We start from the raw sequence: 72,089 nt of genomic DNA, 5'->3' as shown, positions 1-72,089 counted from the left end.
TTTGGAGGGGAAGCGGTGACTGATGTGAGGACGTGTAAATGTAGATTTGACTCTATATGGTGCTCACTGTATCCACTGTTTGACAGAACTGTAAAGTGGAACATCTTTGGAAACCATACAGACCAGGAGAAGTTGTTTATTGTGCAAGTAGGAGAGGGAGGGAGCCTTTAATTTGCAAAAGAAATACAACTATACATTTTAAAGACGTGACATATTTCCTGGAAGAAGCTCAGTTCATTAGATTCATAAAGGAGGTGCACATAAGCCCGATCCCTTGTCTCCTCTCCTGCTCTCTGTCCAGGCGACACCCTGTTTGACCTCATGTTTAGTCTTACAAGGGGGTCATTAAGGGCTTAAGCTGCAATGTAATGAAAATGTTGTGACAACAGCAGAGGGGTGAAGTAAAAACAGGCTTTAGGAGACAGCTGAGCCTCCACTCTGGGGACCGACAGGAGGGTTTAGAGGGAGGAAAATGATGGTTATCCACACACCCTTGAGACATTGATATTAGCTTTGAGACTGCTGGATGGACTTGATGATAACCCTGAGCGCCGCTGAAGGCCTGTCATAGTCCTGGGTGTTGGCTGTGTGTGTTTGTGTGTTGGGAGGAGATCAAAAGAAGAAAGGTAGCTGCTTTTTAAGGTCAGCATTTCTCACAGTGACTTTTTAAATATTTGTATTAAAGTGTAAAATGAAGTTTGACACGCTTTCAGAACTGATACCGAATCACCCGACACCAAAATGAAACGAGCAGCGCGAGGAAACCTCAGAGGAAATTTGATTAATTTGGCAACAGCAGTAATTTAATCTAATACAACATTCTCGGCTCCCTCAAATGAAACTAAATTCAAGGATCGTATGCATTCAGCTTTTACGACTTAGCAGCCGCTCTCCCCTTTTGACTGCATTCATCATAATTCTGCAGCTTGTTGTTTTTCCTCCGTATGCTCGCTGGCAAGTTGAATGTGACAAAAATGAAGAGTAATGGTCTTCGTCCAAGCTCCTTTATCCTCGCGCAGCGGCTGCTTTTGCCACCGTTTGTTTTATTCCTTTCTCTTTTTTACTGCTAGATCTGCTCCAAGCCAAAAGCACTTCCACATGCTGTACTCGAAATCCCGCGCTCGGTGCCAGAGTGAGAGTCAGCCTCAGCTTTGGACTGCAGCCGGCTCTAACCTCTCTTGTTTCGGAGCGGCTGCACCACCCTGCACTTTCTTAGTGAGAAACACCACAGGTATGCTTGCACCACTACGCTGGCCACTCTGCAGCATTAAACACACCCAATACAAACTGCGTCAGTGCTGAAGAACACGAGTGAGGTAAACTTACTTAAGTCATCCTGAATAACTAATAGCCGTAATCTAAGTCTCATTAATGACACATTGATTGCAGGCTATTAAACAGCATTATAGAGATGATTCATAGGGATGACTGGTGCCTTTGGAGGTGACAGAACGGTCAACTTGTGTCTGCAAAATAAATATCGTCACAAAAAATTGTTAATTGTAATAAAAAAATGGTATGTTTACAAGACATGCTTTCTCACCAAGCAGGCGGTATTTGATCCATTGGATGACGCCCTGGGTATAATGGCCGTGCTTTCACACCATTCTGATGCATTCCAATGAAGCCCGAGCAGCTATCAGCTACTTAAATGGTGTCAGTTTAGTTGTTAAAACAACATCTTGGATTCAGGAGGGATATGTTGCAATCTGGTATTGTATAAAACATGCAAAATTGCAAACATGCATAGAAACTAAGAGTTTTAATAATATGCACTCTTATGGTTGTTTATTGATCGCACTTTAGATTGGTATCACCATATTGAACAGCGTACTTGCACATTGGCTTTTCTCATATCCTGCAGGCCTACTTGTTTCTAATGTCTTCCATACACTAGAGGATAATAAAAGACCGACACACCCTTGCATTTAAAGACACTTTATAAATGGTAAATGGACTGCACTTACACTACACATCACAGTCACCCATTCACACACCGTTGGCTCTGCCTTCGGGAGTGATCTGGGGGTCAGTGTCCAGCCCAAGGACACTAAAACATGTGACTGTAGCAGGCAGGGATCGAACGCCCAGCCTTCCGATTGAAAGATGACGGACTCTACCACGGAGCCACAGCCGCCCAATCTTTTAGTCACAGACTGTAAGATTGTGACGTGCAGGGCCCCTTAAAAAAACAGGTTCTATACAGTATCTATCCATCTCTATCTCTATATCATTTGGAGCCATAGCTTCACTTGTGTGCAGTGGTTGCTGTTACCTCTTGTGATTGAAGCAGTTTGTTGTTTTAGCATTACAAGCTAACATGATGCTAGCAAGGCTTTCCCTCCTTCGTGAGTTTAAAGTTTCACCGGAGCTAGCTGCCAAGATTTACAGCAAGCGTCTAACTATGGTGATGCTTTCAGTTGGGACATGGTGGCAGCAAGCAGCCCTTGTTCGTGTACTCACTCTTGCACCGCCGGCAGCTGGTACTAAAATGCAGCTGCCCGTCTCCTTACTGGCAAACGAAAGCGTGACCACATGTCCGCTGTCCTAGCTTCGCTGCACTGGCTCCCAGTTGCTTTTAGAATTGATTTTAAAATGTTATCGTTTGTTTTTAAAGCTCTCAATGGCCTAGCCCCCCAGTACTTGACTGAGCTCCTCTGTATCCATGCCCCTGCCAAAACTTTGAGATCCTCAAATCAAAAATGAGACTAAAAACCAAAGGTGACCAAGCCTTTGTGGCGGCGGCCCCTAGGCTCTGGAACAACCTGCCTATGCACATCCGCTCTGCGGAATCGATTGAGGTTTTTATATCCTCTCTTAAGACACACCTCTTCTCCCTGGCTTTTAATCGAGTTTAAGTGGACCTCTGGCAAATTTATTTTAGTATTTATGTTATTTATTGTATTGTATTGTTCAATGTATTTATTGTAATTGCTGCATTGTATGGGTCACTGCCTTTAATCTGTACAGCACTTTGGTCAACCCCGGTTGTTTAAAATTTGCTCTATAAATAAAGTTTGAGTTGAGTTGAGTGTAGTAGCTTCTGCGTCTGCGTCCCAGAGTTCCCTTTAACATTTACTATCTAACCGGTTTGCTGCTTCCTCTTTGTTTTTGGAGTAAGCACACATATATTGATTGTTTTATCTTTTGGCCTTTGCTTGTATTGGATAGGACAGTTAAAGGAGACAGGAAATAAAAGAGTGTGGGATGATATGCACCAAATGGTCGAGAGTTGAACCTGGGGCTAATGCAGTGAGGATTCTGCCTCTGTCTACTGAGCTTAACCGGCTCTCTTCACATATCGGTTGTTGACAGTGTTCACGTTATTGGACTTCGCCCTTTGCCTGAGACAAGACTCAACATTTTTTTTAATTTATTTGGATCTTAAGACGAGAAAAAAACGTGACTTAAAACCGCTAAATTGTTTCAGGACCACCTTAGAACAAGGGATTGAGATGACGCCAGCCTGCCAAACCTCAAGCGAAACTCTCGTGATTTTATCCTGACGTTGGAAAATTGTCTGCGACAGTGAAATTGCTTGATTGGTCATTTTTCGTGTAAGGCCAGCATAACTTTTGATCCCCAGATAGAGACTGAAAAGTGAATAACAAGTGACTAAATCTGTTCAGTTTGTTTTATATGTGATTAATGCTCAATCAACTCCTTTGGCACTGTCGCTAATTTGCCCACAAAACGTCTGTTTATGATAGTCTGTCTTTATCAAAGCTCTGTCTAATTATTCCAGCAGTGTTTCCAGAAAGTCATTTCGGTGCAGTTTTCCCACAATGAATCACTGTAAGTCAATTTCCCCTGGCTTTATTTATTATTTCAACTACTGAATTGTAACCACAGGGATGTGAGACTGACGGGCCAAAAGGTGAGCCATGATGAGACAGACATGTTTGTGCATAATTGCTACATGCTATAGTAGCTCAGACCACTAATTTGGCAACCGCAGACACACGCACATGCGCACACAACATACAGGTTGATCCCACCACCACAGAACAAAGCATGACAAACAGCCTCCCAACTGCCAGCACATGAATCATAACGCTGTGACATCGTTCAGCGCCCGAGGCCAGATTCTCAGCAGCCCCTCTACAATCTTTTCATCCATCCCTCCACCTCGTCAGTACTTCCCTCCTGTCTCATAAACGGGCCAGTTTGCTTTACCAGACGCAGACAGGGAGCCTGGAGGAGGGACAAAACTATTATCTCTGTCGCAGCAGCAGCTCGTGCAGGAGCTCCGACAGCAGATAGGATTCTCGCACACGCTGCTGTCCTCGCTCAGATTGTGACCCAGCCTGTCCTTGCCTCACCACGCTCTGACATGTTGTCCCACCGTGATGGTGGTTGTCAGACTTTTTCCTCCGGGGCACTAACATACCCAAACTGATTTTCCAGCCTTCTGTGTGAGCATGTCTGACAGAATGTATCCTGTGTAAGCAAACAGAATGATTGTTTTTACCCAAGGAAATTATGCAAAAGGCAGCACGTCAGTTTCGTTCTCTTTGGCCCCACCTTTGGCAATAAACGGTAATTGCGGGAGGACACTTCCCAATTTAACCAGACGTCCACGTTTGGCACGGTTGTGGCACATATTTTTGAAGTTGTATCTGTAGTCATCCATCTCTGCTTTGTTTGTTCAGCCATAGTAGATTACTGTTTACTCACAACACTTGCAGAGACCGGAAAAGCAGCCGCTAAGCTCCGCCCACCCTCTCTGGCAGACCAACCACTGCTGGGTTGAAAACTGCTCGGCGATAGAGAGTGAATTTTTTTAAATGCAAATCTTTGAGATTATTACTTGAAGTAAAAAATAATTATGTTTAATTTCTAATGCTGATGTGTGTCAGCGTGAGGCCCTCATTAGAGCAGCAGCGAGATCCCTTTTAAAGGTCAGAACTAACACTCAACAATCAGCAGAGAAACAATTACACTCCTGAGGACAAGAAGTGTGGTGTTGAAATGAGATCATAAAGGTAAATCAAACATTTCAAAAGGTATTTACTCTACCAGCAGCAACAGAGTGTATTGTACTATTGGCACTGGGATGAATGGCTTCCACAGGATTCATTATGTTTATGCCAAATTGTGACCCTGCCGTCAGCAACTTCCAACTAACTTTAGTTTAATTCTCATATTCTTACAAATTAATTTGAATCTCTAAATCATCTAAAGAAACCTAAACAGCTAATGAATGTTGTATTTCTTATTTTTCAAGGACAACTTCTTCTACAGGGTTGCCTTTCTTCATCAGTACTGCTAACATTAGCTAGCGATGCTACTGCAAAGTGGCATACTAAAGGCATTGGTTGTCTACACTTGATTATTTAAACAAGAGTTGCCCACAAAAACAAGCCTTTCTCCCTGCTTTTGTTTGGATGGCACTTTGTACTAACAAGTTCGTTTAAGGCATACTGAACTCTTTACAAGGCAGCTGCATTGCTGCGTTGTCGCTGCATCTGCAGCAGCCTTGTTGTTACTTTTACCTACCAGACAGACTCTCAGTTTCCGGCCCATTACCCCCCATTAACAGCTTACAGCCAGCAGAGGCGAGAGAGTCGGGTCATGATGTTGATTCAGGCCTGCTGGGGTCCTCGCAGGGTGTTTGGATCAAACTGGATCAACAACTGTAGAAAGCAAAAGCCACAGAACTTTATCTTGTCTGTTTTAATGGATGGAGTTTAAATGCGATGCAAATCAACATTGTCTTATTTGTGGAAGCACAGGTGGCGAATGTGCGATTCATCCATCATCTTTCCGCTCTCGAGCCCCACAGCTGCCAATGAGGGAAAGTTCTCGGCAAGGAGCTGTTACATAAAAAGGATGGCTTTTCCGGCAAGCTCCTAAGAATTGTAAACTAGATGTCTGGATTGTAATTTTCTTTTCACCGGAGAATCAATAGATTCTGCTGCGTTCCTGACTAAACCTGCTGAAGCGTGCTTCTCAGCCTAATGGACCCGCAAGTTCCCATCTGTTAGTGAAAGAGATCTCAGCGGGTCCTCTCCCCTCGCCGTGTCCAAACACAGGATACTGAGCACAGACAAAAATGCGATGACTTTTATTGGGATTCCAAGAGAGGGCTGGAAAACAAGTGCGGGACAAGCGCATGGCCGTTAACCTTCGACTGTGAAGAGCAGAATAGCAGTTTTACAAGCAAACTGTTAAAAGACGCTCTGTCACCATGTTGCTCTGTATTCTTTTTGTGACCTTGGTGTGTTCATTCAAATACCCCAAATACCCCACCTGTCATCACGACAGTTTGAACATAGGGTGCCATCCCTTTCCTTTTTGTCGCGTCCTTTTCTGCCCACAAGACGGCCAGCACCCTGTTGCAAGCAGCAAGGTAAGTGGGCCTTGCATAACATCTTTGGGAATGACACAGGTTTGCCATTTATTTATTTAATGTTTATTTGTATAGGGACAAGTATGAAGCAAGTAAACAGATGCCACACACTACAGCATTTATAGCCTCGGCTAATTAGCAATGCCCGTCCCTAGATGGGCCTTTAAAATACATAAAATCAACGACAAATGCACCAGAGACATTACAAAACAGACAACCATGAAACAGATACCTACAATAAAACTTAATGTAAAACAGGAAGCACAAAATCACACATGACTACAAGACTGAGCCCTCTTCAAGTTTGAGTTTAAAATGCTCCCAGTGCGGGTCCAGTTTGAGCTCTGCAGGTAAGGCTTTCCACATATTGATCCCCTGAACAGAAAAAGCGCTTCATCCAAGTGATAATTTCCGAAAGGGAACCTTACAACGTCTGTTAGATGCTTCACGAGTTACAGAGCCTCTCAGTGGAACTACGAGGTCACCTGAGACGCATGATGATGTAAGCATTTGTGGACAAGTTTAAGATTAGCAAGTTGAATAAAATGATCAAAACTGAAGTGTTCTGATCTTACCGGCTTCCTGTCTAAAGTCTTTATGGCTGTATTATATACCATGATCAGAGGCTTGATTGTTGAAGATGCAGCATTATTATGTAGCATGCTCATTCAAACCAGTGTACATAATCAGGGTGACCTCTGCGCGGATCACAGGGTCCTGACAAAATATCGATTTTTTTCGGTAAAGTTACAAGAAATTAATAGCAAAAGAGACATTTTTAAAGGTAGGCGACTGACTGAACTACAGGGTGATGTTGAATAATGGAGTAATGGAATAATCTTAAACAATCAGTTCATGTTACTTACAAATGTACGCCTTGGCTACCAAATCATGTCACACCAAAGCAAACTGGATGTTAGAACTAGTTCCCTGGCCAAGCAGGCTCCGCCTACATCACACATTGCATTGCCCTGAAATTGAAAATGAACTGACTCGCTTTTTGTGCCTTTATTTAGAGAGGGAGGACAGTGGATAGTGTCGGAAAGAGTGTGGGGGTGACACACGCCAAAGAGCCGAGGGTGGGAGTCGATCCTGGGGCTGCCGCACCGAGGAATGTAGCCTCTGCAAACTGGATGCACAATGTAACCGCTGAGCTAAACCAGCGACCCTGCTTTGATGAATTGATGTAGTGACCCCCGATTGTACATTTGTTGTTACACCTTCACAAGTTCTGTCAAACATTTAGGGAATTACCATGAAAGAAATCCAGGTAATCAGGTAAAAGGCTATGATAGTTTGGTATAATTTGACGTATTAAAACTTGTGATGCAACTGTGACATAAGTCCGTGCTGTTGCCTTTAGAGAGGCCAAAGCGAGGTTCGATTATTTACACAAGAGCCACCAAACTGAACTTGTCCATCATCTACAAGGAAACCTCCAAGCAGGGCGGAGCTGCTTTATTTCAAGTTGGACACCGTCATCAGTCTGCGTCTTTTTTCTACAAAATGGAGAAACGTATGTGGTTACTCTGACGACTTACAGCTTTGCAGAACTTCTTTGAAGGTCTGCTGTGTTTATTTCCTCTTTACCTTTTCCACCAAAGACCTCCCTCCTCCCTGCAACACAAAAACCATTCCCGATTCATTTTCCTCCGAGCTGCATTAAAATATCCCACGGTGGCGCATTATGAAACATTGCTTCTCAACAAGATGGAATATCCCTCTGTGATCAGACTAATGTGTTGTTGTCTGCTGCTCCCTTTTTCCCTCCCCATCTCCTCCTCCTCCGCTTCTCTGTGTAAATTATGAATGCCTTCTCCTGGAGAGCAATGGCTTTAACCAGAGTGCGGGTATTTAACTGAACATTTAAAACATTAGCCAGATACTTGGAGCGTGATGCCGCCGTTGACAGGGGAGGATGGATTGAAGAAGGGAAACAGGAAAGAGGAGGCAGAGGAGGAGAGACGGAGAGAGGGATGAGACATGGGAAAGACGCTGCGGTCGCTCATAAAATGGTGAAAGCAGGAAAGAAAACATGTTTCCTCTTACCGCACGAGGCTTTGATGGCACTTGATGAACTCTGGCGTGTAGGCGGGGATGGAGACAGAGACGGGGAGGGGAGGAGAGAGGTAGGCACCACAAGAGCTTTGGCCAAATTCATCACCCACATGGTTTAATCCAATGTGTTATTTGGCAGCATCAGTCTGCTGGTTTGCAGAGCTAACTAGCATGACCCATCGACAGCAGAAGAGATAATCTTTTAGCTAATTGGTTGCACTTTAACTTTCTCTAAGTTTTTGTGCTTCTTCACTGCAATGAATGCTAAAAGTCAAAGTGAAATGGCACTTGAGGCTTAAGACCTGCTTTTTGGCCACTTTGGGCAACAAAGAAAGTTGCAAACGTTACATCATACACTCTATATTTTAATTATTATTTAATAGTTACCTAATTACACATTCAGCAGGCACAAACAAACATCTGAATCAATTTGTTTCCCTGTCCCCTGATGGATCTCGACTCCATACTCGCTCTGCTTTTAGCTCTGTTTTGGTCTCCACCAACTCCTGTTGGAAATATCTGACATTTTTTAGCTGTTAAATTCTTTATAATGTTCCCCGGCTGGCTGTGTTTGCTTATCAAGCATCATACAGTGAGTATATCAAACCCTTTTTGGACTAAAACAATAAAGTCATGGTTCATAAACCCAAAACAAGAAGCTAAAAGATGCTAAAATTCTCCTGTAGAGCTCAAGGGCTCTAGAGAGTCAGATTATTATTCTCTGCTGGTTGAAGCTAAAGTATTGGCAAGCGCATCTCCAACTGCTTCACTCTACTTTGTGTGCTGCTTCCACTTGAGACCCGAGGCATGACAGACCCCGCACCTCTTCTCTGTGATGTAATGACACACAAAACCCAGTTTATTTGAACAAAGCTTAGCAAACAGGAAGAGCTATGAATCAGCAAATAAGATAACTTGTCACTGATGTCTTTGTGGGCTGGGTTGATGGTCAATTAATTAGAGGCCATAAAAAGCCAGTTCCTGTAGGTCTCAGGGAGGAGGGGTCTTTGTCGTAATGGGATTAACCTCTTCGATTACTTGTGTTTGGCTTGATAATCTGATTTGGGTGTGTCTGGCCTCGGCATGAGTCGCCCAAACAACCTCTGCACACGTAACAACTACTGTAAAGAGCTGCATACGTTTTCATTTTGCCTGAATCTCCTGTATCTGCAGAAGGTAACCGCCATGCCATTATTCCCCCATGACCTTTACATTTGGGACCTCTCTTCGAGTAAACACAGTAATCAGGTTTCCCGGCCGTCGGCTCAGCCTAATTGAAGATACTCAACTGAGAACTCAATTGTATAAGTGTGATTTAGTTAGTGCCCGGCCTAATTAAAGTCCTGGAAATGACCTCCAAAGTTCTGTGTGGCATTAATCAGCTAAGACACCTCATCAGCCACCGAGGAGGGTCTGTGAGGGCCTGCCCCCACATGGCATTAAGTCGGTGTGTGTGTGTGTGTGTGTGTGTGCGCTGTGAGACTGATTTCCTGGTCTTTAACCCCACGCCACAGCTCTGACAGGATCAGCCACACTGTGCTCTATTGACAGCCCTAATCCTACCTCCGTGTTCAAACCTCCATCGCCTGCCTCCATCCTGATACTGCACACGTTCCTCATTTCCCCCCCGACATGTGGCCCTCGCACAGGGACCCCAAGTTGTTTTTAGAGCAACACCCCCATCATCCCCTCTCTCCAGAGACCAAACTAGCTTTTTTTTCACCTCCTGCCCACCCGGTGCAAACCTGGATCTGCGAAAGGTAATGCATGCGAGTTTTGATTAAAGCGTTCCCTTATGTTTTTTGGCTCGGAGCTGCTCGACCATTAACGCCTGTGCCATGAACAAATGGATTGTGTGCCGATGCCAGGACCCTGCCTCTCCGCCTGCTCCGACTCTCCTCCATCCAGCTACACATTCAAAGCTGCACCTTTTAATGTCTCTTAATGTTCCTCTCGCCTTCGCTTGACCTCTGCTTCCATATGTTCACTGCGACAACTCTTTAGATAGTTTGCAGTTCCTTGGCTGTTAGCTGATACTCTGCAACGAGTTCACGAAGAGTCTTGTTCTGACATGAGTCGTTTGAAATATAGAAAAAGTTCCAGCTGAAATTAAGTCAAGAGAACTTTTTGAGGATGATATTGTCGGGAACTTGGTGGACAAATTGATGAGACTTCCAAGAAGAGGTGGTCTCAGCTAAAGCCCCAGAACAACATATAGGGTTTACGTTCAGCCCCCTGAAGGTCTGTTGTGAGCTAAGGTGGTTGGATGGGTCAGCAAAACATTGGACTGGAAATCTTGAGCATGATTGTTCCACCGTTCCAATGGTAATTGTTAAAAGAAATTGTACGACGATGACAAACTACGTTCCCCAGCTGATACGAGAAAAAACGCTGGATGTTTCCTGCAATAGTGCAGGGACAAACAACTTCTTCTATCATTTAATTTGGAGGATATCTTGTTTATAGAATAGTTTTGGAATCCTAAGGGACTTTAGGAAAGTTATAAGAGTGGGTTCAGAAGAGGGGTAGGATTATAATTTTTTTTGTTTTTGCTGAGGGGAGCGAGGTCTAAAACTTCTGGGAGAGGGAGGGAGTTTTTCTGTGCCCAAGCGTTATATTTTATTCATCAATTCCTCTCTGGATTTACTGTAATAAGAGGCTGAATAGGTACATCAAAATTTGGGAAAAAGAGGGATACTAGGTGCTCACGGTATCAGGTTAGTTAAACTCCAGGTGAATGCTCTTGAAGGCAAAAAAATTAACTGTCGAAGGGGGGAAGCCACTGGGCTTTCTTCAGGCACACTCGCACCGAGACAGGGATTTAGTTTAAAATGCCTTTATTAAATCAGGGCATATCTCGTAAACAACATCAATTTTACAGGAGTAAAACGCCGACCGGGGTCTTCCTCAGGGCGTGGCTAGGAAGATTTTTGGGACGACATTTTCTGTATAAATCAGGGTTTCTGGATGTTTCCTTACTTATATAGAACAAATCACACACTTTGGTTTTTGGGCATACATTTTTTGGATGACATTTTTTTATTCAGTAGCATATATAATAGAGGTGGACAGTAGCTCAGTCTGTAGAGACTTGGCCTGGGAACCGGAGTGTTACCGGATAAGCCCTGCTGCCAACCAAGCATTGGATTGGGGCTGGTAGCTGGAGAGCAAGCGCGTGCACAGATAGGACCCAAGGGAGGCTTGAGCCCCTGCCCTTGTGCCCCCAGAGCCAAAAAGTGCCCTTAATTAATAAAAAAAAATAGGTAATTAAAATAAAGGGTTGTAGACAGGGTGATACAATCTGCAGAGCATGAACCATGCTACATTTAGGAAGTGTGCATTCTGGAAAGGTATGATCTGTTTGAATGCCATTAAATTGCATCCTTCCTAACTATCTTACTTAAAGAAACCACTGATCTAATCAGACTGAACACTGACTGCATTACTCATGAAAACATGTCAAATCTGTGGAACAGTGGACATCTCTCCATTAGTGCATGTCCATAGGGTTCTGTTTGTGCATGTGTGTATTTTGGGCCTTTGTGTGTGTAGCATGTTTGTAAAAAACAGAGTGAAAATTTTCCCTCAGGGATTAATAAAGTTTCTTCATCTTCTTCGTAATGACATATGCATGACATCGATATGGATTTAAAAAAAGAAGGCACTCTACATAATTTCCTCCCAACCAGTCCTTGAACTGTCCTTACACTCCAGATTTGTTGTAGAAATCAACATTTCAAATCAAACCATTCAGCAACATGTTGTATATTTCTGTCCAATTTAGTTCCTCGCACACCTCACAAACGCGATCTGTCGAGAGACCTCTGTCTCTCTACCTTCCAGAATCTCCTTTGTGCTCTGGTGCTGTCGTTTTGTCTTATCACATTTTCACACAGTCCCCTCTGCAGCTTTGACAATTTCGAAATGCTGCTTTTGTTCGTAGTGCTTGAAAAGAGAGAATGAGAGGAACGAGACGTCAGGGAATTGTAGTACCATCAGCGTTAATGCAGGCGCTCTCCATCTGCTGTCGAAAGCCGCGTTGCATGCCAAGGAGGCACCGGCTATCGTACAAGTAATCCATTACACTGAAAGTTACATATAGCTGTGTGTTTTGTGGCATGCATTTAGGTATCCTGTGATTAATAAGAGCTTAAACCACAGGTTCCCTGAGTAAAATGGTGCCCAATTCGACCAAAATATGACCAAATCTGAGGTGAGAAATCATCAATTTAAACCAACAGTCTGCGTTTCATGGTTTAATGCCTGATTCGCCACCTCCAGTGTTTGAGATTAAGGAAAGGTAAGAGGAGCTGGATTGACAGGCTTGATATGTGATTTTGTTGGCAGCGTTGCCTAAACATGGGACTCGAGGAAGGAAGAAACTGGGTGAGGAAAAAGCAAAGGGATGGAGATGACGAGGGAAAGGAACATTTAATCATCAATAATCTTCTCATACTACAGAAACAATTCTCCTTACATTTCTCTATCCTGCTTTAATGCATGACACACGTTTATAAAGAGGGTGCTGCTAATATGTTATGTCAGAGGAGACGCGAAACACTGTGGGGCAAAGTGTTTCCACAGCTGGCCTCACACCGGGGCTCGACCAGGTGGATTGTGGTCACACCACAGGATCCACCATCAGTCATTTACTACACGTGCCAATCAAACGTTGCGTGCCAATCATGGACACGATCTGCCCTTCTTTTTATAATAAAAGCTACAAGCAGCTCTAATCTCACAAATGTCTGAGTCAGTTAGAAAATCAAAAAACTACAGCTCTTTAAAACAAATGCAAGAAAAACCTGAAATGACTGTAACACGACATATTCAGCTCTAAAAATGTTTTCTTTAACGCAGTGAATTAGTTTGAAGCAGATATGAGGACGTTTTCAGGTTTCCAGTTTTGCATATTTAAAAGATTAATTGAACTTTTGTGAAGAAAAATGTTTTAGAGTTATTAATACTGTATAACATTAGTGCAATAGCTGTTCTAACACTTTTTAAACTGTAAAATATGTGGTCAAAACTTTTGTAGACTGAATATAATTTAAGAAAAAAATACTTCTCATTCATAAAAAATTATGTACAAAGCTTATAAGATACAAAACAATATACTTTATTGTCCCTGTAAGGAAATAGTTCTGTACACATACAGCTACCTTCATAGTGGTAATAAAAGAAAATAAAGCCAACGTATAAACAAGGCATTCCTCACTGCCCTTACACATAAATACTGTTTATACAAGTAAGTACCGGCGAAATAATCTGATTAGATAAGAGGCATTCCATGAGTGGTGATAGAGTGCAACATCACTGGGACTTTTCACTGTGTGTATCGCTCCGCCTCAGCCATGTGTTCTGAATACTGTTATTAACGTTACAGTAGACCGTGTATGTCTACACTGATCAAGCTGGTACCTCTGAATCACACAGCACACTCTTATTTCACTGGTTGATAAATTAACACATACAGATAAACGTATATTATATAAGTAGCTGCTCTGTGGTAACGACAGTATAGAAGCAAACAAAGTAGCAATAGTGCAGGAGAATGTTTGGGTTGCTCGGCAACAACAGTCCAGTGTCAGTTAAGTTGTGGAACTAGTTGAGTTTGTGGAGCAAAAAATAACAATCAGTGTACTTTTTACGACTATTTGCTGTTTGTATAACTGTTGTTTTATCTGCAGCCTTGTGCCTGGGACCGAATCCGTGCTCACAACTACTCATTAGTAAGTACCACAGTTTATATACACCAACACTTACGAGTTTAACATCTTTAGACCTGTAAAAAGCAAACAAAACAATTTAAGAGAAGTAGATCTTTTTGGTTAAATTGCAAACTCATGCATTGTAATCAGCTTCACTACATGTGCTTACAAGCTAAAAACCTTTAACCATTAATTTAAACGTATTCATGTTTAATATGGAACCTGCTAACCAAAAAGAAAGGCCTCTCCGTCACTAGACTTTGAGCTTAATGTATGAAAATCCCTACAGGCACACACTGCTCAGTTTGCATAATCGTCATTATTATCCGCTTTATGAAGACGATTTGACTTCACTGTAGTAGAAAGCGTTTCATAAGGAAAAACCTCTGATATCATTTGCAATATAAAGTATACATGTCAGTGATTTAATTGTAGTAGTTAAAAGGAAACGCTGGTGAAAGTGCTGAGTGTAGAGCAAGCTTAATGTTAAACACTACATTAGCTTTCGGGACCGAACTTGTATAAAACAGTCAGCCGCTCGCATTAATATTTATGAGTCAGCACTAAAGGCTCGGCTCTTTAGCACTCGTCTGAGTATTTACAAAGTTCTGTTATTGATTGTGAGCAGAGTGCTATCTGCAGAGGCTGGAGAGGTCTCAGTGAGTGGTTCAGACCGGAAAGGTCACTGTTGACAAATTAGTGTGTTGATGGGTCAGCGAGAGGGGTCGTGAGCCTGCAGGAAGAGGTCAGAGGGTCAAGTTTGTGTAAACACAAACTCGACATGTTGCAGCTACTGTCGGGAGCTGTGCAGGGGAAAGACACAACTGTTGTATCCTCACATTTCTGTGGGAGTGTCTTGCGTGCTCTAAGAGAGACAACAGATCAATGTCAACATTTGTCAATACTTTTTGCTACGTTAGCTAAAATTTCAATACCAATTTGTCCATATCTATCCATCTATCCATCCATCCATCCGTGCTTTGTGTTTACTTATAATCAACAGGTATTAGCATGCTAATGTTTCAAAATAAGGTATTGAACATGGTTAACGTCATGCCTGCTAAAAATGGTTAAAGAATCACTTTTCAACCTAAATGGACAAAAGACTTTACAAATCTGCCGTGTCATTGTTAGCATGTTGGCATTTAGCTGAAAGCAGCACTCTGCTTAAAGGTTTTCATGTAAATAAATGTCTGTTCTGTCTCTATCTATCGCTGAATGAGGTAACACAATGGTGATTGAGCCTATGGCCCACTGATGAAGGCCTTTGCATTTGCAGTATTACAGACTGGCGGTCTGTGGTGATAAAATCACAAGCAGCGCCCAGTTAGTGACGCGTTTTCCATCAGCCAGCAGTGGTTGGTCTGCCAGAGAGGGTAGGCGGAGCTAAGCGGCTGCTTTTCTGGTCTCTGCAAGTGTTGCGAGTAAACAGTAATCTACTATGGCTGAACAAACAAAGAAAAGATGGATGACTACAGATACAACTTCAAAAATAAGTGAAAATCCAAAGAAGAAGAAACAAATTTGACGCTCACAAAGGAAGCCAACCGTAGAAGTCTGGTTAAATTGGCATGTGTACTCCTGCAATAACCATTTTTTCGCCAAACAGAACGAAACTGAAATCTTCGAGATTTAATCTTTTAGTACAGTTATGCCTTTATTCCCACAGTCCTACGTTTGCTAACATTGTAATAGATTGGTAAGGGTTATCTTTGCATTGCAAAAGCATGCAGCGGGAAGGACGTGTTAAATGCCATTTGAATGGTAAAAACTTGTTCGGCCATTGTGGAGATATCAATGTTTAAAGTCAAGAAAGTGTCTTGGTCATAAATTTGATAGCGTAGTTTTCAATGAGTCAATAGGCAAGAAGCTGTAGGTTGGTTATCTTAACATATGAAACAAGGATGAAAAAACTGTTGAACATAAAAACCCTTCATAAAGTCTCCTTTATGTGTCATGTTTGGAGGATTTGAGCTCAGGAACATAGGCTTTGGGAGCCGAGAACCCTGGGTAAATAGATACGCTCCCCTAAAAGATTCACCGGCACGCCTGTACAGTTTCTTCTAACACAAAATTTCCAAACTAAAAACTGTGATCACTGCATGGCGAAAACCAGCCTTTTTTTAAATATACCATCATTTTATCCATATCTAATTTCTTTTACCAATCATCCCTTCTTCATTATCATCAAACAGCATCATTCTCAACTTTTATTTCTGAACAAAGGTGTTGTAAGTCTGCTTGTTTTACTTCCTAAGATTGTTGTACAGTGTGTAAATTTGCTTGTACAAAACAGAAAGCAGCTTAAATCTGGCGTGCAGGCAGGCGGTGTGCAGATATTCGCTATCGCTCCATTACCTCCCTATTGATTGAAGGGCTGGATTTGATGTGTTAATCCGCTCTCCCTGGTGAAAGATTCCTGTCTTTTGAGACGCTAAACACACGCACACGCACACACACACACACACACTCTTACGCTGACTGAAAAAAGTAATCAGCTGAGAATTCTACAAGGCTCCTCATTCACCTCGCAGTCTTCTGAAAGCCTTTGATCAAGAAGTGCTTAGGTTTCACATAAACGGTTGGATACCTTTCAGAGACCATGCTAAGCACACAGCTACTTTGGGGATTTAGTCGACTTTAATGCCTGTTTTCAGAGCTTCTCTGTGGTATTTGAGCCAACACGTTAGCTGAGGTGCACGGCGAGTTATGAACTGCCACACAAGTAGATATCGCCGAGGCCGACGAATGCGTGATTTTTATGAAATATCGGCTAAATCCAAAGGCTCCGTCTTTCTTGGGGGGCAACACCCTTAAAGTTGTAGGGGATTCCTTTGTCAGCTCTTCTTTAAAGTATGTGTAAAGTTGTGTAAGTACACGTAGCATCCCAAATGAGACCAATTAATTCTGTAAGATAATCTGTTGCCTGATTTCTATAATCTGAATTTAAGCTGCTTGTAGGTATCACACATTTTAGTCAGTCATCCGCCGGCCAAATTACAGAAAAGGAACACAAGTCGATTATTTAAATGACAGTTAAAACTTTGAAATCCGATTAAATTTCTACTCATCTGCCTTTTTTTCTTCCTTTTGTTTACCTCAAAGCTGTACAGGTGAAACGCTTCGTGACTTAAATAGCGACAAATCCTCCGTCCTCTGACAAACACGCCTCATTTACATTCTCTGTCCCACTTATGTGGCATTTACCGGCTGACGAGACATCATTGTTTGGAAACACTCTGCAACCCTCCAAAGTCCTGAGACACGGCGGGTGAAATGAACCGTTTAGAAATCTTATCAAATAAACATGTTTGTGGAGCGTCTGCATGTACTTGTGTGTTTGTCTCATAAATGTGTGAGACGCTTACGGAATCCCTCTCGGACGTCTGAGCTGACTTTGTTGTTGTTTCTGTCTGAAACTTTTTTCCCTTTGTCTCTGTGCCAGTCGTTTACTTGAACTTATCTTTATAAGGAATTGACGCAGCCAAAGCTAACTGTGATTAGCAGAAGCATGAAGCGTGCTACAATCAAAACAAATGAAATTTTTAGTATAAACACTGTCGAGAGAAGTCGCCTTGAGTGTCCCATTCTCTCCTAACCACTGTACGCCTTAGTGCAAACCTCTTCCTGTTTCTGTTGTTTACATACAGTACTCGACCAAAATAACACAGCAGACTTCCTTTCTCCAAGTGGCACCCCCTGATTTATCGTACCTCCTTTTTCTCTGGTTGGAGGGAATCCCTGCATGTACAGTAAGACAGTGTCAGACTTACCTCCAGGCCAAAAAAAATGCACCACTTCCACGTTTTCCAGTGGCCAGCGCAGTATTGACAAAAAAGCAACGCTCACATGCGAGCCCGGCCGCCTCCATGAATCAAAGCTTAGAGCAGCGAAAGGTTAAAAGCTCCTGGGGCCTGCAGACACATTTTTCAGGGGGGCGGGTAATAGGATCAGGGCTTCCATAACTCCCCAGAACAGCCAATCCTCCCTCGTTTCTGCCCGTTTAGCCTTCAAAGGGAAAGTTTGTGTGTCTGTGACGGCTGGTCAGGGGGTTAAGAGGAAAGTGCATTTTTTTGGTCACAAACTCAATTTCCTTGGTGAGCTGAAGAGGCCATGCTTTAAAACCCGGAGAATAAAGCCTGTTTAATTTGTCCCACATACAGTATCCTCCTGAACCTCTCACTCAGACTGAGTCCTGGTCGAAGAGGCAGCAGCAGAAGAATGTCAAACCAGCTATTTTACCCCCAAGACCTGAACCTTTGTAACTATTTTAATGTCATCCTGTCTTCATGTTGTTATCTTAAAGAGGAAAACTTGTCAGCCAAGGAAATGAGGCCAAACAAATAGACCTATTATTAGCAACTGCAATATGTTCCCATATGTTTATATGACAGCGCTTAACAGTTCCCATGCATGCTGTGTTGTAGCGTACGTGCCCTCATCTGTAATGTAAGGTTAAATGAGTCAGAAAGACAGACAAATACACAAAGACGCAACTGAATAAGTTCTACTTAGGCACTGCACGACCAAGAACAGCAAACATTTGGTGAAATGTTCAGTTAATTTGAAGGTTTATCTCGGGCAAGTGAAGAGTTGAACTTAAGTAAAGGGTGACCTGTCCTGTCTTTAAAGGTGGCTGCACACTGCCCAGACAAACTCCAACTAACACCAACTGTCAGGTCAGTGTGCGCCGATAGTTGGTGTTGGTTGGATGGAGTTGTTCAAGTTTGACATGTCCAGTAAGGTTTAGTGGAGTCATGGATAGTCGGACCAATTTCCTAACAAACCGCAACACTCTGAGAGTGTGTTCCCTTGACAACTAGCCTATACTCGCGTGTGGAACATCAGTACGCACGCCCTATGTCCATGTAAGATAAAGCCTTAATAAGAAAAAGTAGGAAACAAAAGTCTGTCCTGTCAGCTCGTGTCTGGGCAGTGTGGAGCTGGCAGTTGGTTTCCGGAACATTCTAAAGACTGAAACCACCAACTGCCAACTTTAGAATGTTGAGGTGAGTTGTCTGGGCAGTGTTCGAATAAATGTAGATACCATAGTGTTACACCATCCATCTTAAGGCTATATAACTCCTCTGTCGTGGTATAAAGTGCATGTTTTAAAGAGGGGGCTTCATGGAGTTGATATGAACCAATCCATATTTTGAATTAACTGTATAATGTTTTTCTGGTTAGCTTAGCGCTACTTTAGGAAGGACTAATCCACCTGAACCTCTAGAAAAGACCAACTCTCTCCACCATACCACAGCTAACCGTTAGCATAATCACTGTTTCTGTCAGAGAGAGTATTCAAAGTCTTGTTTGAGAGTTAAATTCAGAGTTGTAGTCAAGTGTGTAGCCTAGCTTAGCATTGACGCAACAACTACATCTACCATCACCTCTAAAGCCGATAAATTTACACAGATTTTTGTTCCTGTACGACCCTGATGAAGGCAAAATGTTGATACACTTTTAATGTCTTACAATGGCTCTTTTTTTAACTCAGACCTGCTATTTCTTGGTGCCGCACCGTAGAGCTGTATACCACAAGGTCTAAGAACAGGATGTATTTTATCTGTAGTTATTTTACACATCCCCCCATGAGGCTTTGACACTGTGGTAATCTGTTCTAAAAGTAACACAGCTCACCTACATGGCCTTTGTATCACATACACGCCTCTACAATGTGATCAATTATCACCGTGCCTCTGCGGCTTCATGCCCGAGTTCCTGAACTGCTCGTCTCATGACTGGAGCGAATACATTTTAGCCGTCATCACTTGAGCATGAACGCTGTCCCTGATAATTAAAAGAGCTCCATTGTCATGCAGCAGAGCTGCTGTTCCGATGCGTGCGGAGCTCAGATCGGATGACGATGACAGGGCGAGTGTGGAGCGCAGCCGGGGAGTAGGTGACGAGGGGGCAGGGTCCCTGAGGGTGACCTCGGCTTGGCTTCGCTCACCAGCTGCTGCCTGAAACGGGACACCCGAGCCCCTCTGCTGCCATCCACCTGGATCACTTACCTGACACACATATGCTGCATACACACACAGATACAGATGCAAATGCCAACAGTATCCCTTTCTTACTGCACAGTACAGTCATGCACACAGGGATCATAAATTGCTGTGGAAAGTCAGCGCAGGCTCATCTTTGGGCCTGTGTTATTGGGACTTAGACATCCTAAGCCTCTAGTTTAACTTCCCAATTTTTCTGTTCAGAGCACTCATTCTCACAGCTTACTTTGCCATGTGCTACCGCCAAAACACATGGTGTTTGGCAGCCGCTTCTTTCAGCTGCCAGTGATAAACTTAACCAAGAGGTCATCAGGAATTGAGGTCCATGCTCCTTAGCTTCCCAGTAATGCTGAAGTTCTGTACTTTGACTGGACAACAATGTGTCTAAATAAGTTAAATAGCTGATGCATGGATCTCACTCACTCATGTCACTCATTTCCAGGTAGATTTACTCTTGCAGTTGTAATATCTGTGGTTTCCCAAAAAGTATTTGGAGCCCTAGGATCTACCTTTCCTAATCTCATCACGTCGCCAAATAGAGCAGATTATAGCTCAAGGGATTGGTAAGCATTATGACTCAATAAATACAGCTTAGATACCTAATATCCTAATTGTTGTTCACAGGGACAGAGTGGATAAAAGAGACTTTAAAGCCGATGTTGCTCTGAGATCATTGGCAGCATTTACATGGGAAACAATGGACGTGGCTTCGGTTCTAACTTCTCACTGTCTGAAATTGCAACAACTCTCGCTGGCTTCCCAACAACAATGCAGCTAATTGCCCGCTGGAATTTCACAACCAAACAAATGAGAGTGCCATAAGGGTCGTTGTGGGAAGTGTGTTACTGGTGGTACATTGTTCAACTACTGGCTCAGTGGTGGAGTCGATCGCCCCTCAATTGGAGGCTTGGTGGTTCAGCCTCCAGCTCCTGCAGTCTACTTGTTGAAGTGTGCTTGGGTAAGACACTGAACCCCAAATTGCTACTGAAGGCCAATGACGTGTCAATGGTTATCTAGATCCTGATTGAAGCATGCTGAGAAAAAGAGCCCAATGTTAAGAAAAGTCCAAAGGTAATTGGTTTCTGCTGCCCTTAAAGGCCAGGCGGCATTATGGGCAGCGGTACTTCACCCTCACACAAACCTTACCGCAGTCAAAGTGTGGCGAAATACTCGGACAGCTCGTGTAAGCTAGCTGATTACAAATCCATCGCTTGATTACAAATGAACCTTTATGGCAACACACTCCTTTGGAAAAAAGGTAACAAACTGCCATACCTGTCATATTTAGAAGGGTGAGGGCCTCATACTTCACACAATGAGCCTCTCATTTGTCAGAGCGAGACAAACCTTAGCTAAACGGCTTAATGAGGGAGTGGAGAAACCCCCCAAGTTGGGTGGAGTGACAGAATGGAGAGTGACGTTTGATAAACACACAGTTTTAGATGCCATAGGCTGCTTAGCATTAACAATCCTGCTCCCAAAACAGGTTGAAAAGCGACGGACTGAATCTAATTCAGCTGACCAAAAGGGAGAAATCCACCACTGAAGACCAACAGCTCAGATTTCCCATCTATCTTTGCACCACTCCCAAGCGTGCCCTGACCTGCTCCACCAAAGTATACAGTCTGAGAGGTAATATTGAATCAGTCTGTAACACCTCATAAGACTCTCCTCCAGGCTACTTCATCACGTCGGCACACTTTTCCTCCACCGCTACAGCCTTGGGTGATAAATAATTACTCGTCGGAGCCGGGACTTTTCTTCTGTGGTGTTTGCATGCTGTCCCTTCGCTCAGCACTGTGGCACTTCGACAGCGTCAATTATTAACACGCTGCTTTTTGCCTCGGTGTGTACTCTCAGTGTGTGTTTGGAACTTACCGTTGTTTCCAGGGCTCAAAGTAAACCGAGGCGTAACAGGGGTTGGTGAGTTTTTCAGTTATAATGCAGACTCGGTGTGTGTTTGAGGACCTCTGAGCGTGATGGGCCAATGTCTGTAATGAGTGGGAGGTAAACAAGGGCGGGTTGTCATTTATTCATAAGGCAAACAGAGATGTGCAGAGAATGGGAATACGCATGTGATGACTTATTTAGAGCTATTTGTTTCAGGCCACACGCTAATTTAAAACAACCAGTACTCTTTTACCAACTCTGTCCTTCCATGTCTCCGGCTATACTCTTCATTTCTATTCATTCAGAACAACAAACAACGCCATTTGTACACTCTCACCCTTGTGACAAAATGTATATGCTAACGTACACACTATAAAGACAGGAATATATATATATATATACTATATATTACATACTATATACTACCCACTATATACTGCATACTGCGTTCGGCAGTAGTGTGTAGTATGGAGGAGCTGTTCAAATTCATTTTGCAGTATGCTACGCCAGGCGGAACTAAACAATAACCGCCGCTTCTTTAGCTATAGCGCCCCTTTCTGCTCTTCTGCTGCTGTCCGTCATTTCAACTGCCGCTGTGACGTTCCAGCGCTTTGCATTGTGGGATACAATAGGCGTGGTAGACTGGTCCGATGCATACTGGAGATTTTCTCAGAATCAGTACGACATCCTGGTATTTTTGTCATACTGCACATTTTGTTTTTGTTTGCATACTGCATGCTACATTTTGGCCTAATCAGTACGTGCTGCTAGTATAGTATGGCATTCAGAACACGGCACAGAGTCCAGCCTGCGATCAGTTTGTCGAGGGCTGTGGCCTCTGTACATGGGCCGCCTGCTCTACAAACTGAGCTAAACCAGCACCCCATTATAGACCATTTTAATATGGTCGCCATAGTTCACTGCAACCTAAGGTAATGTCTCAATGCCAAGGTAAAAGGGCTCAGAATAACAGCCCAAAAGAGAAAGACAGAAAAGGAATAGATATTTCTGATAATGCGTTATCTTGTGTATATTGCATGTTTAGATTTTTGAGCTTTAGAGAGAGCAAAGCTTGCTGTTTCCCCACTTTTTTAGCTGGTATGAAAAGGTAAGCTAATTAGCCGTAGCTTTATATTCAGCGTGCAGAAATGACTGGACAGGACAAATAAAGAAGGTAGCTGCCAAAACGGCAAACTTTTCCTTCAACTACTGAGCTTCAAACTTGTTGATTGATGGAATTTCAAACTTAAGACAGAGCTAGCCAATTACTCCAATATCTAAGCTAATCGCCTCCTGCCTCTAGCTTCAGCCTTATCGCACAGATAAAAGGTAGGTGTCAATCTTCTCATCGGACTTTCGACAAGAACAGGAAACATTCTTCAATTTTGTTTAACTGTTCCTTTTCATTTTATGGTGGAAAACAGAGAAAAGAAAATCTGATACTCGGGCCATTATAGTCCAGTTTATTTAGAAGTAATCCCTGACATATTTGGGATTCAGAATACCAGAATGGGTGCTTTGTTGCTGTGTGCACCTATTCTCTATGAGCGACACACTTAAACCCATGCAAACGTACCCTGTGATTGTGTGACTAAAAGGTTCCAGCGCTGAGTGGCAGGGCGTCTTCTCACAGGGCAAACTTCTCCTCCCTCGAGGACGCTTTTGTGCTCTTACCCTCAGACGATCTGGCCGTCTTGTTTAGACTTCTGTCACCCTGCTTTTCATCCACGAGGAGGAAAATTTGAGCTTAGCATGAACCCATCTTTAATCATGTGTCAGGATCAATTATCGCCCTTTGAAAAGCAGCAGCTCGTTTTTTGAAGGAGCAGAGATGCGTGAAAACTTCGAAGTCAAAACACACATGTCTGGAAAGAGTCCCGCTCCCAGACGATCTTAATTGCTAATTTAGTGTGTTGTCTGCCGTTCTCCGGGCACAGAAGTGACAGTTCAAAGAGCGGTGCCTGGGTTTTTACTGTTTTTACTAGCATGCAAACCATTGGCGGAATGCCTTTTCATCACGAACAAACAATTGCTCATTTTCTAGAGAATGTCTTTAAAGTTTAAACCAACATTTCTGCTGCAACATGGCTTAACATGTCATTGTGTGCGGTTATTGCATGCCACACTGAGGAAAGTCTACAGTGTGGTTAAAAATAATATATATTCTTATAATTCCTCCGCGCTGAGAATATTAAAGTTCCTATTTCCCATATTGTTCAGTAGAACCCATGCTTTTGTTTACAGCTATAATGTGAAGTGTAAATGCATATATGTTTAACAGCCTGGAGACATGAAACACAGGTATCGTGTTTACATCTAGCCATCAGATAACACTCAAAGGCTGCTTTGAAGATCTCTCTTTCAGATACGGAGCCCATGACAGATAAAGCAAACTTGAAATTGAAAGTGCGACTCAGCCACCCCCCTCGGCTGTTTTGATTTAGGCTGAGTGCGGAGCGTGCCTGGCGGAGATATTTGCTCAGACTTGGCCAAGGATTAAGGGCTTCTCTTCTGGGATCCAGAGAAAACAGAGGTCTGATCCCCTCCATGTCGCTCCGCGGGGCACAAGTGGGTGGCGACTGTGCTCGTGTGTGGATCCCAGTGGGTCACGTGTGTGTTAAAAGGGACTTCGTATGTATATAACAGAGCCGTGTCTACATGTATGTATCAAAGTGTGTGCACAGACGATTCTGAGTGTGCGCGAGCGCTCTCGCTGCTGCCTCCCTCTTCAAAGCGATCTCTCTGATCCCTTTACTTCATCATTTTACACTGCCTATATGATGCTGAGGGCACTTCACATGCAACAACACACACACACACACTCTGAACCTTGTTTTTCTAAAGCGCTGCGGTTGTTATCGTGCAGCCCACCCATCCCTCGCCGCGCTTCTGTAACGTCCGTGTGTGCAAAAACAGGCTCAGCGTTGCGTGTATAGAGAGGGGGGTCTGGATGAGTGGAGGTTTTTGTAGCTTAGTTAGATTTAGAGTGGGGGTGGTGCAAGTTAATTGTGCGCAGGTGACTTCACACAGGTGCTCTTGCATCTATGCACACCGCCATGTTGATGGAGTGAGTCAAAGAAGGGCAAATATAAGAAGAAAGAAAAAGCGGATCAAAGAGATTTGCGAGGGTACCAGAAATGCCCGTCTTTCTGCAGCGGCTCGCCCCACCCTCTCAAAAAGAAACACCACGTGCGGTCAGCTGCTTTTCAATAGACAGACTCGAAGCTCTCCGCAGGTTCGTGCCATTGATATTGAGCTGAATTCTCTCTGACAGGGGTGGTCTGTGCGCCGTCCCGCAGCAGATGTTGCCGTTCCATTTTCTCTTTTATAGTTAGCTGCCCCTCAGAGAATCGAGCGGGAGGATGAAAAACTGTCTCTGTTTATTACTGTGAGGAAACCGGCGCTGACGAGACCCCGCTGACCCACTCAGGAAGGAAAAACAAGCAAATGGAACGAGTCAACAAATGGACATCAGCCGCCCCTTCTCTCAGCGCGCTGCGCAGGTTGTTGAAGTCACAACATCAGCTCAGCAGGCTGACGATCGGCACGAATGAGCTTCAGACACTGCGAGACTTTCAACAGGTTTCCTCCACTCATCGCAGTGCATCTGCTAAGTGCCTGTCAGGGCAATTTTTCAAATCAGTCAGCAGGCTGCAGGCGGGAGGAAAACGCCAGGAGATTCCTCCGGCAAAGGAAAACATAGAGGTGCAGTAGAGGAGGAAGAAGAGATGGAGATGAGAGAGAAAATAGACAAGTGTATACGGGGAGTAGAGGCAGAATAAGATCAACAGAAAGACTGACAGCTTGTCCCTTCAGGCACAAGCTGTGATAGATTTACTGTAAACAGAATAACATTAGGATTTCAGTTCCTCTGTACAGTGACAGATACATGTTGGCTGTTTCAGGCTTTCAGCTTTACTATAAAACTGTCATCAGGAGGAAGTCAAGTGTTATTCCTCGGTAGCATCAGTCCGGCCTAAACAGTGCTCGTTTGTCAGATCAATCATCAACATATGTATTTTTCAGCTGCACTTAAATTCTCAAGAAGCTTTCCACATATTATGTAAAGTTGGTTTTGCAGACAACCCAGTGTTGGAGCTCGCCCATCTAATGATTTGTAGGCTAATATAATCAATGGTGAAACACACAGGGAGCCAGAGAGAGGAGGCCACTGCGGGGGAAGCACCCATCTGGCTCTTGGACGATGGGTTGAATTTCTGCCACATCTCGAACTTTGTTTTGATTTTGTCTGAGTTGCATTTAATGTAATTTCCTAAATGACGATGCCAACTGTGGTGAGCGTTTTAAAAATATTATTGGAGTAGTTTTTCACGTATTGCGCCTGACTGAGGACTGTTAGGCTGTATAGTTAAAACAACTGACTGAAAACTCAAATTTCTTGTTTTCTTCTTGCTTTTCATCCACAGTGTAGTTGCACCTCATCAATGTTATTTTCCCTTTTCCCCTTCTGTTGTCTTCCCAGCTCCTCCCAGGTGATTGCGGTTCACCTGGTCTTAGATGCTTAAAAACCCCAGTCATGACATCAGAGGACGGAAGCTTCTTGAGTGGTGGTTTCTGTAGTTCTGCCTCTCAGCAGGGATTTTGGGTTGTTGTGTTTTGTTGATTTTGTTGGTCTCCAGTTTATGATTCTGTTGTTTGTACTTTAATAAATCCTGTGTACTAGAGTGTTTTAAGGTGTACATGTTTGTTTTTAGGTCAGATTGTGAATAGTTGTTAGCCCCGTAGGGCCGCCTTAGGGTGGGGCGTAACAGTTTCGAGCAAACCTCCATCTTACTTTAATTAAGCTTAATTTTATTTTCAATGTCAAAAGCTTCAAGAAAGTTCCAGTAAAACATATGGTAAAGGTAAGGCCAAAATATTAGATATTTAATAACCAACCTTAAAGTTATAATCTCGAAGATTTTCATGTAAATAAATGTCTGTTAAGTCTCTATCTAGCATCACAGACTGGGTGTCTGTGGCGACTTTTGCAGAAATCCCAAGCGGCGCCCAGTTAGTGACGTGTTTTCCATCAGCCAGCAGTGGTTTGTCTGCCAGAGAGGGCAGGCGGAGCTAAGCGGCTGCTTTTCAGGTCTCTGCAAGTGTTGCGAGTAAACAGTAATCTACTATGGCTGAACAAACAAAGAAAAGATGGATGACTACAGATACAACTTCAACAAGAAGTGAAAATCCAAAGAAAAAGAAACAAACTCGACGCTCAGATGAAGCAAACAGTCTGAAAAGGAAAGCGACCGACAGCCAGGAAAATCAAGAGTCACAACCGGAGCCAACCGTGGACGTCACACATGCAGCACTGTCTGGATATCTGGGAAGTGTGCTCCCGCAATTACCGTTTCGCCATAGGTGCCGCCAAAGAGAATGAAACTGAGATCTTCGAGATTACAACTTAAAGACGTAAAATATCTGAATATTTGTCATGATTCTTTAGTGTACAGTAGCATTGTTCTATGTTGCTCATAATCTTTCATGTTTCCTTAACGTTAAATCAAACATATAATCTCAAAGGAACTGATTTCGAAAGCCAACAGCCTCTGAAGTTCTCCTCCAACTTTCCTGACATTTTCACCTAAAAAGCTCGTACCTTTTTTTTTTAAAGCTCGAGTCTCAATGCTGCCAAGGAGCTGCCAGGAGACCCAGAATACGGCTTTCAGACTGCAAGCGTCTTTTAAAATCCTCAATACCTCCTTTGGCGCGCTGCCCTGGAGGCTGGACGGAGATAAGCAGAGACAATATGCAAAAGGTGTAACAGTGGAGATAGGGAAGGAGCAAGGGAGCGCTGTTATGATTGTGTGGGAAGCTGAGCTTGTTAGATGCTGTAGCAGGACTGTAATAACTAAAATATTCTCTCCCTAACATTGTGGTTTCTTATTACTCTGTCCGCATGTGTTTTTTTTTAAGGTGGAATCATAGCAATAAAAAATAGAAATAAACGTATAAAGGCGAGTGTAATAAAATATTTACATATAACATCTTTTATTCAAGGAGTGCCTTAAAAATCCCAACAACTTTCAGAAAACAGTCAGAACAGCACAATTAGATTGGTAACAGTATCCCCGAACAACAAAACTCTACAGTATATCAGGTTCCTCTCTGATGCTCACACAAAAACACGCTGCTGATTTGTGTCTTTTGAGGCACATCTGCTTTCAGAAAGTGGCTCACAATACAAGCAGACACAAATTAGGAACACAACTCAGCCGTTGTTCTCATGCTCTCCTTTAAAAAGACTTACACACACACACACGCACGCACGTCGCCTCGAGGCAAGGAAGGCCAGTGACATCAAGTGTATTCAATTCACAAGGAGGCATGTTGAGGAAACTTGAGTCACAGTTTTGGGAAGGCCCTTTGGAGGTCTCGTTCCCTCCACCAGAGTCGCTGTTGCTTGAATAACAGTGAGTGCTATCTTTGCCTGTAACTTCATTATCTGAAGGTGGGAAACAACCCTTAAAAAAAAAAACACTCTTACACGTATAGAAAGGACATGTTAGAATGAAAGACCTGAAATTAAAATGAGGATAACATGTTTTTAGTGTTCAGTATAAAAGAAACTCTAAAGGCATGGGGAGCATAATAATAAAACTGGAGTTATTCAAAATACATACATACTGCTTGTGTACTTCTTGAATAAATACATTTCAAAAATACATATATTTTTATATTTTCATATTACTTTTTTTAGAAAAAAAAAAGTTAGAATTTGAAAGCAGCTATGTATGTTTAAAATATGGCATTATCAAAAGCCCCTCGACACAATGTGGATTCACCCATCTTCTTAAAGAAGCACTGCATACGACATTTCTGTGTCAAGGACTTTTAACTGAAAGAAAATATAACAGATAGTGCAGGGAGATATAATGCAAATCCTTCAATAACTCAATATGTTTTTAGAAGAAAAAATATCTCCATGATTGTGGATTAGAGGCAGCAATGCGGATGGGAAATGTAACAGTGAAATATTGCATATCTAGGAGGGGGGATTGGGCCTCTTTCTCTCCTGTTACAGCCACATATTGCTTATAGGTTTAGTGCTGAGGACGGAGTAATAGCAACACTGTGCGAGAAGAGAATGTTCGATTCTTAAAATAAAGTAATGACATTTTGAGAAAAAGTTGTAATATTTCAAGAATTAAATGGACGGGTGGATATTTTGGGTGTTGATATTTTGAGAATAACCAAATACATACGTAAAATTTTGTTAATACTCAAAATTTAAATACAAAAACAAGACATATGCAAATAAAAAAGTGTTTTGTTGATAAATAATATGATGTGTAAATTTATGTGAAAACAGAACAATAAAGTTCTGATTTTAAAAAAGTGAATTTTTGGACAATATAACAACCAAAATGTTACAATTAGACCAGATTATAAGTGCATATTTAATATCGTCGGATTCTCCATAACAACCATTTCTGCTGCAAAAAAAGGATGTGAATTTAAAACTTGGTATAGGTTACTAAGAAAATGTTTTTGAAAAATGTTTAACTCAATTCTATTTCAATTCTAACTTCAATGTTAGACTTCGAAATACTTTACTTTAAGAATCAAACATTCCCCCCCAGAGGACTCCTAATACTCCGTTGCAGTATTTCTTACGGTCCTCAGTGTTACAGACCAAAACCCATTCAGTCGTCCCAGCCAAAGAAACGCCCTGTCATCTGGTAGAACTTCATGTTGAAGGGTCGGTAGAAGTCCCGTAGCCTCTGCACCACCTCAGGGTCAATGTTCGGGTGGGTCCGCCCTTTGGTTTTGCCCAGGCAGTGGGGCTTGCTGCTGCCCTCCGCCTTCTTGAGGCACGGGAAACCCTTGGTCTGGTTGAAGTAAAAGTGTTTGTCTGTGATGATCCTCTTGAGCCCCAGGAAGTCCTGCACGCGGCCCAGCTCTCCGGCCGGGTCGCTGATCAGACGCTCGCCGCTCACAAACAGGATCTGGTCCATGGGGAAGTACTGCAGCCAGTTGTCCAGGTGCTTGGCGTAGATGCCAATCTGGATGGCGCTCCACGAGGTGTCGATAAGCCCCGTAGTCCTGTTTTTGAAGGTGAGGCTCTCGAAAGAGGGAATGTCTGGCTTCTTGGACAGAGTCTGTGTGTAGTCCGAGATAGCCCTGGTGACCGGGTCCCTCACCACCACGATCAGCTTGGTGTCCCGTGACATGGCGGAGATCCTGGCTGGAGCCTCTCTGGTCACAAAGTAGCTGGGAGTTTTCTCCATGGTGATCTGGCCCTCCAGGGTTTTAGGCATCAGATCCCTGGGAAGAGAAAAATATAAAAAGGAGGGAAAAAAGAAGTGAGATATTTGTTTGACCTGCACTTCGGACTGCATCACACTGAGAGGCTGTCACAGTTGTACAACCGCTCTTGTTACAATAAACATTAGAAGCAGAGGAACTTTTGCAATGTCAGCAAAGACTTTCAATCCAGTCAATTAAGAAAAACACTGGAAACTTTTTTTCTACTTTATTTATTTGATCTCTATCAGGTGTCTTTGACTCCAAGCTCAATTAGCTTCCAAGAGGCGTGACCAAATGTTGATTTCCAGTGTTGACGCAGCACTGAGCACTCAGGATGTAAAGACATTCTTCAGCTGATAGTATGCAGATGCTACCTCCCTTGTTGCGTGATTCTTAATGTAGCCTGAGGGCTTATGAAATCGAGAAGGGGACTCTCCTGGGTCCACTTGAAGGGGGTATTCTTCAGTGTCATATGGCGCAAAAAGAATAATCTCTATACCCATACTAAGGTAGTGCTGGTTATAAAATATTGATATTTGAGCCTCTCGGCATAATTGATCACCTTCTTGTCTTTCACTTTTCCAGGAAATGGTGGAGGAACATCAGAAAAAGATTTTGACTTTGCACTTTCTCCTAACAGAAGTTTTTGTGGTATAACATTGTATTTATTTTAAACTGGAATTAGGGAATTGCTCTGTTGGAAGGGCGTCTATAAACAGTTCCACTTGAGCAGCCTGAACACACAGAGTAACTTGAGCCATCGATTGGTATTCTAAATATTGTCACGTCCATGAAATTCAATTGTAGAGATGAAAGAATACTCATAAGTCCCATCTAAAGGGTATGCCTAGTTAAAGCAAAATTCAACTAAGCATAACTTGGGCATCATCGCTTTTTGGCGAAACTTCCTCATGTGTGGTTAAGTCCTTTCCACCAAAAAAGGGATAGGAAACAAGCTAATCCATTCGGCCACACCACCCCTCCTCTCCCGCTCCTCTTCTTCTGCTTTCCTTCTGCCCAGCTGCCTTCAGGACAGTGACCTTAAGCAAAGCGGGTAAAAAGCAGCCCATGAATGATTAAAATGCCTTCCCTCTGCCATTTAGAGCCTCTGCAGAATACAGCTTTAAAATTCACCAAAGTACAGAATGCAGGCGTCAATTATTCATCTGCTTGGCTGGTGCTGCTTAAAGCGAGGACCGGCGCTGACAAAGTGGCCCGGGCTGCTCCCAGGGTAGATTCAGCTTGCCGCCCGTGACAGAACTACTGAGACACTAAAGAAAAGAGGTCCTCTGAAATCCTGAGGACTGAAGAGTACTCACGGCTTCAATCTGTTGTTTTTCTAAGACCCTGCAAGCACTACCATGGCTGATCAAAGTACCTAACGCCGAGTGTCTTTTTCTGATGTGATGGGCATCGTTTTTCTGCCTGGCAGAGAGGCTGGTAAACAATCATGCTCCGTTTAACTTACACAGGATGAAATGAGACAGAGGGCATTGAGAGCCTTGTCTAGGACAAGCTTTACACAAAGAGGGTGTGTTTGAGCTGCCATGATGATTCCCCCAACAAGTCATCTGAATTAAAAGAACAAAATGCATTTGTAACCGCCCTAAAGTTTTACCTATCTAACACCACTAAGTTCTTCTAGGTTTACTCATAAAAATGACCAAACCACTGATGACTGTGGGTAGAAATGTCAAGGGACCAGTCTTCCCCGAATGACGACCTTCACCTTCTGCAAACATGGCCTTAATCACTTGAATGTAAATGTGTAGTTTTTGGACATTTGCTTGTACAATTTATGCTGCAGTTTTTCTTGGAAGGAGAGCACCTTCTGTGTTTCACAGTCAATGCTCTTTTCAATCCTTTGAATATCAGTCGATGATCATTCAAAATATTTAGGAATCAATCTCTGACAAAAGTTACCAAACCCATGATTCTCAACAAGAGAAAGTGTCCCTAACTGCTGAGGTGATGGCACAAGTGTATCTGTTTTGCTTTTCGATGTTCCAGGCCAGTTGGGCTGAGAGTGTGAAGTGAAACGGATCTAAAAGCCATAAGTCAGTACCTTCAGGCCAATGTCAAAACACATCCGTGCTGTGTGGCTGAGTATTCCGAGTGGATCCTCTTTGCCGGGGATAGATCATGGGGTCAGCACAAGGGGGACACGCAGGAAGTGGTCGATAAGAGCAAGAGCGGCATCACAGGTGCACTGATGTCTCGACATCCGCCCACAACATTGACCGTCACCTGACCTCCAGAGTCTTCTCGGTGTCTCCGGCCTCGCTTACAGCTGTGTAAAGAGGAACATGGACAAGGCTCCTTTCCTCTCACATTAGCTCTGCCCCATCGCCTCAAGTGTCCAGAGTGAGGCTGTATACTGGCGATTTAAAACAACCCAATGCCATCGGGGACTGCAATGGCTACCAAGCTGACGAGTCAATAACAAAGATCACAGAGACTAATTATTGATAAATGGGGGATTGCAGACGGCGGCATGCAGGTAGTCTTCCTGGGAGTCATCCGGGCTTTAAAGGCGACATGCTAATTTGGGAATAACAAGACTTCTGAACCAGTCCTTACAGTAGTACCACAACTTCATGACGCAAAAAAGAACATTATTGTTTTATGAAAAAGAAACAAGCCTGTACTAAAGGAATCATCCATATTTGATGGCGTGCGTCAAGCTTGTTCTGTGGTCGATGCACTCACAGCGGTGGTGGGTTGGTGCGAAGGCACTCTGGGGGGATTTTCAGGGTCAATGAGGTACTGAATATAGTACTGTGTGCAACATGGAGACAGACATGTTTGGAAGTCAAAGTGTAGAGGTTGTAAAGCACTCTGGTATTAAGGTTGATGTAGATTCAGAAAAGTATCAGGTTCATCCGTGTAGTGCAGTCATATGAAACAGATACTGATTGAAGCGTATTTTGATATGTTTTTGTGATGAGAAAATCATAAAAACTATGACAGCACAGGAGCCCTGCAGCGATTCTTGATGTTGAAGGGTATAATTTGTTTCAAAGCCATTGTTTTATTCTTGTTATTGAAAAAGAAAAGAGAACCAGAGATACCATCTTTTTTCAGTCCAAGTATTCTTGTTCCTTGTCAAAATCTGGCACTTGGATGCGACTTGATAATTGAAGGTTTAATTCGGAAAATGATCTTTACTAGATTTTTTCAAACTTGTAGATTTTTAGCCCCAAATGTGACGTCTTTACACTGGGCATTACATTTTGTTCGACCAAGAGTCCAAAACCCCAAGATGGTCCAGTTACAATTATATGAAACAAAGAACAGAAGAAATGTCGAATCCTTTTGGTTCAATCAGACTTAGGACCTGGTAACGGGGTCGGTCTAATTGGGTAGTGTCCCACTGGGTCTTGAGCTTGGGTGTAAACATGTTGGCACGCTCTGGTATGTTGGTATAATGGTTGAAACTCTTGATCTGGTTTGATGGCCCTCAAGTCTCTTGACTAGGAGTTGTTCTAATATTTCAATAATGAGTAATTCATTAGCTATGGTCTTAGGACTCGTTTGGACTGGTCCAACATTTTTGGACCGCTCAACCTCTTGAGCGAATCATCAAATTGGTTTATTTTATGTCAATCAACTAATCCATAAACCAAAGTTATACTAGTATAGATCTTCTGTGCTCAACGTTTAGGTTTTCGTTTGGCAAAGGAGCAGAGAACACCAGGTTTTACAGAAAGTGAACCACGCTGGAATATTTCTTTCCATTCTACAGCAGAAGCATGCTGCGCTTTCAAATGAAACTTTATTGGCAGTGTAGGTGATGTAACAGATGACAAAACGTCCAAGCTCTTAACATTTACTGCAGTTCCACATTCTGCTTTGATGTTTTCATCGTGCTTCTAAAGTATGACTCCCTTAGCGCAGTGATGCATGAAACACAGGCAGGTTCCACTCATGAAACAAGACTCAGCCCTCAACTGAAATAAGAAACACAGCACATGAACCCTGGCTTGCGTTTAAATCACATTCACTGCTTTGGCATTCGCTTAAGTACTGGATAGAAACAAGACAAGATGTCTAGGATGACTAAGAAGTCAAGAGCAAAACCAAACAGCTTGTGTACATGACAGAACACAACACATGTTATTGTACGTCATTGCTCTCATATGGAACTAACTAATTGAAAAGAGGATGCCAGAATTCATTCAAGCATCTTTATTCACCAGACCTAAGACCAAATCCAATGTACACAGTAACATGTAGAAGTAACTCAATGAGTCCTTTGTAGGCTTGTCTATAAAGTAACCACTTGGAATAAAGGGCCTGACGCAGCACTGCTTTCGTTTCCCTACTGAACGAATTTCACTCGCAAACCACCTCAACTCTGCCCTCCTATACAGGCTGTGACTCATGTCTGCCTGTTATATAAATGCCAAAAAAAGTCTCTCTGCGCCATAAGGTCTTATTTACAGTAAGTCAGGGGCATGCCTAATATGACATGTTGACGTATGAATTAGGGAGGAGTAAAAAACAAGCGAGCGATCGACTCTGAATGGGCCAACCCCTGGTGTTGTCCTTTTAGAAAGGAGCTTGGATCCGTGCCAATGTCTGTCAATTGACGGGAGTTGTAAAGACACCGAGGCAAGTGGGCGAGTGAGACCCGTCCACTTCTCCCCCGCAAGCCTTTGATTCATTTTTCCTGCTGCAGCAGGGAGCCCTGGCAGACATAACTACACTCCCACAGTGTTCCCCTGCCACTCGCACCAGATAATCATCTTGTAATTGGCTCAATATTTCTGCTGTTTGCAGGCGAAGCAAAGGCCAGCGCCGCTCTTGGTGGCTTGGACTCGCCTGATATTTTCCAGGTCAGTGGATGCTAGCGGAGGTCAGAGAGAGAGAGGAAGGAGGGTGATTTAGAGTAATGGCTGCTGTGCGGTGAGGGGAAAGCCCACTCCTCTGAGCTCTCGGGGCTTTGCTGCTTTGCCAACCCTGTGCAACAACACAGCCCTTAACCTGCCCCGCGGGCTGCAAACGCCAACGGCACATGAAGGCTGACAATGACACACATATGATCAGGGATGATAGCATGTTACAGCCTCTGCAAAACACCCCGGGGTCCCCGTGGAAATACAAATGAAGGACAAAATTACATGTTTACAAATTCTCCTCTCTTTTAATCACCTTTTTTTAAGGGGTGGGTGGTGATCTTCAAATAAGGTACGATGTTAAAAGACCAAACTACCCATAGCTCAGGGATTACAGGTGTGAGCTCCCAGCAGCACACGGTCCTGATCGAGATAATCGTCCTTTTTACGAGCCTGGCAGCCGCAGTCCTCCGGGATCAGCCCACCTGACCTTTTTTCATGCACTGTGTCACCTTTGCCTGCACACCTGCACTGTGCAGCTCTAAATCCTCCCCCCTCATGGACAGTTAAGTACTCCTCCACCACGGCTACACAGGATTACTGCTGTCTGAGTCACACAGCTTCCAAAACAGAACTGAGTATCTTGAGTTGGCTATTCTTTGGAAAACCGTTCCCTGGTTGAACGAGTGTTGGTAAAAATGACTTGTTGTTGCCTTTGAAGTAGTAACTGTTTGCATGCTGTCAGCCCTCTTTGGTTTGGTAAATGAGTAGAGAACCAATTTTTTAAAGAAAACCTCAAACTTCCCTGTAGTTTTCCTTTATTTCTTTTTCACTCCTGACCAAATTCTGGCTTCACCTATCTAAAAAATACAAACATTTGGCAGACCTTGGTTTATCTGTGGACAATTTGTTCGATCAAATGTGTACCCAATAATAAAAACTGAATTTTAAAGAGGGGGTATTGTGCTTTCACATTTTAAGAATATAAATAATGTTACAATGTTGGATGTTCAGACTAAACGTGGGTGAAGTTTTAAATCTGTAGGTTAAAGTATGTCGAAGTAATCCCCAGGCTTCTCAGCTCAGTCTGCAGGCTGCTGTGAACGCCAGGTTTCACGTTTTTTTCTACACGTTTGTGACATCACAAAGTGCAGCCACTCAGAAGAAAATGGGCTTGTAGGGGCGGGGTTTCTTTAAGGGACAGAGACATTTCAGGCAGAGGCTGTACGTGGGCCTGCACAGAGCACCAGTGTGAGAAAATTAGAAGGAGGAGGAGTTTTTTTTTTTACTGTAAATTATGCTAAGCTATACCACAGCTATCACAGAGTGAAATATGAAGCTCGAAAGTAGAAAAATACCCCCCTTTAATTTTGAATGCTTATTTTGTGGTCAGATCTGGACCTTTTGGAACTTTTTCTTCCTATAATTAACTCCCAACTCATAAAGAACTTTATAGGGATGCATCCGAAAAGATCTTGACCAAAATCTTTGGAAAGTTTAAGAAGGGCTAAAAAATACAGATCCTTTATTTACTATTAATATCAAAAGCTAATTCTCAACCATTTTTTGCACTTTGAGCTAGAAATGGTCCAAGGTGGATTCTTGGAAGTGAAGAATGAAATCCGAGTGGTACATGGGAACAGCGGGGGGTAGGAAGCAATTTTGAGAGACACACAATTACAAGATAAGAGAGTCTATTCTTGGAAAACAACATGGGAGGACAGCGTGTTCTGTTTTCCTCTGGGAAATGACAAGGTTTTGATAAAGAGTTGGTAGGAAAGGAAAGAAGCCCTGCACGACACTGGGGACGCGTATGATAACATTGTCACTGCGGATGAAAAACTATGAAAAATGTCTGCTTTTAAATAACAGGAAGTTCATTGTCAGATTGATGATTACACGTGTTTCAAATTAGACGGAAAGGTCGTGGATGGGTTTCAAAAGCTGCTGGTTGTTTTTTCAGGGAGGAGGGCAGGAAATTAAACTGAAAAAGTAAAGTGTCATTAATAAAACAAATTGTTACAAACTTCCAAGTGACGTTAGAGACAAAGATGAGTAGGAAACTTTGAGAAAGGATGCTGTCCTCCCGTAGGTCGAGATGGGAAAAACAATAAAGTTAATCAACAGCACGAGAGGATAATGAGGAAAAAGAAAGCATGGAAACGGTACAAAGCTTTACAAAGTTGTGTTGTCTCTTCTCATTAATCTCAGGATTCAGCCCAATTGGCTATTAGCTTTTTTTACCCTCTAACACAAGGCTTGAAAAATAGTGCGGGCCTGTTGCAATTTATCTCAGTTGAAATGTTTGGCTACACTTGGAAAATTTCTATTTTTTCATGTACACTCAAACGTAAGAGAGCTCATAAATAACGTCTGGAAAGAAAAAATAATCCCACTCATGCGATTTGTTACAGGGGGAAGTTGATTATAAATGAGGTACAAGAATAAAACTGTATCATACACTGCAGTAAAAACATCTTTTTCATAATATCTAACAGATAAATAAATCTCCCTGCTGGACACTTTCCTTACCACCGAGCACAGAGTTTTTCCTCCCTTTTTTCGTTCCATACAACAACCACTAAGCTTGATTTGGTGAAAAATTTATAGAGTTAGCTTTGCTGTATGTTCTTATAAATTTATCAGCAGTGTTTTTAACAGAATCCTTCGTTCTTCCCTCCGAGCCGAGTGTAAGTCCCCGGTTTATTGCGTAAGGGGGAGAAAAATAAGCTTTATCTTTATGGGAACCTGCTTGTGAATTATTCACCCTCTCTAACTGCGGTGGACGACCGAGGCAGGATGCGTTCGAGCCATCTGAAGCCTTTTAAACAACAACTAGTAGAGTCTGCTCATTTTGGGATCCAGACTACATATCAGCAGAGAGGACAGAGGGGAGGGGGTGTGGAGTGGAGCGGGTGAGATGGGTGAGAGTGATGAGAGACAGAAGAAAAGAGGGACAGGGATCAGAAATAGAAAGGAAACAGACACAGACTGAAATATCCCATTTGTAACTGGTGTTTTATATGTTCCAGTACGAGTCTAAGTGGAGTCTTAAGTGTTCTTTCAGGCCTGACTAATGCTAACCAGCTCCATGAAACCCCTTCTAATGCAGTTCAATAGAACTTCTATAAATGCACAAGACTACAAACATACCAGCCACTCTCTGTGAGGCTTTAAAGGGACAGTTATTCGGAGAATAGCCGTAGAATAACAATCAATAGTCAGTGTATTAGTAACAATAGATGCAGCCAGCACGGAGGAGCCTGCCAGTAGAGTATGGACGAGGTCTGCTGTAAAACAGATGAGGTCCACCTTGAAGTGTTGGAATATGTAGGTACTACGGTTGAGAAAACGTGCTAAAGGAAAGGGCCGTTCTCCAGTAAGGTGAGCAATGAAAATCAAAATACAGCTACAGTTAAACTGATATTGATTATCCATATCATTTTAATATTTTTCAACTTCAAAACATACAAACTATCCCTTTAATCTAAGTGCTAATATGGGCATACTTATACAGTATATTCACAATGACAATTCTTACATGCTAACTTACTTATCTTACTTGTTAGCATGCTAACATGCTAATTAAAAGGCTGTAGCAGTACCATTAGACTGTCATTAGATCTTACAATTACCGGTTACAATTTCATTTAGCAGACGCGTTTGTCCAAAGCGACGTACATCTGAAAGTTAATGATCTATGCGTTCATATCCGATGGCTATGCCCACCGGGAGCAGTCAGGGATCGAACCCCCAACCTTCCGATTGAGAGACAACGACAGCCACAGACTGAAGTATGGAATAAGACAAAAGTTTGACCCTATGATGGAGCAAAAAAAAAGGCAATTTCTCCTGTTGGGCTCATGAATATAAAGAAAAAACATTTATCCAGTTATTTATGTCATTAAGAGCTACAATTGTTAACCCAATGGTGGCGCTAGATAAAGATTTAGGCAATCCCTGTTACCAGTGGGCTTCATCATCTGGAGACCATGGATGAAGAAAAAGTAGTGGACCGACCAAGCAAGCAAGCAACCCACCATTGTTGCCTTTACAACATTGTTGTTATTGTATTCATTCCAACCCTTACCCTTACGTCACAAAGCACCGCTCCTGTAACCTAGCAACAGGTAGCTTGCTGGCTTAATAGTCAACAACTAACGTCACGTAACTTAACCTATTTTAAAGATTATTTGTTTCAAGGGCCCCGTTCATTTTTGAAAGATTTGTCTCACTAGCTATTCGCCTGAGCTGAATCCAAAAAAAACATTTTAAAGTGTCGTTCTTGGCCAACTTTAGAGTCCTCTTGTTTGAATTGGCGCGCAATAAATCTTGGGGTACATTGGGCCAGGAAGAATGCACCAGATGGATCCTTCATGGCCCGGGAAAAGGAGGATGCATTTGAAGGCGCCTTCGAAATGGGACAGCCTCCGATGCGCCACAGTGACGCGATCAGCCATGACATACATGCTCCGATTTGGGACACAGCTTATACAGACTCTCTTCTATATCCTAACACGTATCTGTAACATTACTAATAATACAATAATTTGTGTTAAATCTAAAAATGCATATGTGCGTTGGAGAAAAGGTTATTTTTTTATACCCACCAGGGGTAGTTTAAGCAATTGCACACCTGGATTTTTTTTTATAAAAACCTGACATGTGATGTGTCATTGAATGGCAGGTGTAAAATGTGAAGAGTAAGCAGAGTAGAACCCCGAGTCTGAATTAGCTGCTTCTTATTATTGCCTTGGGAGTCTGGAAAACCCACACAAACTGAACGCATGCCAGCAGAGACGAGGCTATACTTTGCATTCGGTGATTCATGTTCCATTAAACCAAATTACTATAAGAGCTAACCACTAAATATAACCCAAACTGTAGCTCTGCATTGTATCTCATGTCATCACACGGCGGTGTATGTGTCTGCGAGTGGATTCTTGGACGCAGCGCTCGCATTACTTTTTCATATTTCTCTGACCCACTTGTTCTGAGTTACATGGAGTTGTGAGACGGAGCATGTGGAGACACTTCGGCGGGATCGGCTTTAATAACGGCTCAAAGCGATTTTTTTCTTTCTGCCAAGTCAGTTTTCAGCGTCTCAACGGCTTGCGGGAGATAAGACACTGAAACTTGGGTTTAATACCAAAGCTCATTTTCAAGGTATTGTGCGTCTTGAATGCTCACTTATATCCTGAAGGTGGCTTCATTAGCCCTCGCTCTTTAGCCCTCTTTATCCTTTCTCTTAAGTTTCTGGTGTGGAAATAATCTAAGGAAGATAAAGTCACTGTTTCAATGGGTGTTAAAATTCTACATTTAAGCCTGATTTGAATACAAGAAATAAAAAACAGCTCTGTGTCAAACGCACGAGAGCAAAATTAAATGTGAATTTGTTCAGCGCCAAATGGACGGCTTTGAGGGGACCGCTCTGCGATAATTACCCATGACAAAAGGCGAGGGGCTTTTGTCTTCGGGAACATTACTGTGGTGATTTTCAAGCTGCTCAAACGTTCAATATAAACATTTCAGTCTGCTGGATGTGCCACATAGAAGCGCCGCTAGAAAGATATCTGTCATGAGCCTCATTTCTGCTGGCACAGATCCCACATGTGAGCCTCCACGGCGGCGGCTGCTGCTTTAGTTGCTGAAAGACGAAGTCAAATATTAGAGCTCAGAAAAAGTGATTTAGAAAATATAAAGGGCAAAGACTGATAAGTAAAGCCCAGCTTCAGATCCTTCTATGAACGCAAAATGATGGGCTGGCAGAAAGACAATCCCTTCCGCCTTTTCTCTTTGTAGCCTGAGACTCTGGCACAAGCATTCCTCAACATTTCACCAGCAAACATTTCGACATTTTCTCACTTTATGGGGACAGAAAACGCCCAGATGTTCTCCCTGTTTTGCACGTTTGTGTTCTGCACTTTCATTTCATCATCTTCAATCAAAGAATCATCCCCGCAAGGACATTTAGATTTCTAGACTCTGTTATTTATTCCCTGCGCCACAATATTCCCTAGCCCTTTGTCTGTGATCTTATATCTATTCCTGGATGCCTCTTATTAAGCACAGTGTTGTAAAATTAAACATGAAGCTTTGTTATTAGTGCGAGGAAACGTTAGACTCATATACTCAATGGGAACGTCCTTTAATGCTACAGTTGTCACTAAGCAGCAGTGTGTAAAGGAAAGAAATGCACCCAGCGCAGCGAAACAATCCAGTATTAATCATGCAGCAACATGCATGTCTGCTATCATCTTAAGCTGAGACCTGTGTAATTCATTGTGTCAGCTTATCAGGCTTTGCTCCATTAACCATTCCTGCTATAAACACCCCCAACACAGAGGGGGCAATGATAAATTATAGCTTATTTCAAACTTAAATGAACATTCAACAATTCTGAGCCACTTTTAACCCCCGAGCAGCTCCGCTGTACGCTCTGCATCTGTTTTCCATTACACTGTAAGAGGGGCAGCGGCAGAGCGACCTGCTGTATGTGGACGAGCATCCAGCAGGGAGCTCCTGTAACAATGAGCGAGCTAGTGTCATGGTTACCTAAAAGGAGGGGCAGTTAAAGAAGTGTTCCCTCTTGTGTAGCTGAACTGAAAAGACCAAAACAACACGTTCGTCCGGCTGTCATTACTTTGTGACTTAGTGGCTCCTATCTGAGACGCTAATCTATACAAACAAGTCACAAATATAGTTTTTCTTGGGGTTTTTTTAATGATTCATTGTATGTTCTGCACGCCCCATCCTTTCTCTCTCAAAGTGCCAGTTGGTTTTCCTACAGTTCTCCAAGTTCTCCAGCCTTTTTCATTGTTTCGGCCTCAGTTTTTAGACCTTTGTTTCGTTCTCCTGGACTTCGCCTGCATGTGCCTGCTTTGCTGGCCTTGACCCTGGCCTCCCTCATTTACAACAAGCTTGTGTTACTTCCCCCCTTTTTTGTCTATAAGCACTTTGCATGGAACTAGCCGCCCCCAGCAGTGGGTCCTCTCTCCTATGTTCTTCTTCCCTGACATGGACACAGCCTGACAGTAGTTTTCTAAAACCTCCGATCACCTTAGCTTCTTTTTTTGTTAGCTGTTCAAAACTTTGCTCAAAGCTACTAAAACAACAGCTCCGTCGTTGTTGGGTCCTCTCTCCACTTTGTCTGTTCCCCTGTTTGTACCCAACCTGACAGGCTTCCTTATTATTTCCTTTAACTGCTTATCACTGTATGTTTTTTAATGCGCCAGAAATGTAAATTGATTCTAGACAAATTAAAGTTCCCGTATTCATTGCAGTGAAATAACATGTCACCCAGTGATATGGTGCGGCCCTCAAACAAGTCTCAAACAACAATGGAGATCTACAGAACAGATGCCAGGCTTTGGCTGAACAGACAATGCTACATTCATTGTTGTTTCTTGGAAACGCAAGAAAAATACAGAGTAATGCCTTTATATTACAACTCGAGGTGAAGACAGATGTTTATCTCTAGAAAACAAAAGGACTCGATTGAGGGGGAGAAAGGAAATGAAGGAGGAAGAACTGGGCGTGGTGGTACGACTGTCACACGTGTCTGTATGTGATTAATGCACATTTCCATATGATGAAAAGCTTGTGTATATGATGTTGACACCGTTTGCATCGTCGAAGCCCAAATGTTCAGAACGTCTGCTTTAATCTCAAACGATATCTCCGTCCTCCATCCGCAGCGCAGGTACGAATATCAATGTACTGCTAATAATACAGCAGCATACCGGCACTCACAGTCACACTGTACAGTTAAAGTTAGAAGCTGACAGGTTGAAAGCTCCAGTCTGAGTCGTCTGGCACACTTCTGAGAGCTGTGACTGTAAACCGCCTGGGATTTTCTAAAATAGAACAACTTCTGAAAAGGAGTCATTGTCCTGCTCGAAATGCATATAGAGAAGCCAAAATTAGTCAGGTGGTGTCTCAGCCAACAGACGTGCTGGCAGATATTCTCTCTAAGAACTCAGAACACCATTGTATTTTCCTCCCAGACACCGAGGACTACCTCGCAGCAGAGAGCCGCGCGTATCAGTTTCAGCCTCCATCATACAGTTTTTACTTTCTGACACTGCTTTGTCTCAGGGCACCGTTTCCATATGAAATCCCAGAGCTGTAACATAATGAAGGCCAAATATTTGACATTGACTTTCACCAGTTGTCAGAGCACGTGACGCTAACGTAGCCGAACAAAAAGTTAACAAGCTAGCAAAACAATGCTGCACACATTCACTAGGGTTACGTTTCTGCTCTGTTAATTTGGCATTAAAGTGATAATCGCGTAGATTTTCATTTAAATAAATGTCTGTTTAATTAACACAATGGTGACTGAGCCTATGGCCCACTGATGAAAGCCTTTACATCTGCAGTATTACAGACGGAAAAGTTAGTGACACGTTTTCCATCAGCCAGCAGTGGTTGGTCTGCCAGAGAGGGTAGGCGGACCTAAGCGGCTGCTTTTCCGCTCTCTGCAAGTGTTGCGAGTAAACAGTAATCTACTATGGCTGAACAAACAAAGAAGAGATGGATGACTACAGATACAACTTCAAAAATAAGTGAAAATCCAAAGAAGAAGAAACAAACTCGACGCTCAGATGAAGCAAACAGTCTGAAAAGGAAAATCAAGAGTTACAACGGGAGCCAACCGTGAACGTCACACATGCAACAATCTGGAAAGTGTGCTCCTATAATTGCCTTTTATCGCCATAGGTTGCGCCATAGAGAACGAAACTGAGAGCTTTGATTTTACCACTTTGAATAATGCACATATAATATGGAAGTTTGCATCTCAATCAGTCACAAAAAGGAAATCTAGATTAAAGAAACTCCTAATTTGGCTGTTCCTGCCTTTTCTGAAGAGGCAGATCATGTCCTGATTGATAGCTGTGACATAATTAAGGCCAAATATTTGACAGTTGACTTAAACCAGTTTTCTAAGCTAACGTTGCTAAAATAAGTTACCCAACTAACCTGAGAGTTAAGAATTTCTTTAATGTAAATTTGGCTTTAAGAGTAAAAACAAACAAATGTATTTAAATGTTACGAGTTTCATTAAGCAGCCACACAATCTGAGAGAAAACAGCAGTTAGCTGAGATGCCTTTTTTTCTTAAAGCTGTGAATGCTATGCTGCACTTATTAAGGCTCTGTAGCATTAGCTAGTGCTAACATTATTACAGAACTACTACCAACAGCTGGAAATAGACAGCTAGAGTGTGCTAACGATGCTAATGCTGGGTGTACATAGCCGATCAGTTGCTGTGCAATTGTTCTAATGCAGGGGTCTCCAACCGAGCTACCTTCCTGCACGTTTCAGGTTCCTCCGTACTCATCTGATTTGATCTGCTCGTTATCAACCAACTGAAGCTTCTCAGGGGATTGACAACGAGCAAAACGTTTGAATCAGGTGTGTTAGAGCAGAGTTGGAGAGCCCTCTTCTAATGATTGGTTTGCAGAGTTTATAGCGGAAGTTTAAACCCAATTTAAGGGAAGTTTACAAACATTTTAAATTTGGATTAATACTAATTTCGAAGCTCTTTTAAGATGCGTACAATTATGTACATAAGGCCCTTAATCACGTAGTTAGACATCTTTGCGTTCCCAGTGGATTATAAAGGGGAAAGACAGACAGTGAAATACGAGAGGCGGGAGTGCAGAGAGGAGGCCGGGGATAAGAGTCAAGTGTCAGGCGGACAGCGGTATCTGCGAGCGTAAAAGTGATTACACTGTCTCCATGCTCTCTTCCTCTCTGTCTACCGCCTTTTCCGATTTCATTTTCTCCCCCCCCTCCCCTTCCTCCTCCTCCTCCTTCCTCCTTTACTGCCTCCATCCTTCTTCTCCCAGGCTCGGAATACAAAGCGCCTGGCACCGTCACATCGCTTTCCTCATCTCTGTGCCAAGCCACGGCAGAGCACATGAGCGAGCTCGCACCTCCTGCCACCACAGAAGAAGAAGCAGGGAGAGAGGGCGCAGAGATTAGCATGTATAAATGCTCTCTCTCTTATCGCTTCTTTTTGACATAAACTCATTACATACAGGCTCTGGGTTTTTTTTTCCCTGCTAGATTGCAGCGCCAGAGAGACACAGACAGAGGAAGGTGAAGATTATCTTCCTTTGCTCACATCTAGGAGCTTTAAATATTTGATAGGATTCATTTTTGCTTCTCCTGAAACATCCCGGAGAATAAATGATCAGCTAACAAGTTACCAAAATGATTTATGCTCGCTGAGGATGAGAATGAATGCAGCGAGGTAAAGGCAGGCAGGGAGGAGTCGGGGTTAAAGACATGGTCGAATGGGTGATTTCCATTTTGCGTCCCTTGCATTATCCATTAAATAAATAGCCCGGGGAAAATGGAACTTGGTGCGGCTCGTTTCTGTCGAGGCAGCAGCGCCGTGCATAAAGAACAGGTGATGCTGAGGTGTGTGACATCGCCGTGCTATCAGCACCAGTTGCACGAGCTCACGGTGACTGTTAGCAGCGCCAGCAAGGTGGGGAACAGGTTGACGCTGAGAGAAAAGGTGAAAAATGACCTGCTGCAGAAAGTCACAGAGGCTAGAAAGGCACAGAATGGCTCGAGCGGAGCCAGCGGTTGCCCGGGGCCGGGCTGTGACCCAGAATCCAACAGACCCCCAGTGAGAAATCAGGAGGCCCCATCGCGGCGGAGGAAAACACCTCCTCTTCCTCCCTCAAAGTGCAGAGAGGTAACCCCATCTGGGAAGCCGTATTGATAATATGAAGTGTAACAGAGAGCTGTGGCGTCTGAGGAGCCGCTGACAACGTGCTAATGTTTTAGCCTGTCAGCTCTGTGTGAGCGGAGACGGATGGTTTTAGAAATAGAACGTAATTACAGGGCAGAACCTCTTTGTCGGGGTTAGGACAATGCTCATAGTGTAGTGGAGGTTTCTGTTTTCTCCCGGCTAACAGAGGAGCTCTGCTGGAGCTGACACAAACTCGTTTTAAACATGAGAACAGGCTCATTTCTTGAAGGTTTTTATTGGTAGCATCAATTTCTTTGTACTGTAGATCTTAGTTACATTCTTGAGCGATACTGCATTCATCAAATTTTACATGTTTAGGGCTGCAACTAATCATTAGTCTCATTTTCCATTCAGTTTTCCAATCAATGTATTCATTCTTTGACAGATAAAATACCCAGTAGATGTGTCCGAATAGCTTCTATGTTCCAGAAACAACTATTTACGGTCACCTGAGACAAAGAAAGCGACTATTTCTCACATTGGAGACGTGAATGTGAAACTTTAGTTTGAAAAATGGCCTAATTGTTAATCAAAATTGTTGCCAATTAGTTTTCCGTTGATCAACTAATCATTTAAACTCCCTCTTTATGTAAGGGATCATGTTTAGTGAGCAGGTTGTTATCGTGGAAAGCTTAATCCAGAAGGCAACTGGACTTGGTTGAAGTTCTTGAAGATGTCCCACCTCTCATCTGAAAGCCTTTCGGATGAGAGGTGAAACTTCATCCAAGTCCAGTTGCCTTTTGGATTAAGCTTCAAATGACCGTGACGTGGATGACTGAGAACCTTCGCAGACATATCGTGGAGTGGAACCCCGACAGGGTGAGCAGGATCTTGTCTCACCCTGAAGGGGTTCCTTCGCGATAACAACCTGCTCAGTATACATTATCCCGCTTATTACACGGCTATTTACTCACGAAATCAATAATTTGACACATTATATAGATTTGGAAATTATTTGTATTAATTTAAAAATGTTTATCTTTCTGTTAAAATAGTCCGTTACACTCACAGTGAGAGCTGCGTCCATAGCAACGGTTAACTCTGTAGCCGTCTTGATGATGGACTGTTATTACTCACATGAAATGGAAACATTTCCACTGATGGTGAAATAAGAGTCAGCACAGCACCTTTTTTTCCCACTGTAAACTGACCGACGTCAAATTTACTCAACTTCTCTTTGTGGATTGATATGATAACAGTTAGTCCTCCCTGATTGTGTGATTAGAGCTGCATCCCTAGCAACAGTCTGTTCTTCATAGCAACAGTCTGCTGCCGAGAAATAACAGAACTCAGAATGCCGTGATTAACCAATCAGAATTGTACATTTAACACAGCAGTGTAATAAGCCAAAATAAAACCTAATGAGCATGCTGACAAGTTATAACCCTTTTTAAATTGAATTGCGCCTTTATTTTGGTAGTGTGACTGTATGAAGACAAACAGGACCAGGCTGTTGAGGTTACATGGTATGCTTCTGATTTTAAACCACTTGTTTTGTGTGACGGAGAAGAAGGGAGGAAACTATGACTCATAGTAACAGTTTTAAGCCACGCTATACAGATAAATTGGAGAACTTGAAGAACTAGTTTAACACTTTATGTCATCTAGTTGCGCCTCGGAGCTGAGCTAGAAGACTGATAGAAAGGCTCTTAAACTCGAGCAGCTATAGCTTAGCAGTTATCTCCATGAGGGATGTTGGACTTTATTCTTTTACGAGCAGGTTTGTGGTGTATTTATGTTCGGCATTACAGCGCTGTGGCCCGTGCTGCTGTTTCCCGTCTCCCCGTGTGCTCGACCTCTCTCCAAAGTCTGTCTGATTACTGAGTCGGCACCAGAACCAGATCACATGTCAGCAGGTGATTGCACAAAGGCTGTGCTCTGCTGATGGTAAATGGGGTGTTGAAGGGGGAGGGGACACGGGCTTGATGATTCATGTTATCAATCAGAGGGATATTTTTCAATATTTCACATTGATGTAATCGTCCTAAAAACACATTAACATTGAGGGAGTGCTCCGCGGGGAGATAATGGCTGGATATTTGCGCTGTTATTGAGTCAAACTCTGCCAGGCTTGAATGACGGATGTGCCGTACATACAGAGAGAGGGCGCGGCGTGAATAAATACCTACGTCCAAATCACAATTAGAAAATAAATAAATCGGGTGTAAAGACAATGATGAGGAGGGGCTGGGTGTGCGCGATCATTCACGAGGACGCGTTTGCAAAGAGAAGAAGCAAAGCAAAACGAAATGCATATTAGTGCCATTCATATTCATGACAGTGTAATAGAGGCCATTATGAAGCACTTTCAATCACATTAGCATTTACATTAGAGCGCTCTAATGCGAAAGTAAACCTAGAAAGACAATAGTGTTAAAGCAGAAGCAAAATGTAACTGTGTATGGATGTACCCGAGGCAGAATACTATGTGTTTGTTATTGTTCCAGTTTAGCATCACACTGAACTCCTTTTTAGGGCTGTGACGGAACTGAATTTTTTTAACTGAGTTGAATCAGTAACGCCCCTGTGCGGTACGGCAGTTAACCGCCGCCGTTACCCACCGCCGCCAACAACGTGCACACGAAGTAAAAGTTAAAGCTCCTGTGAGTAACGTTCAGTTTGTGTTGATTTTGGCGCCCCCTGTGGACAAAGCCGTGCCTCTTATCTCTTTGCTGATTTTGTCCTGTACCTACTCAAGTGGTGGCATCCTGCTCTCTTTAACAGTCATATATCACTCAAATTTTGTGAATGTAAAGAAAGTGCAATTAATCCCTTTTGTGACAACATTAAAAATAACTTTATAGAAATAATCAATCTTGTCGCTGATGGTCTGGTTTGCTTTTGTAGCTCATATAAAGTCATCAGAATTATTTTCAGTCTGTTTCATAAGCAGCGAAAAACTCCTCACAGGAGCTTTAATATTCTCTCGGTCAAATCTAACATTAAATACTACGCACGAACCAAGCCAGCTGTGATGGCGAAAAAGTGATCATTGTCACTGGGTCCGACCCCACGGTTGGCGTCACATAACCGCGGTATTGCGGTTTAGCCTATATGAGTCGTATGTTTTACCTGCCAATTAGTTTTCCGTTGAACAACTAATCATTTCAACTCCCTTTTTATGTAAGGGTCATGTTTAGTGAGCAGGTTGTTATCGTGGAAAGCTTAATCCAAGCTACAAATGACCTGTATGACTGAGAATCTTCACAGACATGTCGTGGAATGGAACCCTGACAGGGTGAGCAGGACTCCTACTCCTCCTACTTGAGGACTTAAGAACGAGCTGCGTGTCGACAAATGCGCTAGCTGCTGCTCTGTAGTTCACAGCCTGTCATGCTGTTGGCCCGGCGTTTAATGCAGATAAAAAACTACAGATATTGGAGATTGGCAAATAATAATTCCTTTGTTACAACAGCACAAAAAGTCGACCCATGATGTTTTATGTTATAGGGACTGTGATAAAAGCAAAAGCAGATCCCACTGTTCTGATTACATAAACATGCTTTTTGCATCTTTGTTTTTCCCAAAATGTCATGAGAAAAATGGTTTTGCTGTTTTTGCAGTACGTTGTCATATATTGAATCGTAACTCCTGTAACGGGAGACATATTGTATCCCCGCCAATACCTTGCAAAAATATATCACATGAAATCAGAGTGTGTGCATGTTTGTCTGTGAAAGTGTGTCACACATAGAGTACAAACATATGTACGTCTTCATGTGTGTGTCTGTCTGCATGTGTGTGTTTGTACTTTCACCCAGAGACTGGAAAGAGCTCTTCTAAAGGGCCATTTTTTTGCTGTAATGTGCATCCAAGAGTTCATCAGGGAGAGCTCGAAGCGCGCACTGGCACTCCGCTGCCAGAAGTAAAAGCTTTGTGGGTGAGGGGGGAAATCCCTGCTGCTGGATTTACGCCTTGCCAGAGCCGACCCCGTTTTAAAAGCCAGTTGGACGCGAGAAAGAGAAGAAACATAAGAGCGAAAAACAGGGCGGTGAAAGAGAATATTCACTGCTGCTGCTGCTGGGCCGAGTGGAAAATAATATGATGTAATAAATGTGTATGTCAGAAACAGACCTGCCCAAGACGGCCACACAGTCTGTGCACGCATGTGTGTGCGGATTCCAGTGCATGTGTGTTAAAGCTCTCCATTAGCGCTCGCATAACATGGGAGCAAACAAAGCACAGAATCATCAATGAGCAGCTCCACAGCTGAGGCGATGGTGGGGTGGACCCTCGACTATATGAGCCTAATTACACACAGTTGTCTCAGAAGGGCCGTAAATCGATGCTTGTGGTGAATCCTGAACAACAAAATCAATACAGTTGCGTCTCAATGGCCATAATGAGAATCTGGTTGAAAGCAGGGTTTTAAATCAGCCACATATTGGCTCATTGAAGAGGCGTGAAGAGCATGTTAAATTAAGGTCCAGTGATTAAAACAACAGGAAGTCTGACATTCTGAACATGTCGGCAGGTTTGTAATCAAAATAAAACTGCACATTTCATCGTGATTAATAGCGTAATAATTAAAATCCTTTTCTTGCTACTGTCTGTTGTGAGAGGGAAAGGTTATTAATGACCGTGGTACAAAGGCTGAGCCCGACACAGAGTCAATGTGAAGGAAAGGATGTGTAGGAGCACCATGTAAACCTGTGGGGGCCCTGAACTCTCATTTGTGTTAATCAAACTTCTCTAAATTGTTTGTATAATGAAATTATGGCTGCCAGGGAGGCCTGGGGGACATCAATTAGGCAGATAAGCAAATGAAAATAAATCACTCTTTATCGAGTGCGCGGCCGCCCGCCTGTGTGTCCGGTAAACACGGGGAAAAACAGGAAGTGATTTTGTTCAGAGATTTGAGGGTCCATAAATCGCGGTGACAAGCAATCAGGATCGGCGCTGTGTTTGTGGAGCTGTGGGAAACAGAGGGAGGACAGCAAACACATTACTTCCTCTTCAGAGATAAAGACGCAGGGCAGGACGTCTGTTTGATTTTCATCTTTAAGGTTGATACTCTTTTAATTAAGTTTTACATCAGTATTTAAACTCCCGCTGCCTTTGGTGTTTCCATTTATACATCATAGGTGTGAGCATCATAATGTTAGCATAAAAAGGCGTAGTTTACTTTTAACAATTTACATAAAAACACAGAGACCATATCAGCTCTGTGGTGTTATTACAGCTCTTTCTGCTGTTCATTTTAGAGAACCACTTAGCAGCTTAGCTTAAGCCTGGCCTGCACTTAAAGTCTTAACATGTTGAAAATGTGAGAAACCCCACACATGATGATAAATAATGATAGATTGAACAGTTTTGTTCCTAGTGCGCAAAACCAGCACACCGCACACTAACAGATCCCATTTTTACGAACAAGCAGAGTCCGACTCTTGTAACTGGAAATCTGGCTAAATCTGTCGCAGTCAAACGAGACTTGAGAGTAAACAAAGATGGCGGACGACGGGCAGGAAGAATGATTTTTTTTACTGAAAATTCCCAAAGAAAAAAGAAACAACATGGACGAAGTGGTGGAGACCGCATGAACATGGGGGTTTGTGTTACTTTATGATTCACGTTTGCTTTTGTCGCCGTGGCTGCGGTGCTTCCTTCCTCAATCAGCTTGCTTCCCAATTGGCTATCGTTTCGTTCCACGTGACAATCCACAGAGCGATTGCTCGGCTGTCCTCGGGGTATCGGATCGTAAATTTGAACATGTTTAATATTTACGACATGAAATTGGTGCCGCTATGACGTTCTCCCGAGCAGATCGAGGGAAGTAAAATCACTCTTTCAGGAACATCTGGCAAGATAATCTTTAGAACCACCAACAAATCTGTACTCTGCGTACTTCTGTTTAAAGTCAGGCCCAACATGCTTGATCATCTTGTAATATGTACCCTGCCATAGACAAAGACACACAGGGAGATTTTAATGGGCTCAAGAAATCCTGCAGTCATTACTTCCAATAAAGAAGGAAAAAATAGTTGACAAAAAGTAACGTTTAATAATTTATGTCCGCAGCCTGGCCCTTGATAATGTTACTGAAGCTTTTCTGGGAGCTTTCATGGTTTGGTCTGGCTGTTTTGCGACAGGTTAGGCAGCTAAATCGACTTCTGTGGATATTTTAGGCGGAGGGGGATTAAAATCAGCCGGCAATCTTTGGGCATCTTGTGACTTTATTACAGGAAGTAGAAAGATGACAGGAAGTAGAAAGATGACAGAGACTGGGAGAAAGAGATGCAATTCAGGAAAGATTTCTCAAACATTTCGGAGCATTCTCAACAATTTAACGGTGTTTCTTCATTTAAAAAGGTCTGTTCATCATGAAAGTATTACCACTGTGCTGTGAAGATGTAAAAGTAAAGAGGAAAAGATGCCAAAGAGCTTCATGAATATGCTGGAAACAGTATTTTGTGGTCAAATGTGTACCCTGGCGCAGTGGGTCTGTGGGCTGTGAGAGCGCCGCCTGGGACGGCCACAATGAGGCGAGGCGGTGCCGTTAATGGATGTGATCACAGCTTCCTGGTGAATAATGCAGCCCTGCTAATTGGCTGGATTAATAATTAATGGGGGCGTGTTCGAGGAGGCGGCTCCGGGAGCAGTAGTGGATAAAGAACAGACGAGCGTCTTGTTGGAGAAGACTTTGAACGCTATATCTTGTACATCTGTCTGTGCTGGCGGTTGGCTCTAAATAACCGGCTTCCTCCTCAGCAGATATGACTGTAGAGGAGGATGTGACATTGTGAGACCAAGATGTCAGAATAAACAATCGTCCTGACAGCATAATGACATAATGAGCCCCGGCCCCGCCACATGTTTGACGGTTGAAATGACTTGGGTTCATGTCAAGTCCCACAGGCTCTCCAATGTTGTTACACCCTCAGTCCAAAATGGCCGTAGCTGACCCAGAACTAGCCAGCTGCGTAAATAAAAAAGCACAAAGAAACATAAGGTACTGAAAAACCATGTTTAGTATGGTCTGGGGCTTGCTGATCCAGCGCGAGCTCAGTGACAGTTTAGCGGGCGGCAGGATGGGAAGAAATAGGTGTGGTAAACGAATGGGACAAACAAAGGGCAAGAAAAATAGATTTTACTGTAAACTTGATTTATCCGCTGTTCTCGAGGTGTCCAGTTTCCAGAGGACGCATAAAACCAGCCCATAAAGAAGTCCTGTCTTCCTGTCTCTTCGGGTCAACACCTTCAAACCCACTGTTGTGCTCTTACGGGAAACAATAGGATCAATAACTCGGGTGTGTTCAAAGGATTTCTGACAATCCCAAGTCCTTTGTTACAGACTTTAATAGGTGCTTGACACAAAAGAACAGAAAAACAATGACCTGGTCTGATCGCTGAAGCCAATAAAGACGACACCTGTGTTTTTCTTTGATGAAAAGCAGTGCGGTGCAGTTTGTCGGCTCTGGTTTGAGCTTGGAGAACAAAATATGACACCTTCACAGGCACAAATTCGAGCCTTAAGAGTAGTTCAACCTTGTGGGATGTATGCTTATTTGCTTTCTTGCCAGGAGTTAGATGACAAGATTGACACCACTCTTGTGTCTCTACATTAAACATAAACAAAAAAAGCTACAACCAGGACAGTTAGCCGAGCTTAGCATAAAGACAACAGAAGAAAAAAGCTCATCTAGCTCGGCCCTATTGACTGTACTAAAGAAACGGACAACGCCAACGTAACTTAACCAACTGGTTTGTGGATGAGCAGTTCTAAGCTTCAAGTTTGGCATTATAGCTGTCACCATCTTGGTGTTTTTGGAGCCACCACATTTGGAAGGTGAATTAGCATTGTTTTGCCTGTATCCTGATAGATAGATCCCCGAGGTAGTCCCTTGTCAATCACAGCCACCACCCTAAAGCGTACCTTGCTTTTTCTTCTCTTGTCTAAATGGGACCATGAGAAGAAGATCTAAAACTAGCGACAGAGACCATAAACGCATTAGGAAAATGTTTACTGAGGTATTAATCAAATTAGAGGAAGGATCATTCTCACATTCAATCCGACCTCTTTTTGCAACCTGTGGATTGGCCCCCTCCTGGCCAGTAGAAAGAACGCAGGTTTAGGGCACTTCCGTATTGCCTTCACTTTTAGAATTAAGAGGTAAAGTCCTACGAGCACCATGCTATATCTTCTGTGTGTTTAATCCATACAAAAACTACTGAAGTCCATCCATCCATTATCTTGCACTTATCCGGGACCAGGTCGCGTTGGCAGCAAGCTAAGCAAGGTGACCCAGGCGTCCCTCTCCCCAGTAACGTTTTCCACCTCCTCCTAGGGGGGATTCCGAGGCGTTACCAGGCCAGGCGGGATATATAATCCCTCCAGCGAGCTCTGGGTCTGCCCCGGGATCTCGAAGGAGTCTGCGAGCCTCCTCCGAATGTCTGAGCTCCTTACCCTTTCTGAGCCCAGCTACCCTTTGGAGGAAACTGATTTCACGCTTGTATCTGCAACCTCATTCTGTCGGTCACTACCCAAAGCTCATGACCATTGGCGAGGGTTGGAACGTAGATCGACTGGTAAATCAAAAGCTTTGCCTTCAGCTCCTTCTTCACCACGATGGTCCGGTGCGACGCCTGCATTACTGCTGAAGCTGCACCGATCCATCTGTCAATCTCATTTTACCCTCTATTGAAACTATTAAAGTAAGACCAAGAAATAGTCCCCGGTTTTCAGTCCTAATGCTAAGCTAAGATAACCAGCTGCTAGCTATAGCTTAACTTTTAACGAAGTGATATGGGAGTGGTATGGATCATCATCTTCTAGACAAGACAGGGAATAAGCGTATTTCATAAAATGTAGGACTATTCCTATATATGACATTTTCTTTGCAGATGATTACATAACTTTATCTTCAGAAACAGCGGTGAAAAGCATCTTTGCACACATAATTTCCCTGCCGTGATTCATCTCTCTCATGCTGGTCTGTTACTGAAGAAAATCTGTTCCCTGCTTCTCTCATTAACATGCAAATCCTCATCTTTAGCAGAGAAAGGATAATAACGGGGAAAAAAGGGAGCTCCAGGAGCACCGAGGATGTTTCTTCCTCCTTCTATTAACTGGACATGTTCCTGCGACAGCAATCTCCCTCCTGTCTAATGTACAGTCGGACCGAGTTACAGTAGCAATTACTAGTGTTCAGGTTAAGATTAATTGAATTACTGGGTGGCTTCCTTGCACTCCTCTGTGGGCATATCAATCATGGCGTGTGCGCTACACACACCCTTTATCACCCTCTTCCATCTTTATGTAAAAAGACGCAGGCTGTGCTGTTGCACTCCATCTATCAATAAACGGGTGCGGGGTGGCAAACTCATTTTCTAACACATTCCTCTCTTTAATCAAGCAGCCTGGCATTTGGGGGGTAGTTAGGAAAAGATGGCCACCATCTTTTCTCCAAATGAAGTGAATGTAAGACAAAATTAAAAATAGAGAAGCTGGGATTTGAACGAGCTTTGTTGGGCTTAACATGAGACAGGGAGTAAACCTGCTCTCTCTTATTTCTGATACATTTTTTATTGATCGTTTGTAAAGAGAAATCCAGCTACAGAGCACTTTGAATGCTCTTTTGTGCTGTGCAACCTTTCAAGTTTAAACTACAATAGACTTTGTTTGAACAGCTGGACTTCTACTTGAGGAAACAGGTAGCTTTTCAAAAACCGCACATGCAACACATCTGCTGCGCCCCTGTTTGAATAAAATAGCGCTCAGGGCAGATTAAATGCCACTCTGTCATTCTCCCGCCATTCAACACCTCCTTTATTAGCAATTTTATGAAATTGTGCAGGATTTCTGGTCATGCTTTTTAGTACTGCCAAACCCTAATCTTCAGCATGTTTTATTCCCTTCATCGCTACCGTGCGACTCCTTGGTCGTAATCTAGCAGGAATACACACAATACTCTGGATGTAAAAGTGCTGAAAGCTGGAAAATAACATCTGAGGGAAATAATTTGTTGCCCTCTTTGTCGGGAATGCCAAGAAAACGCCAATCCCTCATTTCAGACCGACTCCAAACACGCACGCACATTTGCACCTCAAGCTTAGCTGCAGTTTAATTCAATATTTCGCACAGGCACAGAGGTTGGGCAGTCAAACAGAGGTTGTGCCTGAGGTGCCGTCTGGCATCGCCTCTGCCCATGTCTGTAGTTCCGCCTCTGCCAAGGCGACTGGCACAAGCCAAGCCCCGATGGAGCAAGACAAAAAGGAGGTTTGGTGCCATCCTATCGCCACACAGGCAGCTGCAGATAGCACACATGGCAGGAGTGTCAGAGTCCATGCCTTCAAGCAGGGAAGCAGAGAGGGAGACGATTCTGTGTTTGGCCTGTAAGCCTAAAAACAACCCTTGAAAAGACTTTCCTTCTGAGTGACTGGAAGTAAAGGGGCTGGAAAGATGAACCTCAGACTTCCTTGAGTGGTAAACACTTATTGGAATTAAAATACAGGACAGAAAGAAAATGTGGCTCAAGTATTTCAAAGAAAACACTACGGTTGGAGCGGAAAACGGAGGACCCAAGAGGAGAATGGCTTCCTTCTTTTTATTGGTTCCCAGGCTTTCCGTAGCTCTGGTTCTCCCTCGCTTTTCGTCTGTCTCTTTCTCTCTCCAGTGGAAAATATGGAGCGCTCCCTGTCCTGTGATAAAGCTGTTGCCTGTGAGATGGGAAAGAGAGATCCATCAAGCTGAGGCGTTGGTTTACCCTGCCAATCCGCACCACTGAGGGCTGTAACGCGTACATGCTCCATCCATACATCATTTACCAAGCCCTTCTGTGCCCAAATAACATGGGTTTGGCTGCACGTTTCTCAAATCCTAAAGCACGCTGGCAAATCTTCTGAAAGTCTTGATATGCATGAATTCTGGAGGTCGTTTCTCGCGGTTTGTTTAGCTCACTTCTACGAAAGCGAGCTGAAACAGTGTAGTCTAAACCCCCTTGACTCTGCGGTGCCAAATGATAGGGTTACAGTCTCTCTTTGTTTGTGGAAGGATAACACTTAACTTCCATCAACCTTCGGCTGCCAAGACGAAAAAAACCCCCTGAAAAATAGAGGAGCAGAAATTCAGTACAGGAGGAAAATTGCAGACATGATTCTTTCTTTTTTCATTGCAGTCATACTGCTTGTAAAGCGCCTGGAGGCAGAGCTGCTGTGATGTTAGAAAACATTACCTGGCAGGTTTCCTCAGAGTTCAAGGAAAATAAACATCTCTGACATTCATGGGCATTGCTCAAGAAAACCACTAAACTGGTAAAGGGCTTCAGGTATATCACCTGAAAATGGAACACCGAGCCTCAGACCTTAAAACTATTTGTCTTGAAAAGGTCAAACATCTCGGCTTCAGAAATGATAACATGAAAGAAACGATTATAGGGCAGCGTAGCTTTACAGAGCTGTGTTTTTAATACAACAGAACCCCACAGAACTGGAGATGTTTCTGATACCTGAATATCCCAAGCGGACAATACTGCGTAACAATCAGATCCCAGTGCAAGACTCAAAAAGTAACAGCTATATACTACTAACCTTGTGTGTTTGCGCTATGATTGTGATCATTTCTGGATGACCGCCGGGGTCAGCCCAACACATGGGTCTGTATGTGTCTGACTGAGCAACTGACTAACTGAGTGAGTGACGGTACTTTCAGAGCGGTAGAAAGAGAGAGTTTCGACATTGCAATGGCGGATCCTGGAGCATATTGGACCTCCACTGACGCGACTCTCTGCCTATACGGCTCTGGATACTTTGTTCGGGGAGTAGGCGGGGCTGCTCCTCCGCTGCTCGTCTGCTGTCCTCACCTACGTCCGCTGCGCGCACCTGCTTTCAAACACGTTTTCACATACTAGGTTTTGACCTACTCTTCTTATTACCTGGCTCAGGTTAAACCATTTCTATACATGTAAGAATACATTCAAAGAAGTGATAACAGGCGTCGGTTTAGCTTTAGCAGTTAAATCGTGCGACACACATACAGAGGCTACAGTCCTCGATATTGCGGCCCTGGACTTGACTTCCACCCGCGTGTCATCCCCATTCTCTCTTCCCCTGTTCCCTATCCACTGTCCTGTCTCGCTCTGAATAAAGGCACAAAAAAGAGAATCTCTAAAAAGATGTAATTACTAAAAACGTTCCTTTGTTATCTCGGTTGAAAGTCTGTCTTAACTGGTACAGAACGTAATTAAATAAATCTGGGAATCCTGCTGTATGGAGAGGAAAGTTTTGGCTGACTGTCAGCAGACACTTATTATTTTAATGTTAAAGTGCATTATTCATTGGTTTTTTTTGGAGAAGAGGATAACTTTTCAAATAACTTGGCTCGATTACATACCTCATGAACGATAACCACACCGACAGAATCATGTTGCGTTCCAGAGAACTGGGAACTCCAAAACGTCCTCCAACTAGACAAAATTGCTATGGAACGCTATTCAAAGTCGAAGTTCCTACTTGTGAACTCGGAGCACTTCACTTCAACACTGGAAGTTGGACATTTATACTGGGAAGGTCTGGAGTTCCCAGGTTGCTGTTTGGAGAAGAAAGGATTTCCGCCTGATTTTTTTCCGGACTTAAATTGTGTAATTGGATCGGTGCGATAGACGGACATACTTCCTGCCACATTTGAGATTGTATCAGAGGCATTTCACCGACTGGTATCGTTATCGGAACATCTCTAGTATTTTTGTACAGTGAAGGACATTAATGAACCGACCTCAAGCACTCCTTTTGAAATGTGAATCCAATAATAAAAGCTTCATAATGTGAGGGCTAATACCTCATAAAAAGGCCGACAGCTGCTAAGCCGAACGACGAGGTCAAACAGGTTTCTGACGAGTGTACACACAAACCCAAAAGTGAACAAACAACAGAATCCTAGAAACAATGTAACCTGATCCTAAAGTTACTGTACCATCTGCTGGCATTGTGAACTCTGAGGGTGGCAAAATCTGTGGCAGCCCTGTGGGTGACCCTCCTGACCGTGATCAATCACGCTCCCTTTCTGCACATGCTCATCAAAGCTGCTGGAGTTCCTGATCCCTGAGGCCCGGAATATTTGCCTGAAAGCTAGCTTCTTCATTGCTAGGCCTCAAGAAGTCCACAAACAGCTCTTATTTTAGGTGTGTCAGGTGAATACATCAGGTGTGAGCACCTGGTGGAGATCCAGGTGGTGTCTGCGGAGCGCCCTGCACCTGCTGCCTGTCCTCACTCACCCATCGGGGGGCAGATTCCCAGGATGCCTGAGGGCAGCTGCTGACAGGATCGTCCCCTTTGCTTCTATCTACCTCCCTTGCACGGGGCCTCCAAGGGTCAGCTGCTGAGGGCATGCAAAGATGTCGGAGGGGGTGGCGGAGGTCAAGGAGTTGGCGATGAGGGGGGGACTACAGTCATGGGTGGGTTGCATGCCTTCAGCAGGAGGTGAGGGTCCCGGTTTTACAATTATACTCCTGATAATCACTTTCACAATCCAAAGGCAGCTCCGGGCTCATGCTCAGGATGGTGATCACGTTACGTCCGCTGCGTGTGTGTGCCCTCTGCAACCCCAAACGTGACCCCTCCACCCGACTCTCAACTACACCTGCTATCCACACACCCCTATGTTAGCGGATGTAGTTGCGCTCCGGAAAAAACAGATCCACTAAATACCCCATTAAATAAAAGGGCTCTGTTGAAATTCCTTTGTGTCATTAAACGCCAAAAAACAAGCACTTAGGTTACTTTTATTCCGAGATGTCACCCTTCTCTTCTCCTGAAAAGAGGCAATTTTTAAGCTAAGTACACATTTAATGAGCTCACAAATGTTGAAGCACCCTCGCCAGAGAAGTTTTATTTTGAAAATCACTTTCTTTAGCGCTTTAGACCTGCAGGTTTTATACTGGGAATTCCATCCCAGTTTGTAAAACCTCTCCCTTTCGAAATAACTCCAATTCCAGCTTCCTCTTTCATGTGTAACTACATTTTAAAAAACACCACCCACAGCCGTTTACATGGAGGTTTAAGAACATCTCATTCCTGCTTTGTGTTTTCCGATGTAGTGTCAAAACAGGCTAAACCAACCAAGGGAACAATTAAGGGAAAGTCTGTTTTAAAAATCTTGTCCGTGCCTTGGAGCAATCCTGAAACAAATGGCTCCTTTCAAAGCCGCACTAAAGAGACCAGGGAGATACATTTTTTAAGAGTGTGCACACACAGACTCTCTCAGTGTACCTCCAGGAAAGAGTGATGCTTGCTAATATTTTGGCTGATATATTCTGTGACGTATCTCAGTGGTGTAGGGATTAACGCTGTTGAAAATTGTCCAAAAGTGACGTTGGGTTATTCCTTCTAAAAAAACACAAAGGTTTCGAACTATTCGAATATCTATTTTTGCTCAATGTCCACAAGGGCACACCACAAATACAAATATATATTTATTTAAACATAAATTAACAGATAAATTAATACGGTTACAGTAGAATGGACATTTAGCGCTCCGAGCGAGCTGTGCTGTGACACATATATTTATGAAACATAAACATGCCTTTTAAAAAATCAACATACCTACACCTGTCTGTTGTGCTGCGGGTGAGAATCTGTCTCTGACCGGGCTGTGATTTGAATTCTCCACAATAACAGTTGTACATACCTCGTATCTTTTATTCATCTATCTATTCTTATTTTTTTATACTGTAGTTACTGACTTGCTATTTTGTCTTTGTACTGCTGTACCGAATTTCCCCCCTGGGGATCAATAAAGGATTATCTTATCTTATCTTATCTTATCATTATCACACGCCACACGGTTGTTTTAGCACGTTTCAGCTGGACGAAAACGAATCATTAATGTCTCATTGTTTAAAATGACAATGCGAGAGACATGCGAGAACACGCGAGAACAGCCGAGAGAACCTCCAGACAGCCATGGTAGTGCTGTGGCTCAGTGGTAGAGTCGGTCGTCTCTCAAGCGGAAGGTTGGTGGTTCAATCCCTGCCTGCTACAGTCACATGTTGAAGTGTCCTTGGGCAAGACTCTGAACCCCAAATTACTCCTGGTGGCATAGCCATAGGGTCTGAATGCATAGATCATTAACTCTCAGAGGTACGTCGCTTTGGACAAAAGTGTCTGCTAAATGAAATTGTAACAAATATTAATTTCAATAACCAAATATCTGTTTTTTTAATTACAATTCAGTTATATAATAATATATAAGACAAATAGTTTTATTATTATATAATTAAGAATAATCATTGACAGCCCTAGTAGGGAGTGTGTGTGCTGAAGGCCAAACTACACTGTAATGTATGCATGTAAGAACATGTTTTTAATAATTTGTAAAACAAATATGGCCAAAACATTGCATTGTTGTTTCATTCAACGTAAGATAGAACACATCAAACAATCACAATCAATAGCCGAGCAAAAGCACAATCTTACTTCACATAATCAAACGTTTATGGTAGACCAGTTGTTCCATTGTCAAAATAATAACTTTAAAAACAAGAGTTTACAAAATGCTTTGACAAACGAAGCATAAAACTGGGGAACACTGGTGGCTGCTAGACAAAAAATGTACTTTATTTTACGAGTGGTTTAATATCAACTCAATCGCTGTATTTAAAACTCTGAGCACCATGTCATTGCTGTATTCCCAGCCAAGTAACATCCAACTGCCAACAGGACCCTGGAGGTGCTCACAGTTTGCATGTTCGCATGAATATGGACACATAATACACACACACACCCACACACACACACACACACACACACACACACACAGGGTCACTGTTAAATCTGTCCTCCTGCTTCAGCTGGTGTTTTTCTGCTCTGACGACTTCATGCAGCCAAAAAAATGTTCACATGCATGTTACAACTTGTTTTGCATGTTGTGCACTTTCTAATATATCTTTGAAGTGTTTAAATCACAGGAGCTTAGCGCTTTAATGTGACTGCTACGACACACACAGCCGAAGAGCTAAGGCAGTAGTGTTAGCATCCAGCCTCTTCCTGTCCGGGTTGTGTCATGCTTTCCGCTGCTCCTCCAAGCCTCCGACGTCTCCGCACTCCCAAGGACAAGTGAAACGTCAAAGCGGCAGCGAACACGGCCAGAGTGTGAAACTCTTCGCCCCAAATTATTGACATTTACTGTAAACACAGCCAGCGTAAGAGAAACTTGGAAGCCAGGCCTCATTTCAAAGCTTGAGAATTGAACTGCTTCTCACCGTCACTGTAAAGTTTTTGACCTTTACGTGGTGAAGCTCCGTCTACGAACACAACTTGGCAACACATCGACATCTTGTTCTTGATTTCTCTTTGACTAACAGAGAAAAAATCCTTGTTCGTTCTCTGTATATTCTCATCCGAAGCCGAGGCAAGAGCGTCACAGACCACCGTACAGCACGGAAACATAGATCAGATCAACTCTGCTGCTTTCTAACACAAATCCCCGCCGGGTCATTCCCCCATTTTTTATTTTATTTTATAACCATTACAGAACATCCTTTCAAATACAGCCAACTTCACAGCGAGGAAACCCCCTTATTTAATGTGATTTTTCAGCTTTTTTCTCGCTCGTTTCATTTGCTTTCTCGTGGTTTTGCACACACGAAGAAAAACCTCAGTCAGAGAATCAAGACTTCTAAAGCTTACACAAAAGATTTGCTGATTTATACGCTCCCAAGCTCGTTTTTATTTTCAGTATATTTGTGTTTTTTCAAAGCGGTGGTCTGTTTCTCTTTGAGGCGCATGGAAAGCCACTTCATTTGTTGTGTTTATGTGAATATAATAGGAGCGAATTTGTGTATTCCTGCGCTTAACAGGGACGTGTTTGTGTCTAATACGTGTGGCCGAGCTGGTGGCTCATTCCTCTTGTGTTTAACAGGTCACCCACGTTTTTTATGAAGGATAATTAACCCATTAAGAGATCTGGTGAAGGATAATCCAACCGGTCTGCAGACTTCAAACACAAACCGCTGCCGAGTCTAGACAGGTGAAAGCCGGGCGTTCGGTAACCCAAGTCGAGCAAAAACATAATACCGGCCGCTCTGCGGCGTGGACCTCTGCTTTAGTTCACTGTGTTTGTGCTTGACCTCCTTGTTCACTCCGAGTGTCCATTTCCACAACAAAAGCCTAATAGGTTGTATGTGATTATACGGGTACAGCGCTGAGAAATGTGTAGTGAAATGTAACACTGGCTGAGCGGGCGATCGGGCCGGGTGTTGGTTTTCGGTCTGACAAAAGGCCTTAAAGTCTCGGGACAAAAAGTGCACGAAAAGGCAGAACGCAGAGCGCTAATGTGACGTTCAATCCTCCACAAAATAAATAAATAAAGTTGTCGCCGAGATTAGAATAAAAGCATATGTTGTGACAGACTTTTACCCGACTGTTTGGACACATAAAAGTGGAGATAAAAGTTTAAAGCTACCGATGTCTCACGCTGTGACAGGCGAGCTGTCAAAACGGCAACTTTTATCCTTCTCAATAAATTACACATTTTTGCATCACAGCTTTGGGTGGCGTGCGACTTTAGGGGCCGGTTTGATGGAAATTCCCATAACAAGGCAGACAAGTATAATTCTGAGGAAAAGCTGGGAAAAAGGGAGGGTTTGAGATGCTGCCACGTCACATTAAGAGCTTAGAGGTGTTAAAGTTTGTTTCCACAGGGACGGAGACGAGTGATTCATGCAGAGGACACGTATCGGCCTTGACAATAAACAAAGAGTCTCCAGAGACGGAAGCGTCTGCGTTTTTAAAGTATTCACTGTCGCTGATGAAAGGAATCCCATAATTCCGGCTAATTAGACACAGAGATTAGTCACAGAAACATCAACAGATTGTTCTCTTATTTTTTCTAATTTTAAAGGACAGTATTTTTACATTTTGAACGTGTACAGGACGAGTGTGGAGCTGAACTTTAACCTGGCTTCATTTTCTAATTTTAAAGGACAGCATTTTTGAATTAAAAGCATGAATTGGGCATTTGTGGAGACGCTTCTTAGTATTTGTGAGTTTAGTCCTCAGCTTTAGCACATTAGCTTTCGAACCGGTTTGTTTTCTACGAAAATCAACAGATTGTTTTCCCATTTTTAAATTTTAAAGGACAGTGTTATTAAATCTAAACGTGTACAGGAGCTTTGGGAGTTTGTTCCTCAACTGTAGCACACAAGCTTTCCAACATGGTCTCGTTTTCTGCAAACATCAACAGATACTTTTTGATTTGTTTAATTTGAAAAGGACAGTTTTATTGAGTTTAGCATTTACTGTGAATGTGTGGAGATGCTTTTTAGTACTTGCAAGTTTGTTCCTCAATTTTGGCACATTAATTTTTTAAATCTGGCTCTCTTTCTATGAACGTCAACAGATTTTTTTCTAATTTTTTAATTTTAAAGGACAGTATTTTGGAGTTTTAAGCTTGTACTGAACACGTGTGGAGCTTATGTTTTAGCTATATTGGAGTTTATTCCTTCACTTACACATGTTAGCTTTCTGACCCGGCCTTGTTTACTTTTCTTTTTAATTCTAAAGGTTAGGGACACGTGTGGAGCTTTCACCAGACTGTTTTTCTTATTTTTTAATGTTACAGTATTTTTGAGTTGTAAGGATGGACTGAGCTGATGTGTGTACCTCTCTTTAAGTGCTTGTGAGCTTGTTCCTTAACTTTAGCACATTCATTTTCAAGCCTGGCTTTGTTTTCTACAAACATCAACATCGTCTCTTTTTTTTTCTTTCTTAAGGACAGTATTGTTTTATTTTAAGCGCGTACTCGGGCGTCTGCGGAGCTTAATCTTTGCTTGGGAGATCCTCAGCTTTACGACCTTGTTTTTGACAAACATCAAGAATGTGTTGTATTTTTTTATTTTTAAGGACCGTATTCTTTTGTTTTAAGACATATGTGGAGCTCTTTCTTAGTATTTTGGATTTTATTCCTTACATTTGTTTATTCGGTCTGTTTTTTTTTATTATTTGGGAGTTTAGTCCTTTACTTCAGCTCATATAGCTTTCAAATCTGGCCTTGTGCACTACAATATTCAAGATTGTCTTCATTTTTTCATTTTAAAGGAGAGTAATATTGAGTTGTTCTGGACATGTGTGGAGCTGTTCATTTCTATTTTTGGGAGTTTACTCCTTAACTTCTTCAGCTTGTTTAGTTTCAAAGGACAGGTTCGGTGGAGCTGCTTCTTAGTACTTTAAAAACGTGTCTCCTTGGCAGCCACGTCGCTGTGATTTTGATGACATTAGCATGGCGATCAGGCTCATTTCCTGGTTCCGACAACCACTTTTCTAGCGCACAACAACGCCTCGATATGACCTCAAGACAACAACTTCAAATGAAAGCGACTCAATCAAAAGACGTCTCTCTGACGTTCTCAAGGAGAGCGGACGAGATGAACTCCTACAAAGTGGGCCACGCTGTTGTAACAGTTATTTATTCCTCTTTTCATTTCAAGGGTCCTTGTGTTCCTTAAATGGACGGCATTAAGGGGAACCGGCACTAAAGGTCCGTCCTTGGAGGCACGGTCCAAATTCCAGAGAATCTTGGCAACTCGTCGGGATAGATGGGACCCTCATGGATATAAAACCGCACAATGGATGAATAGGTAAACAGAAGGGTGTGAAAGAGTGATGGGGAAAAGAGAGTGTTCACTCTCAGAGAGGCACAAAGAGGGAGGTGTGTGAGTGGGAGATGGGAGAGAGCCAGAGTGTTTGTGGGGGAGGAGGAGAGGGGAGCGAGAGGGAGAAGGGCATGGAGGGAGTGGGGAGAGTAAAAGTTTTGTCTCCAGGCTTTTAGAGGGTGCTGTGTGTAGTGTTAACTCAATCAAAAGGTGAATTATACCTCCAGAGACACTCAGGTAACCTTTCATTATGGCCCTAATCCTTCTTAATAACAGAGCTGCGATGTCGGCAATGCCCCATTAGACAGAGAACCACTGAGAGGGAGAGCCATTATTCCCCACAGGCCGCTGGTAACGTGAACACACACACACACACACTCACTCGCACACACTCGCTGTGACACATGAAATCAATCACAAAAATTCAAGTTGAGTGAAGAAAATGCAGCGAAAAAACCTCCATAAAGAGCCGGAGCGACGAGGGAGAGGAAACGTGTGTTTGTGTGGGAGTTTTTCTAAAGTTTGACTTCAGAGTGAAGCGGAGTCGATAAAAGCAAATTCAGACTGAAACTGGGTCAAAAAAGGGAGTCAGGCTGCCGCTTTGAAATAAAGACTCCTTAAAACTCATCCTGCATTTTTCAAAATAAAAGCTTGTTAAAAAACTTTGAAGCGATACAAAAAGTTTCCAGCATAATCTGCTCGTTAAGTGTTAAAAATATGTGCTTCCTTTTAATTAACTCAAGTTAAATATTCTAATTTCAACTTTCAGTAATTTAGTGTTTTGCTCTTTTCAATATTCAGCTCATGACGCAATTAAATCTGGCTTTTTAACATCAAAAACCATGTTTCTTTTTGGATACAAGCTCCTCTAAGGCTTTCTATAACTTTCCAGAAAAAGTGTTTTTTGCAGCAGGACAAATATCCATTAAATACGCCTATAATTAAACAATTATATTGTAACTTAAAGAGTGATTAAAGTCTGGGTTATGTGTTGCATAAAATAAATCTCAGAGAGTGAAAATGTCTGTTTACTTAGAAATACTTGCACACAAATTACTGAAACTTTATATAGCCTCATTAAACGTTGAGATATATCTTTTCTTATTTACCAACTTAATAAAGCAGTAAACCGTGAATTCAATTTGGCCCTGACCAAAGCAACTTAAACGCATTCAACCATAAAATGTGCAACAAAATGAGCAGCCTGATAACATCTAATGAAGTCAGGACTAATGTAGCGTAATAAATCAACAGGCTGTCCACACTGCTTCTTCATCCAACAGCAATTAGTCTGCTCCTTAAAAAGCTGAGATGTTAAGTAAAGATTTCTGTTGTGTGCACTAATCTTTATCAGTGATGTAGTAAGCTAAATAAAAAGTTGGATAAAGACAATCTATCACCGTGGCAACTTAATTACTAATATTAATATACAAAAGTTGGACTTTATTAACAATATGCTATCTCTAAAGTTAGATTAATGTAGGTGTTTAAATGGGAGGTTTGCTCAATATAATTAATTAAATAAATATTCACCTGTACCACTCCAGTCCGTTGTCGTAGTTTCTGTCGAAGAAGTGCGGCTCCGCTCCCACGGCTCTGATGTCCGGATGAACCCGGAGAAACTCCAGCAGAGCCCGGGTCCCTCCTTTCTTCACCCCGATGATGAGAGCCTGCGGCAGCTTCTTGCTCCCCTCCCCGAGAGGACTGACTTTCCCTGCGAACCTCGGCGACACTTTCCTGGAGGCAACTAAATCCGGAGGCGGCAACATGAAAGACTCCTCGGGCTGCTCCGCGCGCTCATCCGCGAGGACCCGCGAGGAGCGCCTGGAAGCCCCGTAGCCCATCCCGGTCCATTCATATGCGAGTCTTTTACTCCTAATCGACCCTAAGTCCTCGTAATGCCCCTCGACCCGGCTGGAGGACGCTCTGACCGGTGAGGAGGTGCTGCAGCGGTCCGTGAGGCAGTGCAGGAGGAAGAGGGAGGTGAGGAGGGAGCACAGCATGACCGCCGCTCTCCTGAAGATGCCTCGGGACGGGGGGTCCAGTTTACTGATGCGGCTAAAAGCCATACCGGTCCCTGGGTGGTCGGTGCAGGAGCCACAGCCATGCTAGGCACACATTACCGAGTCTTCTTTCCATTAAGAAACCGAACAATAAGTCGTCATCCACAGTGTGCGTCTGTGGATAATTACACTTCTGACTGTATCCTCCAAAAAAAGTACCAAATGATACCTGCTGCACACAGGTGAGGATGCCCAAAGTGACCGGAAATAGCCAGAACTACAGCCCACAGGTGCTCCTGTAGCCGACAGTGTGCACCGATGTTAGCCTCAGGTAATAAAGTCTCTCCTGTCCTTGCTCTGTGTAGGATGCAACCGCGAGCCCTGATGTACCAGCCGCACGTGTATAGAGTTGTAAACTTGTCTCGCACGTCAGGTTGCTTGACAGGCACCTCCCCGGCCAATGAGGTGCAGAGGGAAGAAGACGGGAGCCAATGAAATGCCAGGTAGGCGGGGACAGTGAGGCACAGGACATCTAAGCCAAATAAGAGCTAATTTTTATGTACAAAATAAAAGTTTTAGATATTTTTGTAGTGGGAGAAGAGTGCATGGATACAAGACAATAATGTACAAAGAGTCCAGAAAATATACTTATATATATATTTATATTCTCACATATTTTTTTCCTGTGCAGGAATGAACATAAACAATAAAATAATGAACAAATAAACTTAAATTAACATCAACTATCTTTCTTAAACATAAAGATATTCTGATTGCTAAAACACACACACACACCGTGTGCAAACTAACAGCAGAGGTGGCAAACGTACACACAGACCTTACTCAAGTAAAATTACAGATACCTGTCTCAAAAAAAGAAAAAGCAGCAGTAGTGAATTGTTTATTTTTTTGAAGTAAAAGTGAAAGTGTAGGTCCTCTGAAATGTACAGAAGTGTCCGTATGTATAAAGTAAAAAATAACCCTTTGATGGACATTTCTTCCGGCTGTTTCTGTGCAAAGCTAACTGAACCTCACGTCATATTAAGGAGACGTTAAAATGTGAACTAAAAAGACAATATACTGAAAACACTTACTCTGCTCTAATGTGCACATCAGCTGGATGGTGAATGTTTTGCAGCTCTGAAACTCCTCCGGCATCGTCCGCCACGTTGTCGGGTTCCCTTTCATCCTCCCTGTCGGTCACGAGAAGCCTCCTTTCTGCCGGCAAGTTTTTCTGTCTTGTCTGTTTTGTCTCGGTGCATCTTCTACGTTATTTATGTTACTTTGGTTGCGCGTGGCATGCACTGATCGATACGTCAAGGAATCTTCTTTTTCTATGTGTTTTTCCCCCATCCATTTCGGTTCAAATTGGTGTTGACGTTCGGAAGGCTGCGGGTGTAAATGCAAAATAAAACTGATCCATAAGTCCCCTCAAATACGTCAAAGTTAAAGTAGAGGCCGTTTTAAAAATGCAAGAAGTAGATATGTGCGGATATTTGTGTTTAAATGTTTAAAAGTAAAAGTGAAAAAGGTAAATTACAGATGCCTAAAAACTCATTTTAAGTAAAGTATTTGTTCTTAGTTTCTTCCTCTCTCTGTCGCTGATGTCATGCTCACAGGTGTCGTTTAAAGATGTTTGCTTGGTGCTTCCCCGTTCATTTCCTCTTCATCATGTTTTGTGATGCCGAAATGAATCGTCAGATCTACGAAACACCCGAGCGACCATTCCTCCGTCGCTGCTGGCGGCCACATGCAGCTGAATTCAGGCCACCAAAGAAGATAACCTCCACCCTGAACTCTCATTTTATGACACAGTGAAGAACAAAACAGAGAAATAATGATAAGGGGGGCGCATTATTTCTTTACAAGTGAACAAGAACACAACCAAATGTTTCACATCTGCTCTCCTCTTTTGGGGTTATTAGCATGAGAATGTGCAGGCAGTGCTTCAATGCTGCACAGCTCACTGCTCAAGAAAGAGGATGGAGACCTCAACACTGGGCCGCATTGCCGGCGCCAGATGTCCCCCATGTTGTCGAAACAATGCAGAGGGGTGTCGCGCATTTAACAAATCACACCCCGTGTCTTTCCTCTGTCTCTCTGACACTGCAGACATGACGAGCACAGATGACACCCAGCATTCCCTCACAGAGGCCGAATAGCTGCACACCCCGTCTCATCAGAGGCACGCACTGTTGAGATAATGATGCAGAAAGTTTGTAGAAATTAATCTTTATTTATTTATGTATGTATCGACACAAAAGGACACAGCTAAGAAGTTCCCAACCTGTGGGTGTGCACCCTTAAAGAGGTCACAACATAAATCTGAGGGGGTCAAACATGATTCATGTGAAAGGAGAGAGTCCAACATATTTCTTGCGCACAATAAAGTCTTTATTTTTTATGACTTCTGTTTGTTTTATTTAGAAATAGAATCTCTCAATGGTGATGCTTGGATCGTTTACATCCCTAAAAGTCATAAAAACTCATTATTGGGTTTGGTAGATCATAGTTAGGAGTACAGAACTGATTTGTATGGAGTTGCACGCTGTCTCTGAATTATTTATTTATCTATATTATTTTATAACTCTCTGTTTATGATGCGTAACATGCCCCGTCCTCACGGCCGGTTTTTTGTGTGTCACGTCACCGTGTTGCGTTTTCTTGTTGCTGTTTGTTCTCGTCTGTGTATTTGTGTGCGTGTTTCTGACGCCGTACTGCTCATAGGGAAGTGCAGAACTTTGACGTTGCCTGATGAAGGTGTGATCCCTCCCTATGTTTCTTTTATGTGTCACACTATCAATCAATCAAATGTTTTTATATACAGCACCAAATCATAACCAAAGTTATCTCAAGACACTTTACAAAAAGAGCCGGTCTCGGCTGAAATCTTTTAAAAAAAAGTTATTTAGCTGTACCTTGCATCATTTGGCAACAGAGGCGAGAAAAAACGTTGCCTCCCTTTTGACACAGTCTGATCTGTTGGCCTGTTTAGTACCTATCTCTATATCAGAAAAGTTCAATACTGTTATAGGAAAAAAGGGGGTAAAATATCCTACAAATTAGAAGTATTGAAGTTGTCATGAAGCAGAATGGCCACTTTTCAAATGCTAATATCATAATACAATATTTTTTTATTGGAGTTGTGGAAGTATTGATTCTTTATAATCTGTTCTTGAAGTATTAATATAAATACTGAAGTAATCTACTCATTAAAACTAATTTTAAAAAGAGGGCGCAGGTTCAGCTCAGCGGTTAAATCGCACGTCCCACACACAGAGGCCACACTCCTCGATGCAGCCGCCCCGGGCTCGGCTCCCACCCTCAGCTCTTCACCACATCTCATCCCCCACTCTCTTCCCCTGTTTCTGACACAATCCACTGTCCTCTCTCTTTGTCAATAAAGGCATCAAAAGCCAATTAATTAAATTAATTAATTAATGATAATAATTCAAAAGCGTTAAGAATGTAAAAGGTTAAGGTTGTGGTGATTCTGATTGACACCTTTTCCTTATAAAAATATAAATGCTACCAAAAAAAATGAGCTTTACAAATGAAAGTCCTGCATTAAAAATGTTCAAGTAAGAAGTACGTAAAGTTTTATTATTTATTTATTGTATAACAGCATGATTATTATTGTAGCTTTAATGCGTAAGCTCAATTTTATTGTCGTAGACGGTCGAGTGGGAGCTACTTTTTTACTACTTCAGACACTGTTGTGTAGTTTAACCTTAAGTGATATAAAGTGATGGTTTGTTTTTGAATGAGAATTTGTATCTGCAAAGTTGTGAAATAAATTGAATGGAGTATATTTCCCTCTAAGATGTAGGGGAGGCAAGCAGATAGCTCAATCGATAGAGCGCCTGACCCTCTAATCAAAGGTCACGTTCAGATCAAATCCTACCTCTGCCAACGTTTCAACAGTCGTGGCTGTAGGGGAGAAGAGGTGAATCAAGCACAGAAGGCAAAAGTATTTATAGAGCACCAGTCATACATAAAGCAACTCAAAGTGCTTTACACTATTAAAAACAGAGCATTAAAAACATTTAAAGAAATGTGACACTTAACAAAAATAGAAACAGAAGAATTAAGAATGGAATTTGTACAGTACCTTTAAAAAGCGCATTATAGCAAAGAACTCTGGGAAATGTATTCAGTTATTATCCGGCACTAAAAATAAAACTCAAAATTATTATAACAACAATCAAAAACAGGCTCGTAGACACATGACATTTACAGTATGACGCCGGAGTGCTGATAAAGACCATTGATTACTCTAATGGCCGTGTTGTCATCAGTGGCGTCTGCACTCCGGGGCGTGCCGTGTGCAATGTGCCCATTTCAGTCGGGGTTTAATGTTTGTGCAGCGACACATACTTCCTTTAAAAAAAAAAAAAAAACAGCATTTAGTGTGTAATTACACACCCAGACATTGGTGCTTTTAGAAAAATGTGCAAGCAGTCTAGAAGGCATGTAAAAGCGTAATTCTGCTTTCATCTTCACCGTTTATCCAAATTGCAGCACTTGGGTTACACTGACGCAGCCGCTCTGGAATCTTGGATGCAGACTTTGGGGTTTTTTAGTTAAATTTTAAGCAGTTTATTTTCCTTTGAATGTAGTCAT

General features: G+C 42.8%; 1 protein-coding gene across 1 annotated transcript; it reads right to left on the bottom strand.

The window, feature by feature from the left end:
- Positions 1-29,507: 29,507 nt before the first annotated feature.
- LOC138593526 (heparan sulfate glucosamine 3-O-sulfotransferase 3A1-like) lies at positions 29,508-67,532 on the bottom strand. The gene is made up of 2 exons (XM_069664581.1): positions 66,997-67,532; positions 29,508-30,290 (listed from the first exon to the last, which is right to left on the bottom strand). Exons 1-2 carry the CDS (start codon positions 67,530-67,532, stop codon positions 29,669-29,671), a joined length of 1,158 nt encoding a protein of 385 aa, XP_069520682.1. The 3' UTR covers positions 29,508-29,668.
- Between the last annotated feature and the right edge of the window lie 4,557 nt (positions 67,533-72,089).

This window comes from Semicossyphus pulcher, unplaced genomic scaffold, assembly GCF_022749685.1.
Source record: "Semicossyphus pulcher isolate SPU_LCO1_2020_fin unplaced genomic scaffold, fSemPul1.0.p SCAF_16, whole genome shotgun sequence".
Lineage (NCBI taxonomy): Eukaryota > Metazoa > Chordata > Actinopteri > Labriformes > Labridae > Semicossyphus > Semicossyphus pulcher.
Note: the sequence above shows the minus strand (reverse complement) of the source record. Positions and strands in the feature narration are given on the sequence as shown.

Excerpts from the sequence above, each read along its gene's own strand:
- LOC138593526 (XM_069664581.1), bottom strand. The coding sequence starts at position 67,532 with ATGGCTTTTAGCCGCATCAGTAAACTGGACCCCCCGTCCCGAGGCATC. Across the intron at positions 30,291-66,996 it reads AACGGACTGGAGTGGTACAG|GGATCTGATGCCTAAAACCC; the intron begins GTGAATATTTAT and ends TTCTCTTCCCAG.